At 60.6% G+C, this 59,548-nt stretch overlaps 6 protein-coding genes across 7 annotated transcripts; 2 read left to right on the plus strand and 4 right to left on the minus strand.

Moving 5' to 3' along the window:
- Positions 1 to 481: 481 nt before the first annotated feature.
- Positions 482 to 2,942, plus strand: LOC147526721 (bone morphogenetic protein 2-like). Its single transcript, XM_086627869.1, is given in 6 exon segments — positions 482 to 743; positions 861 to 997; positions 1,385 to 1,507; positions 1,970 to 2,059; positions 2,061 to 2,169; positions 2,536 to 2,942. Coding segments are annotated over 6 exon segments (1,128 nt in total).
- Positions 2,943 to 5,311: 2,369 nt separating this feature from the next.
- LOC104377398 (potassium voltage-gated channel subfamily V member 2-like) lies at positions 5,312 to 8,184 on the minus strand. Its single transcript, XM_009984186.2, has 2 exons — positions 6,934 to 8,184; positions 5,312 to 5,584 (listed from the first exon to the last, which is right to left on the minus strand). The coding sequence occupies exons 1-2, from the start codon at positions 8,182 to 8,184 to the stop codon at positions 5,312 to 5,314; spliced, it is 1,524 nt and encodes a 507-aa protein (XP_009982488.1).
- A 2,088-nt stretch (positions 8,185 to 10,272) lies between these two features.
- On the minus strand, positions 10,273 to 13,217 carry CD320 (CD320 molecule). The gene is made up of 5 exons (XM_086627508.1): positions 13,148 to 13,217; positions 12,761 to 12,958; positions 11,750 to 11,839; positions 11,245 to 11,393; positions 10,273 to 10,817 (listed from the first exon to the last, which is right to left on the minus strand). The coding sequence occupies exons 1-4, from the start codon at positions 13,215 to 13,217 to the stop codon at positions 11,248 to 11,250; spliced, it is 504 nt and encodes a 167-aa protein (XP_086483634.1). The 3' UTR covers positions 10,273 to 10,817; positions 11,245 to 11,247.
- A 1,846-nt stretch (positions 13,218 to 15,063) lies between these two features.
- Positions 15,064 to 16,208, minus strand: NDUFA7 (NADH:ubiquinone oxidoreductase subunit A7). Of its 2 annotated transcripts, none has more exons than XM_086627770.1 (4): positions 16,139 to 16,208; positions 15,950 to 15,999; positions 15,698 to 15,847; positions 15,064 to 15,311 (listed from the first exon to the last, which is right to left on the minus strand). In XM_086627770.1, the coding sequence occupies exons 1-4, from the start codon at positions 16,187 to 16,189 to the stop codon at positions 15,215 to 15,217; spliced, it is 348 nt and encodes a 115-aa protein (XP_086483896.1). In that variant the 5' UTR covers positions 16,190 to 16,208; the 3' UTR covers positions 15,064 to 15,214. The 2 variants fall into 2 exon arrangements, with proteins under 2 accessions (XP_086483896.1, XP_086483895.1); XM_086627769.1 differs by having other exon boundaries at positions 15,950 to 16,059; positions 16,130 to 16,208.
- Positions 16,209 to 16,571: 363 nt separating this feature from the next.
- Positions 16,572 to 17,159, plus strand: RPS28 (ribosomal protein S28). Its single transcript, XM_086627645.1, has 4 exons — positions 16,572 to 16,620; positions 16,695 to 16,742; positions 16,814 to 16,940; positions 17,037 to 17,159. The coding sequence occupies exons 1-3, from the start codon at positions 16,582 to 16,584 to the stop codon at positions 16,934 to 16,936; spliced, it is 210 nt and encodes a 69-aa protein (XP_086483771.1). The 5' UTR covers positions 16,572 to 16,581; the 3' UTR covers positions 16,937 to 16,940; positions 17,037 to 17,159.
- Positions 17,160 to 20,551: 3,392 nt separating this feature from the next.
- KANK3 (KN motif and ankyrin repeat domains 3) lies at positions 20,552 to 25,932 on the minus strand. Its single transcript, XM_086627509.1, is given in 12 exon segments — positions 20,552 to 20,664; positions 21,133 to 21,253; positions 21,346 to 21,546; positions 21,812 to 21,954; positions 22,253 to 22,472; positions 22,709 to 22,796; positions 23,255 to 23,455; positions 23,585 to 23,684; positions 23,926 to 24,634; positions 24,636 to 25,462; positions 25,465 to 25,632; positions 25,896 to 25,932. Coding segments are annotated over 12 exon segments (2,928 nt in total).
- Positions 25,933 to 59,548: the final 33,616 nt, after the last annotated feature.

Below are 59,548 nucleotides of genomic sequence, written 5' to 3' on the forward strand. Positions count from 1 at the left end.
CACCGAGCCCCCTGCTGCTCCCCGCTCCCGACAGTGGGGTGGCACAAGCTGCTGCAGCAGGACGGGGTGGGAAAGGGCTGCTCGTCTTGGAGTGGGGGGGGCTGCATTCCCCTCCCCCCCAAGGGTCCTCCTGTTTGTCCCATTAGTGCCATCATTAAACACCAGTTTGTCTCCTACAGAGCGCAAACGCAGCCCAGGCAGGGCTGTGCAGAGGGGCTGCGCAGCCTCAGACCCCCACGTCCCCCACCAGCCCCAGGGAGTGGGGGGGCTGAGCCGTCCTCTGCTCCCACTTGTGTACTGGGGCTAATTGGTGCAGGGTGCCCAGGAGCCCAGTTTCGCACCTTGTTAGCGCGGCAATCAGCTCTCTTTACCCTCCTGATTGCTCTTGTGCATACTTGACATGGATCCATCTTCCCAGGAGTTATAAATGCAGCTCTGGGGAGGCAGGGGGCAGTCGAGCTGGGGCAGGGACAGCAGAGCCATGCTGGGGACCATCCTGCTGCTTCTGGCGCTGGCCAAGCCGGCGTGCCCGAGCCCGGTCAGCGCGGCGAGCCGGCGGGCTGAGGCGTTGAAGAGGCTCCTGGAAGTCTTTGGCATGGAAGACCCTCCGCCCCCCCCAGCCCACTTCAAGCAGCCGCCTCAGTACATGGTGGATCTATTCAACACCGTCGCCAACGCGGACGGTGTCACCAAGAACCCCGACATCCTGGAGGGCAACACGGTCCGCAGCTTCTTGGATAAAAGTAAGGGCAGGGGATCCCCGTGGCGCTGGGGACGGGGCTGAGGGAAGGGGCCAAGCGCCGTGGGCGGTGGTGCCGCCTCCAGTTCGGCTCCACTCCTCAACCCATGCTTCCCTCCAGCTCACAGCGAGAAGATGCGGTTCCTCTTTGTCCTCTCCAGCGTGGCCAAGAGCGAGAAGATCCTGACGGCAGAGCTGCACCTCTTCCGCCTCCGGCCGAGGGCCACTGACGGGCCCAAAAGGCACCACTTCTGCCAGGTGAGGGGGGGGGACGGGGATTGGGACAGGATGGACACGGGGGTGGGGACAGGATAGGGACGGGGATGGGGATGGAAATGAGGATGTGCCGCAGCCTGTGTTTGGGAACGCCGCTGGCACGCTGCGGTCACTCGCCTGCGGCGGGAGCACAGCCCACCCCTGTGCAATTCGTACGACCGAATGTCGCGGCGTTGCAGAGAATCACGACGATTTAACCACGGCAGCTTCTTAAATATCATCCTGGGTCGTGCACGCACCAGCCGAGGCACCCGCGGGTTTTGGCAGACCCGAGCTGACAATGCCCCATCTCTCACCGCTTTTTTTCTCCAATACCTGTGTCCGGGGCTGGACCCGCCGCTGGTAACGGCCCTTTGCTGCCTTCCCCAGGTCAGCGTCTACCAAGTGCTGGAGAAGAACGAGCCGGATGCCCCGGGAGGGAAGAAGCTGCTGGCAGCCAGGCTCGTCCCGCTGCAGGACTCGGGCTGGGAGGTCTTTGCCATCACACAGGCTGTGAGTTGCTTTTCCCCCAGCCTGGGTGGCCCAGAGGGAACCCTGAGGGTTTGCGTGCAGGAGCTTTTTTTAACCCATTTCATCCCCAGTGGCCTTTTGGGCTCCCAAGCAATTTCCTATCTGTGCTCTCCGCAGCGATCTGGGGGGATACGGCCTCTGGGAGGGGAGTAAGAGCCTGGCCAAGAGCCCCAGGGGCTGCTCCGTCCTGCCCCAGACCGGTCCCAGTGCTCTGCAGATAACTGGTGCTGGCTCCTGCAGCCGTGTGCCCAGTGCTGCAGCCCTTGAGCGGCTCAGCCCTGTCTCACGGCGGGGAGACGGAGCATGGCCACGGCGGGGTCCTGGTTCGCGCTGTCGCGGTGCTGTCGGAGCGCCGGGTCTGCTGCCTGGCACCCATCATGGGGACGCCAGCGCGGTGTGCGCCCCAGCCCGTGGCACCGCGGTGATGCTGGTTTGGATCCCCAGGTTCGCGACTGGACCGGAGACGAAAGCAGCAACCAGGGTTTGCTGGTGACGGTGCAGGGCCCGGGAGGGAGCCCGCTGGACCCCCCCACCGCTGCGGTTCGCGTCCGGCAGGGACCACCACGAGAGCAAGAAGCCCATGTTGGTCCTGTTCACAGATGACGGGCGCCGGGGAGCATCCCTGCCCACGGCCGGCTTCCCAGGTGGGTCCCGCACGCCCTGGCACGGCGCTCTCAGTGCCACCATCCCCTCACCCGCGGGGTGCTGGGGTGCTCCCTGCAAATCCAAAGCTCCTTCTCCGGCTGGAGGGAGAAGCTGTCTCCTTTCTGGTTTAGCGTGCAGGGGTGTGGGCTTGCAGATGTAAATCTGGCGTTTGCTTGCCCTGCTGGGTGCAGCCGTGGGGTTGTCCGTCCCAGTGGCTCTGCCTGGGCTGGCGACAGGCTGTGACCGAAGGGCTCGCTGCACCGGGTGGCTGCAGATAAACCTGCGGGGAGGGGGTGGCTGCAGCACGTTCTCCCTCCTCCCAGGCTCGAGCGATGGCTAATGGCATCACTGCTCCTTTCTGGCAGATTTACAGCCTCGGGCTCCAGCCCTCCCTGCCGAGATGCCGGTGCCCAAGCGGGGCGGGCTGCGCAGCACGCGTTCGCTGGACCGGCTCCAGCCCTGCCAGAAACATCCCTTGTCCGTGGACTTCGAGGAGATCGGCTGGTCCGGCTGGATCATCTCGCCACGGGGGTACAACGCCTACCACTGCAAAGGCTCCTGCCCCTTCCCGCTGGGCGAGAACATGCGGCCGACGAACCACGCCACCGTGCAGTCCATCATCAACGCCCTCAAGCTGAGCGAGGGCGTCAGCAGCCCCTGCTGCGTGCCCGACAAGCTCTACTCCATCAACCTCCTCTACTTCGACGACGATGAGAACGTGGTCCTCAAGCAGTACGACGACATGGTGGCCGGGAGCTGCGGCTGCCACTGAGACACGAGGAGCAGGACAGTGGAAACGCTGCCGTGGTGAAGGCTGCTCCTGCTCCCTCCAGAGCATCTCGGCAGGGGTCTCTGTTGTGCAAAACCCCTCAAAAGAGACCAGGGGGAGCAAAGCCAGGGGATGCCCAGCAATGCCCCGGGTGGCATCACCCCCTGGTAGTGCCCAGGAAGACTCAGGGCTGAGCTCTGATGAAATCAACCTGGATGAGCCCGTGCAACTCCACAGCCGCAGGGCAACGGCTCCGTTTCGGGGTGCCCTGCGTGGGGGTACAGGTCTCCTCGCCCGCGCGGAGGCTTCCCGCAGGCTGTACTATATGTATATAGCAAGAGCACTAATATATGACAGAAACCGTCTGTACGGTGGCCTGTAAATGTCTGTACATTTCTGCATTGTTGTGGCTTGTGAAATGAATTCAGAGGAACTATTAAACGTGCCGTTCTCCGAGGGGTTGCTTGTGGGAGCGGGGCCGGCCATGGGCGAGCAAACACCCTGCGGGCACAGGGAGGGGTAGTGCCAGCGGGGAGATGAAGCCGCAGCCGCAGCGGAGTCTCCGGGCAGGGATGTGTTCAGTTGCTGAGCCCCGTTCCGTGGCTGCTAGATCATCTTGGGACCCACCAGCCAGGGAGGGGACCCCTCAGCAGGCGATGGGGCTCGTGGGAGGATGCGGTGACGGGGTCTGGGGTGAGGGGGGGATGTAGAGGTGATGCTGCTGGGGCGGGTGGGTGGTGGGGAAGGGTGACTGTGGGTGAGGATGGCCGGAGGAGGCTGCGCCACACTCAGAGGGGTTTCTTGTGGAAGAAAAAAGGGGTGGAAAACAGAGCTGACCGATGTTGTGGGGTCGGGTCGGTGCTGGGGGGTGGTACAGAGGGCGAGTGTCGATGTGGGTACCAGGGAGCGGGTGTCGGGGCTGGGAGTCAGGCCAGGGGTCCCTGCCTTGGACCTGCTGGCACATCCCCCTTGTCCCCTGCGGTCCGGGACTCAGCAGGAGCGGGGCTGTCCCTGTCAGAGGGCTCAGCCCTGCCACCCCCTTTCCAACAGCACCGGTTTAACTGTGGTCCCCAGGCCGACACCAGGACCCCCTCCAGCAGCTCTTTGTCTCTAAGCTCAGCTTACAGGTGACCAAATCCCACCTCAGCCCCATGGGCACCAGTTTCCTCCTATGGCTCACTTGAAAGCAGCACCAGCAGCAGTTCCCCACCACTTGCCCTGCAGCCTGGGCACCATCTCCCAGTCCCAGCCAGGGGAGGGATGGATACCAGTCGGGAGCTCATTCGCTGAGTGTAGTCCCACACTGGAGGGCAAATCCCTCCCCTGTGGCCCCCCAGACATGCTCCCCACTGTCCCCCACCACCGCTGGGGTGTGAACACAGGGCAGAGCCAACCGGTGCATCCCGAGCACAGGCAGACATCCCAGTGCCTCTTCCAACACACCCAGGGCCGGGGACCTCATCCCAAAACCAACATGCAGACAGGTTCACCCATGTCCCATGAGAGCCCCCTCCTCCCATGCAGAGGTGGTCACGAGTTCTGGGACGACATCCCCTCCTCACCCCCGAATTACGAGCAGTTTCTGAATTACCCAAAGTAACTGGCCAATAACCCAAGACAACGAATGGTTTTAGCCTGGTTTATTAAAAGTCTGCTCCTGGGGATGCCCTGGCTGCCAGCTCTGCACCCGCAGCGTCCCTGCGCTTCCCGTCGCAGCAGCGTCCCGAGCCAGGACTGTGCCCCAGGGCAGTGGGAAGGAACTTGCCGCGCGTTTGGCTGGAGGAACGCCCGACCGCAGCCCTTCCCGGGGGCCTTCACCCCAGTCCCCACACTGGGCGCAGCCTGGGCTGGAGCTCTGCTTGGTGGGAAGGAGTCCTGGGGTCCTGGACCACTGTCTGGCGGAGGGGGCCTGTGTGTGCCTCACTCAACTCAGGAGCAGAACAGCGGCTGCACAGGTGTCACCCCAGGCTTCATCTCACCACGGGTGTCCACTTCTACCATCCTCAGACAAGTGACAGACGTCAGCCCCACGCACCCATCCCACCGCTCGCTCCCCATGTCCTTGGGTGCCCCAGACCACGACACAGACATCCTGCCGTGGTTATACCGCGTGCTGGAACTTCACTGACCGCTCTGCAGGACAGCAGCTGAGCACACAATATTGAGGAAGGTCACAACATGGTCACGTTCATGTTTTCATCCCCCCAAAGAGCCCGAGCCGGCAGTGGCACCTGTACGACAGCAGCCCCCCCAGATGCTGCTGCCCGAGTGGAGGAGTCTCCCCAGGGACCAGGACCTGCCAGTGGATGGCCAGGCTGGAGGGCAGGACATGGCATGGTGGAGGGGGTGTCCGGGGGGTGAAGGGCTGTTGGTCAGTGGTGACAGCGGGGCTCAGCTCTGCAGCACTCCGACAGCTTCCGCAGGACTCGCTCCTTCAAGCGGATCTTCCTGGAGAGCTTGAGTGACTGACTGGTCTCGTTTTCGTGGGCCTTCAGCTTGGCATAGTAGTCAGAAAACTTGTTGAAGAGGATGGAGATGGGCATGCCGTTGAGGATGATGCCAAAGGAGATGCAGCCAAACGCCACTATCCTGCCAAGCACCGTGTCGGGCACAGTGTCTCCGTAGCCCACAGTGGAGAGGCTGACCTGGGTGAGGAAGGGAAAGGATGAAATCCTACGGGAGGAAGCCCAGCAGACCCCACCTGCCAGTGCTGAGACCCACCTCTTTCTGCCCCTGCGTGGGAGCTGGGTATGACCTGAGAATGGCACCGCACCGTGACTGCAGCCAGCTCGGCTGCCCCTGCTCCAGCACCCAGCATGGCCAGGGCTCAGCTCCACGGATGCACCCGGCGGGCTCAGAGAGCCCCAAGAAAGGGCTGGATGAGGCCCCAGCAGCAAAGCCCAGAGCGAAGCCTCCCAGCTCCCTCCTCCCCTTCATGTGTGTCTCTTCAAAAGCAGCTGGACATCACTGAGCTGAACTTTCCTCCGCAGCCAGACTGTCTGCTGGAGCTTCCTCTCCCCACGGAGCAGCGGCTCCGATGTTTCCTGGCCATAAGCTGCCCGGTCCCACAGGAACGAAGCTTCCCGGAGCCTCCCTCCGAAGGAAACAGAGGCACTGCCCAGGGATGCACCCAGAGGAACCGTGTTTAGCTGATGGGAGCGGGACTACGGGGACAGGGCGAGAGCCGAGGCAGAGAGGTTTGGGCTTTGCGTGGAGCGATGCTGACCGGGGACACGCTCAGCCCGTGACATTTAAACACTCAAATTTGGGGATTTGGCACTTCCTGGAGGAGGGATGAATTTGAAGCAGGCAGCCTGTGGTGGCCAAAGGGGATTATACGAGCAGAAGTGATCTGTGGGATCATTTCGTCCGTGAGTCAAGATGCCCTCATAACCCCTGGCTCCGAAGGGCTTTAGCTGCTCCGCATGGGAAATAATCCCAGGTTTATTATAGCACTCGGCTCAGCGGAGCTGACGCTCCCGGCACGAGCAGAGCAGCAAACGAGGGCTCCTGCCCCTGGCTGCAGCACACGGTGGGGCCGCGGTTCCTTGGTTCCCTGGGTCCCCCAGCTCAGCCCCAGGAGCGTGGACCCCCTCGCGCCTCCCACGCCCAGCCGGGCAGCACAAGCCTCGGGCTGCCCCAAGCAGCTGCCCCCCTGCCCACGGCTCTGAGCCGTGCCCACCCGACACGCACGTCCCATGGCAGATAAACCCCGGGCTGAGTCACAACCCCCTTGTCACTAACCCAGGCTTGGAGGTCCCCAGGTCACCACCTCTGTCCCACTATCCCACTCCACCACCAGCTTCTGAGCCTCTGATTTCTTTTCTCAGCGCGTGCAGGGCTCTGGGTTCCCACCAGTACTGAGCTGGTGGGAAGACCGAGCCTTTTTTTGCCCCTTGGCCAGCAGCAGCGGTGACTCTGTCAAGCACCAGGACAGCCCCTGCCCACGCAACCCCACTGCACCTCTCTCTGGAAGAAGGTGCTCACGCCTTACCGCTGCCCACCACCACGCGTAGGGGATACTGGTGAAGTTGGTGCCTGGGACATCATGTTCCACTGAATGCATGAGAGCAGAGAAGGTGAAGACCCCCATGGCGATGAAGAGGAGGAGGCAGCAAACCTGCTGGTAGCACTGGCGCATGGTGAAGCCGAAGGCCCGGAGGCCGGTGGAGTGACGCGCTAGCTTGAGGATGCGGAAGATCCTCATGAGCTTGATGAGCTTGAGGACTTTGCCCAGCTTGCTCACGCTCTCCACCTTGTGCAGTTCCTCATGGTAAAGCACGTCCCCTTCATCCAGATTTTCAAAGAGGATCTGGATGTAGAAGGGCAGGATGGCCACCAGGTCTACAGCATTAAACGCTGCCCGCAAAAAGTTCTTGAAGCTGGAGGAGGAGATGAGCCGCATGAGGTATTCAGAGGTGAAGAAGATGGCACAGATCATCTCCAGCTGCTCCATCCACATCTTCCCTGTCTTGTGTTTCATCTCCTCCACTGTGCTCAGTGTCATGCCCACGATGGAGATAAGCACAAAGAAGCTCGACATGACAGCAATGATCTTGGCTGGGATAGAAGAGTACGGGTTCTCAATGAGGTTCCAGATCGCCTTCCGAAACCGTCCCAGAAATTTGCCCTCAAAGTGCTCCACTGAGTCCACCGGCTCCAGTTCTGCCTCCAGCTCCTTCTGTATTTTCAGGTACTCGCTGAGTTCATCTTGCTTTTCCTCAAAGAGGATCCGGCAGCAGCGTTGAGAGTATTTCAGATGGATCCCCCAGTACTCGATTTCCTCCACAAAGTTACTGGGGCACATCTCATCCATTATCCACAGGACCCCGCTGCGATAGAAGTGGAAGATGTAGTGGAAAATGGAAGGATCTCTGTCAAAGAAATACTCATTTTTCTGCACTGAGTAGTCATCGCAGAGCTGGAGCTTCTTCATAGGGTCCGTATAAAGCGCCAGCTTCCCGAGCCTGGTGACGGGATAGCGGGCGGCTACTTTGTAAGCTATCTGGAACAACGTGCCACCCACGTTGATGTTGAGCAAGTACTTGTTCCTTTGGATGGGAGTCTTGCATTTTTCCAGGTTTCTGTCCGTCACGTTCTGCATGGAGCTCCATTGCTTTACCAGGCTGTCCTGCGCAAACGGGATGTGGACTTCCTCTTCCTCCGGAGTCCGGCAGCAGCCCCAGCGATCCCCTATCTTCAGGCTGGCAGAGAGACTCGCCCGCCTCATCCCCAGCTCCCTCATCGTGCCCGACCCTCCGAAGCAGCGATTCCCGTTACGGCATGTGGGACAGCATCTTCATGGGAACGCTCCCACCCGGCATACGCTGACTGGGACGAGTGCCGTGAGCTCAGAGGAGCAGTGGCGAGGTGCTGCCCGAGGGGCACTGCCCGTCTCATGCTGCCACGTGGCACCTGCCGGGTTCCCAAAGCCGATTGCTTATCAGATTGCGGTTTGCATCGTAGGAGTCGGAGGCAGCTAAGTGTCCGCTCCTTAAGACCATAATGAGCTTGAAGCACTAGGCCTTTATGTAAGGACCTATTTCCAGCTCCTTTTCCTTACTCCGTCCTTATTAGCTGTCTGCGTTTGTCACGCACTACCCCATTTCCAAGGAGGGCATTTCCAAGTTGAAGAGACAGCATGATCTTGCCTCGATTTAACCTGGAAAAAACACCCTTTCCAGGCACAGAAAGGTGCGGACACGCAGGGTTTGTACCAGCTTTGTACCCCCACAGCAGATGCTGCTCTTGGCATCAGTCATTCGTTAAGCACACGAGTGCCAACGCAGCTGCCCCTGCTCCGTCAGCTGTCGTAGCCTGGAGAAGGGAAACAGTCGTCACCTCCCAGCTCATCCCTCAAAACCCCACAGCACGGCTTTAGAGGGGAAGAGGTGAAGGAACCATCCTACCCTCCACGCGGTGCCAGAGCGGATCCCCAACGTGACAGGCTGCTCCTGCACCGCTGCCCTGTGCCACCTGCTCATCACACCGGCCTTCAGCCCCATCGCTCCCACAGGCAGGGCCACGAGCACGGAACGGGACACTGGAAACGCAAATACGCAGTAAAAGTTCCCCTGAACCGTGGGAATTGAAGAGAGGAAAAGAATACTCTGGATTTGCAAGCAAAAGGGGAACCAAAGTTAAACAGGCTCATCTTTGATGTCTTACACCACAACTCAACCCTACCTCAGCGCGTAAAATGATTTCCACGAACTGACCAAATGCAACGCAGAGACCTGGAGCACAAAGCTGCTCCCAGGCTGAAAAGCAGCTCAAGCTCCACCACCACTGAAGTCTCTGAGCCTGAGGATTAGGCCAACAAAAACGCTTCTGGCACCAGACAGGGGGAGGCAAATTGCTGCTACAAACACGGCCCCAAGTCTTTGGCACAAGACCCATAAAAACGTGTTTCTTTCAACCCCGAAACGCTCAGCTCAGGGATCAACGAGCAAAACCTGCGCGATCTCGCCGCGGGAAGAGGCTGCGACTGCTGAGCTCACCCACCGCTGCCCATCGCGTGGAGCACGCGGCTCTGCCCCGCGGCACGGAACAGCACGTCTCCGCGCGGCAGCTCGAGCTAAGAGGATGATCGGGGACAAGCTGGTGACAGTTGACCTCTGCCACGTGCCCTGGCAGCACCAGCACTTTGATCAGCCCCAGCTCAGCCCTGTCCCACTGGCATTCCTGAAGCACCTTCCCGCTCCGCTGGGCACCCCACTCCTTCCACTTGCTCTAACGAAGAAGGAACAAGCTTGTGCAGACTGAAGTTTTTCACCTCATTCTTGCCAAGCTTCCCACTTGTCACCTATCCTGCAGCAGCGCCCCCGGTGCCAGGGCCAGCTGCTTCTCCTGTCTGCACCCGCTCCGATCACTCTGCTCCCAGTATTTCATTTTTTCCTGTTACAGCTGACGTGTGCTGGAGTCACTGCAGCCCCAGGCAGGCTCGGCAGCCCTCGCTTTCCCTCTCTGCCCATGCCAGTCCACTCACCACGAGTCCTCTTTCCCAGGACGTGACAATCCAAAGGGGACGCAGTCCCCAGCCTCCCGACTACAGAACCCAAGCAAATGCACGAAAAAAAAATAATGCAGAAGTCATTAGTTTCAAGTTCTTTATTCTCCTGTGTCATTCCCCATCAGCTACTCTCCACTTGTCCCTGTGGAACAGATGTGAGGCTGCGTGCACCCTTACGGATGACCTCTTGGTACTAAAAATAGCAGCAGTGGAATATCTCGGTGCTCCGTACCACATAGAGAAGTTTTTCCTGTGGGTACAGCAGCACTCACGCACTATCGAGTAGTGGAAAACTCCTGCTCTAAGGCTGATGACCCATGTCTGGTTGGCAAGCCAAGTTCTCACCTTTAAGGCACAGAGAGCAGCAGCCAAGGCAGCAGCTTTCCATCGTTTGTGCGCTCAGTGAACACTTGTGCAAGGAGAACGTGGTCAACCGTGGAGAGGCACTGCTCAGTTACCTCCTCCTCCCCTGCTGCCAGTTCTTCTGAGGAGCGTACAGCACCGAGCTGTCTGGTGACACGCAGACTTCAATCCGAGACACGAGTCTCTATTTCATGGAGAATAAAACCTCGGGGTCCAAGGCCACACTGGTGACAAACAGCATTAACAGCCCCTGGAGGCAAGAACCGTGAAGAGATTTCTACCACCTTGGCGAGGGGTGATTTCACAGCACCACGGAAGGCCCTGTGCTACTTCCAGTGCCAAAGTAGTCCCACAATCTAAGACCCATTTCCAAGGGGAGCATCCTCTTGTTATTCCAGTGTAACAACCCCGAATTGACAGCTTAGGTCCAACTCAGTCAGTCTCTGTGATGAGCGGGAGGGAGGTCAGGCTAGTCCCATCTTATCACCTCACGGCAAAGATCCCTGTTACAAGAACAGAAAAACACCTGGTTATTGACAGCCAAACCCCTGGCTTGACTCCAGTTTGTGCCAAGTGGAGGAAAACAACCCACACCAGAAGATCAGTGTCTTAGCACGAGTGCTCAGCCTCCTCGGCAGCGGAGGAAGGAGACAGACCAGCACATCACTACCAAAAGCCAGCATCTTCTCGGACTAGGCTGTGCAACTATCCCTGTAGTCAAGCAAGAGCCTTCACGCCTGATGGTGAGGAAGGTGAGGGGAGAGTTCTCCTGCTTCAGGGCAGACTGAAACCCCAAGCACATGGCTGACCAGCAGCAGGAACAGCTGGGAAAAGGTACCCCCAGAGGGGAAAGCTCTAGAGCCTAAAACGTAGGGCAAGAGGGCATTTCTCCCTCATGTATACAGAGCGCATGTGGAGCAAGAAACTCACCCTTCAGGGAAATGAGCCTGGCTGGCTCTTGTCAGGCATCAGCTGTTCCGTGGATGCTTTTTCAAGACCGAAGATGTCAGATCTGCTTTTTGCTTTGGACAGGCCCCACGTAGCAACGGAACCCACAGCCACCAGGATGCTCAGGAGCACTAGAGAGAAGAGTGCAACAAGCAGAGAACCACTCACTGCACCTAGTCTGGACACCAGTACTGCGCTCTGCTGCTCAACAGCATTAGCCAACAGCCAGAGATGAGCTGCTTCCCTCAAGGACAAGGGACAGAGAGAGAGGAAGGAGTTGGTGCCAGGTTGCATGGAGTGGAGTTTCCAAGGACACAGTGCTCCCAAGTCAGACGAATGAATAAGCTGTGGAGGAAGGCTTCTTCCAGTCCTCCCAGCCCAGCAAAAGCAGCTACTGAGACAAGTCTGGAATTAACTCCATCAGAACACCCAATTTATGGGCCAAGCCAGGACCAAGACCACGTGCAGCACCCCAAGTCTCACCTACCTGCAACAATCAAGATCCAAACGGGGCCTCGACTCCCTGGTGGCACAGAGTTCCCAGGCACGGGTGTAGGCACAGGCGTAGCTGAAGGCCCTGTGAGAAAAGAGCAAGAAGTCCATCAGGCTTCCAACTCACCGTATGGTCAGCATTCAAAGCAGTCTCCAGTCCAAACCTGGCTGAGTTCCCAGTTCACCTCAAGAGCGCCAACAGGCCTTTTTCAACTTAAGCAAAATCTTATCTGCCGTTACTGTGATTAGCGCACAACAGAGGGGAAAAAAGTCCTACTGGAAACGTATAACGGGGAAAGCTGGAAAATTTCCCAGCTGCAGCGTCCTAATCTCTCCTCGTGGCACCGGGAAGCCACAGGTACAACCAAACTGCAGCTCATCTCCCCACCTACCAGTTGAACTGGTGCAGGCACCGAAGCCAAATAGTCTCTCCCACCTGCAGTAATCCTCCTCCTCTCCACGTCCGTGCTGCTCCAGCTCCCAAAAAGCCACAGAAACCCCTGGGATAGAGGAAGCTGGAGCAGCACTGTTAAGCACCTGGGACAGCCAACAGGTCTGTGCCACGGGAAGCTCCGGGGCACCTCGGAGGAGAGCAGCAGACACAAGCAGCCCTGGGGATGCCGATCCTGCCCAGAAACACTTTCTCCATCCTGCTCCCTTCAGCTCGCCCCTTCCCAGAGATCAGAGGAGCTCAGAAGGGCGGACTTCAGAGACTCCAGTTTCACTGGCTTGTTGGAAGGAAGCAGCCAGCACGTTCTGGAAGAAGGTACTTCAAAGGCAGCCCCCGAGGGAGCCGTGGGCTGTTGAAACGCCGGAAAAAGCTCGAGGTGGGGCTGAGCCCGCCGTGCTTCCCCCGCCCGGAGCACGCCGTGCCGAACGCGGCCGTCTCGGCGCGGCCAAAACCGCCCGAGGCGAACGGCTTTCCTCCGGTTTACGGAGGAAATCACCCCCCGCGCACGGCGCTGGCCAGCCGGGGCTCCGCCGCCGTCCCCCGCAACCCCTGTACCTGCGCTGCCGGTGGGCGGCACCGCCGGGGTCCCCTGAGCGCCGTCGGGACTCGGTGCCGCCGGCTCCGCCGTCCCGCAGTCCCGCTCGTCTCGCTCGTCCTCGCAGTCGGGGTGCCCATCGCAGCGCCACTCCCGGTGGAAGCAGGGGGCGCCGGGCTCGCACTGGAACCAGTCCGGGGGGCAGCGGGACGGGGACGCTGCGGGGGGGGGGGGGGTCGGACAGCACGTGAGGAGGCGCCGGGGCCCCCCCCACCCGCGGGAGCCCGCGCGCAGGGCGTAGGGCCGCACCCGCCAATGAGGGCGAAGGGTGTGCGGCGGGCAGCCAATAGGAACGGAGGCGCGCTGCCGCCGCGCGCGCGCGCCCCGGGTCTCGGTCCCCCGCTCACCGTTCGCTGGCGGAGGCGGCGGCAGCAGCAGGAGGAGCAGCGGCAGAGGAAGCGGCGGCAGCAGCGCCATGTCGCGGCCACCCCTCCGTCCGCCCGTGAGACGCGCCGCCGCCGCCGCTCCTCTAAGAAGCCGGCCGCGCGCTGGCAGCGCGCATGCGCGCGGGTGTGACCGCCACCAATGGGAGGAGGCGCGTGCCCGGGAGGAGGCCCCGCCCAGCGGCACCGGCGCCCCCTGCTGGCCGGCGGCCCCGCCCCTCCGCCGGGCCCCGCCCGCACCGCTCGGCACCCGCGTTGGGCCCCGCTTCTCTCGCCGGCTCCTCGTCCTGCCCCCGGAGGGGGCAGCGGGGGAGGCTGCGGCGGGCGGCGGAGCCCCAGCGTGAGCGCGTCAGCGTCCTGCCAGAGCTGGGGGGCACGGGGAGCACCCTCCAGCCGGGCACGGACCAACAGCTGTGACTGACAAATAACTGACAAATAACTGTGATTCTGGGGTCCCCAACAGCAGAAGGACATGGAGCTGTCAGAGCGGGTCCAGAGGAGGCCACAAAGATGCTCTGAGGGCTGGAGCACCTCTGCTCTGGAGACAGGCTGGGAGAGTTGGGGTGTTCAGTCTGGAGAAGGCTCCAGGTAGACCTTCCAGCACGTTCCAGTACCTAAAGGGGCTACAGGAAAGCTGGAGAGGGGCTTTGGACAAGGGCGTGTAGTGACAGGACAAGGGGCAATGGCTTTGAACTGGAAGAGGGGAGATTTCTATTGGATCTAAGGAAGAAATTCTTCCCTCTGAGGGTGGTGAGGCACTGGAGCAGGTTGCCCATAGAAGCTGTGGCTGCCCCATCCCTGGCAGTGTTCAAGGCCAGGTTGGATGAGGCTTTGAGCAATGTGGTGTAGTGGAAGGTGTCCCTGCCCATGGCAGGGCAGTTGGAACTGGATGATCTTTGAGGTCCCTTCCAACCCAAACCACTCTGTGATTCTGACAAATCACTGACAAATAACTGTGATTCGTGATTCACATTCTGTGATAACCAGCCTGGCTCACCACAGTCACCAGGTACACCAGCAGGGCAGGCCACCCACCACATGAAGTACGTGCCACAGGCTGCTTAACTCTCATCTCAGCTCGCGTGTGTTTTCCTCAGCTCAGGGAAACGAGCCTGGCTGGCTCTTGTCAGGCATCAGCTGTTCCGTGGATGCTTTTTCAAGACCAAAGATGTCAGATCTGCTTTTTGCTTTGGACAGGCCCCACGTAGCAACGGAACCCACAGCCACCAGGATGCTCAGGAGCACTAGAGAGAAGAGTGCAACAAGCAGAGAACCACTCACTGCACCTAGTCTGGACACCAGTACTGCGCTCTGCTGCTCAACAGCATTAGCCAACAGCCAGAGATGAGCCGCTTCCCTCAAGGACAAGGGACAGAGAGAGAGGAAGGAGTTGGTGCCAGATTGCATGGAGTGGAGTTTCCAAGGACACAGTGCTCCCAAGTCAGATGAATGAATAAGCTGTGGAGGAAGGCTTCTTCCGGTCCTCCCAGCCCAGCCAAAGCAGCTACTGAGACAAGTCTGGAATTAACTCCATCAGAACACCCAATTTATGGGCCAAGCCAGGACCAAGACCAGGTGCAGCACCCCGAATCTCACCTACCTGCAATAATCAAGATCCAAACGGGGCCTCGACTCCCTGATGGCACAGAGTCCCCAGGCACGGGCGAACGGGGAGCGGGACGTGTGAAGGCCTAGGCACAGGTGAAGTGGTATCTCAGGTGTGATCTGAGCCTCACCTCCAAGCAGGATCGCAGACAGCTACAAATTCACTGAGCCAAAGCTCAAACACGTGCACTGCGTTGCTATCCCCTCATGAAAACCTCACACCCAAAACTGTGTTAAAAAACAGCCATTTGGGTAACTCGATAGGGGGATAATCACAGCTTTAAATACATTTATTAGTCAGGCACCAGCAGCATGAGGACAAGGTCCACACAGCATCACTGCAGCTAAATCCACCGCAGGCTGCTCCATCGGAACGCTGCGTGGGAACAAACTGACCCGCACGTCTCACCTCATCACATTTATTTCTCACAAATAGGGCTGGTCTTTGGAGATTTCCCACTTCTTAAGTACTGGTCCTGGTGTCACTGGGGTTTTTTCAGCTGTTGTCACTGCGGAGCCTGAACTGGGGTAGAGGAGGGAAGAGAGAGAAGAAGCTTTAGCAACACTACGAAAACCAGACTCAGATTTCATCAGGAGGACCTTTTTTTTTATTTATTTGCACTAGAGGGGTTGGCTAAGCTAACTTCCAGCCATCTTGCTTATTCAAGAGGAGATACAGACACAAAGAATTAGTTTTTCTACCAACTTCTTAGTTTTTCAACCATTCTTCTACCAACCATTCTTCAATTCGTTTTTACCATTCTTCAATTAGCTTTTCAATCTTTCATCTACTAACCTATGAAACCCAACCTGCTTATTGGAAGAGTTTTGATGTATTTCTGGCGCTGTCAAACAAGGCTTAAACCCACTCGGCTCAAAGAGCGGTGGGACCGACTGGGTCAGACCTACCTGCCAGCTTGACCCCCCGCAGCCAGAGTTTTCTGCGCCGCCGCGACCACGATGGGCGGGAGAGACTCTCGGCGCCCGTCCCGCGTGCAGTAATAATTATCAGCGAATTTGTGACTGGGACCCACGGGGAGCCGAGGGGGCGGCTGCGTTCTGTAAAAAAAAAAAAAACAAAACAAAAAACCAAATAAACGGTTCCAGAACATCAATCGCGGCCGACGAGCCTCAGCGCGCAACCCGCAGCCGCGCCGGTACCTCTTGGAGATCTCCGTGTAGCGCAGCGCCAGCTTAGCCTGGAGGTCCCGCTGCAAGGCAAGGGGAGAGCGGCTCACACGAGGCCGGGGACTGGGCCCCCCCGCAGGCCGCTGACCTGCGCCGGTGGCTCCGCGGCGGGGCGCAGCACCCGGTGCTCCCGGCGGCGCTGAAAGCCGAAACCGCCCTTACCCCCGCCAAGAAGTTGCGGATGCGCTGGACGAGGCGAGTGGCCGTCGCCATTTTGGCCGCTGTGAAGGGCAGGGAGAGGGAGGCGGGAGAGGCGCGCGGGGTCTCGCGAGACTTGGCGCAATATAAAGTGACGGGGGTCTCGCGAGACTTGGCGCTGTAGAAGGCGGTGCGGGAGAGGCGCACGGGGTGTCTCGCGAGACTTGGCGCAATATAAAGTCGCGAGGGTCTCGCGAGACTCGGTGCGGTATAAGGCTGCGCGGGAGAGGCGCGCGGAGTCTCGCGAGACGATGCGCGGAAGAGGCGCGCGGGTTCTCGCGAGACTTGGCGCTAAATGAGGCGGTGCGGAAGAGACGCGCGGGCGTCTCGCGAGAGTCTCGCGAGACTTGGCGCTATATAAAGCGGCGCGGGCCGGCTCCGCCCCTTCCCGGCCGCACGGAGCCGCCATGGATACGAGCCGCGTGCAGCCCATCAAGCTCGCCAGGGTGGGGGCTCGGGGCCGGGGCGGGCGGGAACCGATACCGGTACCGGGCTCTGACGCACTGCTCTGTCCCCGCAGGTGACGAAGGTGCTGGGCCGGACCGGCTCGCAGGGGCAGTGCACGCAGGTGAGCGGGCCGGGCCGGGGCGCGGAGCGGCGGGGCGGGCCGGGCCGGGCTGACGGCGCCTCTCCCCTCAGGTGCGCGTGGAGTTCATGGACGACACGAGCCGCTCCATCATCCGCAACGTGAAGGGGCCGGTGCGCGAGGGGGACGTGCTCACCCTGCTGGAGTCGGAACGCGAGGCCCGGCGGCTGCGCTGAGCCGGTGAGCCCCGGGGCGGAGCGCGAGGCCCGGGCGGCTGCCCGCGCCCCGGGAGCGCGCCGTCCCTGAGCCGCCGTGCCCCGCGCCCTTCTCTTTCAGAACATGAAGCTTGGCGGCGCTTACCGAGAGCGGCCGGTTGGCATCTGCCCGGCCGGACGCGGGGCACGGCTGGAGAGGAGCGCGGCGGTGGCGCTGGCGCAATAAAGGGTTTTTCTGGTAGCCTCTTGCCCACGTCTCGCTCATTGGATGGCCTGGTTTGTCTCAGTGCTTGTGCACCTGCCCTTTGGTTTGTTGTTGGGCCTAGCAGAGGCACAGAAGCTCATTGCTGGGGCTGCACATAGAACCATAGAATCATGGAAGGGTTTGGATTGGAAGGGACCTCAAAGACCATCCAGTTCCAACCCCCCTGCCATGGGCAGGGACACCTTCCACTGCACCAGGTTGCTCAGAGCCTCATCCAACCTGGCCTTGAACACTGCCAGGGATGGGGCAGCCACAGCTTCTCTGGGCAACCTGTGCCAGTGCCTCACCACCCTCAGAGGGAAGAATTTCTTCCTTAGATCTAACCTAAATCTTTCCTCTTTCAATTTAAAGCCCTTGCCCCTTGGCAATAACACCTTCATCATCATATGACTGCATTCTCGCTTTTTTATGAACCTGTCCCTTAACAACAAAAATAACTCTGTTTTGAGTGCAGCAGCCTTAATCCTGATGTGTTCATTAAGTGTTTTTCTGTATGTAACGGGTGAAGCGGCACTGCTAAACTGAACTGCACCTCTGTGGAATTTAATCACAAACTGAAAGTCAAGCTTTGTAGCAGCTTGCAAAGCAACAGCCTGCTGCGTCCGTCTTTCTGTCCTCACTAAGCTCTTCTATAAATACACCTGCTTGCTGTCTTTCCTGGCAGTCACCCACAGACAGCCAGTGCTTGTCTCCCTCCCCTTAGAGGAGTTAGTAAATCAATCTCACTCGGGTTTTTTTTCCTCAGCTTTCCCTTCTACTGCCTAATCAGCTAGAAAGATTCATTGTTCTAGGCTGTTAAGTAAAGTAAAAGCAAAGCTGAGAGGATTGGGAATGAGCCTGAAAACTCACAGTTCAAGGACTGGTTTTGAGGTACTGCTGGTTTTCCAGCTGGTAATACAGTGATACTGGTTTGTGGTGTGTTTGAACCGAGTGGGGTCTGCAGCTGCTGACCCTGTGGTCGTGTTCTTTGCCCTTCCATGTCCTGAGCTTGATCAAGGTGCTTTAGGGGCAGGTGGGATTGAGGGTTTGAGTATCCTAAAGCTTTGGAGAACACTTTCTGGAATAGATGTTCAAATTGCTGAACTTGGGCAGATACTGAGGATTGCTTTTGGGGCTGGTGTGGAAAGAGCGTTGGTGTTTTTTTTTCCCCCTCCTGCAGGTGTTTGCTGTGCCCTGGTCAGCTCATGGGTGGCCTGAGGTGGATATTGTGACCTGGAGTCAGTATGTGCTTGTGCTGTTGCTTGATCTAGTTCTTGATTTTCTTTGGTGGTGTTTCAGGGTGTGCAGACTCACCCCGTGCTCTGAAACTGAGTTGTGTGATGCAGCAGAGCTCTTAGGAACTACCTATGAGTGCAAGAAGTCCACCTTGGTACTTGTCTGGCTGCTGTTTGTTCCCCACACAGCTGCAGCAGTGACCAGTTTGCTCTGTTGGCTGCCAGTCCTGCCTGTGCTGAGCAACACAGGAGGCACCAGCTGTGAGTCAGTGGCCAAACAGAGGTAAACTTGTAGTGGCGTTGGCTCAGAGCTGCTGTAGCCCTTCCTGAATATCCCTTGGCCATGTGAGGAGGAAGGTGACTTGGCATCCCATGGAGCAGCAGGGTGAACCAGGGGTAGGACCAGTCCCAGCGTCCCGCTTGGTCCTGCGGAGTGAAACGGGCCAGAAGGCACCACGGTACCCAAGTGGTTCCTGACTGGGACAGTTCAGCTGGAAGAAAACCAGACTGATGGATGGAGCCAGTTCATAAACCTGCAGGGAATGAACTGAAACGTGCAGGCAGCTGCTCGGGGCGGGGGCTGTGCTGGGCTCTCCCTTGGCTGAAGCTGTGGTGGGGCTTTTAGCTTGAGCCAGGCAAGGAGGCAGGAGGCTACTGATGGTCACTGTAATATTTTAAAATAATTTTACTTTAAATTTTATTTATATCTTTAAAAATAAACATCAGTATTAAAATACCAGTAACCAAACCTGTGAAACCAAAGCAGTGAGCAGGGAATACATACAGAGTGCTGCACTAGAGCGTGGCTGAGCATCGTGCGTTAACGTCAGTGCAAAGCTGGAATGGGCCCGCTGCGAGGGCAGCAGCGTGTCGCCCACAACAAGCTTCTTGGGGAGCATTTCCCAGCTTACAGCGTGGCTCCGACCAGGCCTGTGCGGGGCAAGGGGGAGGCTGGCTGGGCCGGGGAGCAGAAACGGGGGCTGTGACACACGGTCCCTTTCTGAAGGATGCAGAGAGCAGAGCTGGCTTCACATGCGAAAGCTCCTTTCTTCTTCCTCCCGGTCCGTAGTCCTCACCTTGTCTGTTCCCACCTGACCTGGTGCACACACACCCGTCTGCTGACATACGCGTCCCATCTCCGCATACGCATCCATCACCGCGGGCCGTAGGCTCTCTGAGCTCTTCCTGACCTTTTCTTCTCCTGCAGCTATCCTCAGCTGCTCGCCTCCCTTTTGGGAAGGCAAGGAGGCAGGGAGGGACTCGGTTGTGAGCTCTGGTTGCCTTCACAGGCAGGGGCTGTGACTGTAAAAGGGGAGATGTTTAGGAGGCAATTCCCATCTTGGGAGAAGGTCCCTGCTCCCTGTGTGGGGTATCAGCTGGACAGTCTCAGTCCCTAAATGCGGTCGTGGCTCTCGGCCCCCCTCTCAGCTTGGCTGCAGCCCTGAGTGCCCAGAAGTTCTGCCCCCACTGAGCGAACCGCATCACCGACTGATTTCATGTTGCACTCCATCCTTTGAATAAGCAATACAATTTTTTTTTTTTTTTTTGCTTTGTGTGCATGTGCTAGAAGAAAATCCGGATTTCAGCCAGGAAAGGAAATACCTCAGCAGACAGACAAGTATTTCAGTCTAGAAGTGCTCCCAGCCTGCATCTGGAGCAGCGTTTTCCAGCTGGTTTGTGGCCCCAGTCCCGTCCTGTGCAGGACTCGCCCGCCGGCACTGCACAGCAGAGCAGGGTCCAGGAGCTGGCGCTCGCCCTCCGGCAGCCCCGCTCCCCGGCTCCGCTGCCTCCCTGGAGCTGCTGGGAGCTGGCTGAGAGAGGAGAAACCAGCTGCCATTTCTGCTGGGTTTGTTTTCTGCTGTTCCAGTAAGTCAGTGACTTGCAGAGGGCTCCGAGGCGGCGCAGCTCCAGCAGTCGTGACGGGGAGCAGAGGGGGCAGGGCTGGCTTCTGCTCCCTGCCTTTCCCATTCCAAGGTCTCTTGGTGCTTGGCTCCTCTGTCACTTGGAGCGAGGTGGCCATGCACAGGCAGCTTCCAGCAGCGGAGATGGGCGAGCGGGGCCCAGGGACGGTGCCTGCTCTAGTGACAGGAGGATTAAAGCATCTGCGGGCACGGAGAGCGATGCAGGGCACAGGAGTGGCAGGAGAGGGGACATCAATTACAGCCCAGCGCTGACGGTGGCCGGCTGGCCCCTGGCCAGATCCGAAGGTCGCTCTAATTTGGTTTCTTTGGGCTCCCGGGGCTCTTTGTGGCTGCTGGTGATGTCCCCTGCTGCAGGGAGAGCAGAGTCACAAAATCATAGAATCATGGAATGGTTCGGGTTGGAAGGGACCTCAAAGATCATCTAGTTCCAACTCCCCTGCCATAGGCAGGGACACCTTCCACTACACCAGGTTGCCCATAAGCCTCATCCAACCTGGCCTTGAACACTTCCAGAGATGGGGCAGCCACGACTTCTCTGGGCAACCTGTGCGAGTGCCTCCCCACCCTCAGAGGGAAATGTCACTGGAGACCCCTCCAGTGACTCCTGCTCAGGGCCAGCCAGACTGGTTCCCTGCTGCTGAGGACGCACAGAGCATGTGGCACCCGGGACGCTCTGCTCTTGCCCTGGGGACCATCATCTGTGTCACAGCCCCGTGTCCTCCCACGGGGCCACCTGCCTGCCATGCAGCTGTGCCACCTCCGCGGCCCTTGTGTGGGACTGGGCAGGTGGCAGCAGCTGGGGGGGGGCTGCGGTACCCAGGGGGGCTGCAGTACTCACGGGCAGCTGCGCCTTGGTGCCGTTGAGGTGGGCGTAGAGGAGCACGGCGATGTTGCTGTGGCCGGCCTCCAGCGCAATGGCGACGGCGTTGTTACCGTCCTAAAAGGGAAGGGAGAGCAGTCGGGAAGGGGTCTGGGGACAGGCCACGCAGGGTGGGCGAGCGTGCCCAGGGCACGGTGGTAGAGGCTTACGCTGTCCACGATGGAGATGTTGCAGGTGGGCTGAGCCAGCAGCAGCTTCACCGTCTCCACGCGGCCGTGCTCGCAGGCGCACATCAGCGCGGTCGAGCCCTCCTCGTCCTGCAGGTTGACGTCGGCTCCGCAGGCCAGCAGGGCTTCCACCATCTCCTGCCGGCCGTGGCTGACGGCCAGCATCAGCGCCGTCTGGCCAGCCTGCGAGGTGAGGGATGCTGCCAGCCCGCTCCCGCCCCGGCTCTGCCACCCCCTCTTCCCACTACCCCAGGAGGGACCACTGCCACCTCCAGTGCCCACACCGTCTCCAAGAACTTCCCTGGCTGGGGATAAGGTGTCCTCCCTGCCCACATACCGTCCCCTCCAGGTTTTGGAGCTGCAGTCCTGCCCTTGGAGGAGCCAAGCGTGGCCCTGGCAGCTGCCTTGGGGTGAGGGGAGAGGGTCAGGACATGGCACCCACACCAACCTGGCTGGCCTTGGCATTGACGTTGCCCATGCTGAAGAGCCTCCTGACCACGTTCATGTCATCTTCCTGCTCGACGGCTGCCAGAGCTGCCAGCATGAGAGCGGTGTAGCCAGCTTTGTTCTGGTGGTCCACGTTACAGACCCCTGTGGGAATGGGCAGAGCCAGGGGGGGCTCAGGGTGCTGTGGGGCTGGTGGGGGGCATGGACCGAGCCACATGCCTGGCTCCCGCCCTGCCCAGAATGCTGTGAGCCATCGCCCAGCCCTGCTGACGGGGTCCCCCCCATCAAATCTGGGTTCCCAAAGGGGGGCTGCCCAAACCCCCACCCATGCAGACCCTGCCCTTCCACCACCCTCCCCCCATACCTGGCACGGCCAGGATGTGACCCAGGGTACAGATGGGATGGTGGTGGGGGGACATTTCTGGGGGTGGGGGGCACTGACCCGTGTCCAGCAGCATCCGCACGATGTGGAAGTTGGAATGCGAGACGCTGTAGTGCAGGGCCGTGTTGCCGTTGCCATCTGCCAGGTTCACCACGTGGGCCAGGAGAGCGGGCGAGAGCTCGGCGAAGGCCAGGAGGTGGTTGGCGACCGTGTCGGGGACGGACGACTTTTGGCTGGACAGACGGAACCACTCCTGCAGGACCAGGCTGTTGCTGGCGAGCTGTGGGCAGCGAGGGGCACTGAGCTGGGGGCTGCAGCTCCCCCCGAAACCCCAAAACCGTGGTGGGGTGGCCCGAGCTGAGGCCACCTGGACTTTCAGGTCTCTGGGCACAAAGCCTGGAGCGAAGGGCTGTGCTTGGGGGGAAGGTGCTGAGCTGGGCTTTGCTGGCCCATCTTTGGGAGGGGACCCCGACAAGGGCAGGGGGGAGCCGTCCCACCCGCAACACCCCCACTCACCACCTCTTTGCTCTTGGTGGCACCAGGGTGGCCCAGGTGGGTCTTGACGATGAGGCAGGCTTCCCGCATCCTGGGGCTCAGCTCAAACCTGGGGAGGGCACGAGGATGTCTGCGTCGCCCTGCCAAAACCGCGCTGGCAAGAGCTGCCCCGACTCTGCCCGTGGCGGTTCCGCTCCCGGAGAACCTCCACGAGCTCCCCATGGTGCCACATCCAGCCCGGTGGTTGCACCCCAGCAGCTTCAGCCTCTGCAACCCCCTGCTGAACCAAGCCCTGTGCTCAGGCACGAGTTACCCATTTTTAGCCCAAATTTTTCCCTTTTGTTGAAAAATGCCACTAAGGACTGTGGTTGCCCCCCCGTCCCCCCAAACCATCTTCTCCAAGAGGCATCTGGGGCCTCGGTCCCATCCTGGGAGGCTTATTTTCCTGCTGAATGGTTTCTGCAGAAGCTGAATGTGTTTTTCCCCATTGGCTGCACCAAAACTGGGACAGACGTTGGCTGGTGCCAGCCCGTGCGGGGCGAGGGAGCCTTCGCCATGGGCACTCACTTCTCCTTCACCTCGGGGGGCTCTGGCACGGCCCCGCCATGCTCCTGTTCCGGCTCACGCTCGCCTGCCTCGGCCTCCTCGTCTGAGGTTTCAGTGTCCCCCGGCTCCTCGCTGGCAGAGCTGTCAGCCGAAGCCCTCTCGGAGGAGCTGTCTCCTTCTTCCTCTTCCTCCTCCTCCTCCTCGCTGGACGTGCTCTCATACCTGCACGGAAGGAGGATGCTCAGTGGCAATGCAGCACCTGGCCTGTCCCCTCCACTGCCCCAGCCCAGGTTGGGGCTGGCAGGGGCCAGGGGTGGCCCAGGGGGGTGGCAGAGACCCCTTGGCACATACTCCCCGTTCAGCACGCCCACAAACTGCAGGCTCTTCTTGCTGCCCTCAGCCTCGCTCCGGGGGACACCGTCCCGCTTCTTCATGATGGACTTCAGGGTTCCTGGGAGCAGAGAGATGGGTGTCAGGGGCCAGCGAGCAGGAACCTCCCCGCAGGGCTGCCCGGGCACCCCAAACCTGCCAGAGCTCCAGGCAGGTGTGGGAGGGACATGGCAGAGTGCAGGCAGCTCCAGTCACACTGGCAGTGTTGGCCATGTGGGCACTGTCCCCAGCAGGGCCCCCCTCTCCCTTCCTGCAGGAGCATACCAGTTCAGCCCCCGGTGTCATCCCTGGCACCGACTCACCAGCCGCAGGGCTCATGGCAGCTCCACCATCTCGTGCCGGGGACGGGTCTTGGTCGCTGTGTGTCGTCTCTGGTGCGGCTGCCCCGGGCACTGGGCTGCCCTGGCACGTCACTCCTGTGCCCTGCGTCGAGGGGCTGCTTGGGGCATCACCCGTGCCCACCTCCTCCTCCTCGCCCGCCGGGACAGCGCTGCCCGCATCGGTCTGGCTGCCCTTGTCCTCACAGCCGGTGGCTGAATCGGGGCCGACTGCCACGTCCTGCCCGTCGGGGCGGCAGCCCACCGCGACGCAGGCGGTCGGCGGGCAGCACTCCACACCCGCCTCCGCCATCTCCAGGGGTTCTCCGGCTGCCCGGCTCTGCGTCGCCACTGCCGCCTCCACCAGCGCCTCGGCCACCTGCGGCTTGGCCATCACCGCCTTGTCCGCCCGCTCGCGGGGCCGCCGGGCGCACACCTCCAGCCGCAGCTCCTCCAGCTCCCGCGTGGCTTCCCGCAGGTGGCCCTCCATCAGGGCGATCACCTCCTTCTGGTGCCCCACCGTCTGCTGCAGCAGCTCCAGCTCCCGCTCCGCCTCGCTGGCCAGCCCCAGCGAGGACTCCAGCACCCAGACGGCCGCGTCCCTGCGCTCCCTCGCCCCGCCGGCCGCCGCGTCGCCGTCCTCCTGCTGTGACCGGTAGTAGAAGACGGCGTCGCTCATGGCACGGTCCTCGCCCCACCGCCACGGAGCGGCACGGCCGTTCGGCGGTCCTGGGGCTCCTGCCTGGCCAAGCCTTGCTGCCCCGCTCCGGCACGGCGAGCTTCTCCGTCAGCTTCCTCAGCTCCACAATCTTGCTCGCTCGTCCCTTTGCTGTCTCCACTTCGCTCTCCGGCCCCGCTCGGGGCGGCTCCTCACCACCCATCACCAGCTCGAAGCCAGGGGGGTGGCCAAAAGCCTCGCCTGGCTCTGCCGACAGCTTCTCCATCAGCTTCGCCTTCTCCCTCTTCAGCTCACAGATCTGTGTCTCCAGGAGGGGGATGGTTTTCACCTGCTCCTCCAGGTCCCGGAGCTGCCGCAGCGCCGTGGCCATCTGCTCCCGCACGTGCTGCAGCGGGAGGGTGCTGAGCCCCGCTGCCGGCGTGCTGCGCCCCGAGCTGCTGGGGCTCACCCGGCCCCAACCCGCCGTGCCCTCGGTGCCCATCAGCACCCAGGGGAGCAGCTGATTTGGGGCAGCTGGTGGGCCACCGCGGGAGGGACCACCGGTATCCTGCAAATGGCCCTGCTCCTGCTCCAGCCTCCTGCTCGTCTCCAGCAAGGTCTTCTCCACTCGTGGGTTTCGCACGAGGCTCTTGCGGGTGGGAGGTGGGAGCAGCCGCACCGCCAGCGACGGCGAGACGGGGTGGGAGGTTGGTTTGTTCGGGGGCTCCGGGGGTGCCCGGGGGTGCGGGGACAGCAGCTGCGCGGTCCTGCCATCCTCGCTGGCCGTGGAGACGAGGGACTCGGTGGAGGTCCAGGCGCTGGGGTGGCTGCTGGGGCTGCGCAGGGTGCCAGGCAGCTGCCGGGCCCTTTCGCCCTGCGAGGCAGCGGCACTTTCTTGAGCGTTTGGCCACTTTCAATGTCATCGACATATTTCAGGAAATCCAGATCCAGGAGGAAGCCGTAGGGGGTTTCCACCGAATACGAGCTCTTCTCCCCATCGTCCTGGTCCCGGTACAAGAACGGGCCCCCGAGATCTGCAAGAGGAGCAGGGATGGTTAGGCAGGGACCTGATGGAGACAGGAAGGCTTTTCCAACTGGGTTATACTGGGATTTGCAGCCTGCGGCCCCCCTGCCCGCTGTAACAGTGCTGGCCTGGCAGATGGCTCATCCCCATCCCGCTCAGCGCCCTGTGCCAGGGTCAGGAAACCCATCGCAATGGGAAGGGATAGTTCAGCCCCACCACTCCCATCACGTTCCTTCCGCTGTCCCTGCCCAGTGACGACCCTGGTCCCATTACCTGGCAGGTTCTGGTTCAGGGGTGCAGGCTGAGCCATCTTCTCCTCGGGATGCCGCCAACCAGGCAACCATCAACCTGCAACAACGACAACGGGGCCACGTCCAGTAAAACCCTGAACATCGGGGGCCAGTGAGCCCCACACGGCCACCGACCACTGCCCCCCAACCCATGGCCACCCTCCACCATCCGCAGGGCCCCCCTCGCTGCCCTCCAGCCCGGGTGCTGCGGGGCTGGAGCTCCAGCCAGCTGCCGGGCAGGCGAGCGCCGCGCTGCCAGCGGGGCCGGGATTGTTTGTACATTTAAGGAATGTTTCGCAGCCCGGGCTGGGATGGCGGCGGCGGCCGCACCGCCAGCTCCGAGGGTGCAGAGTCATGAGTCAGAGCTCGGGCACACTGGGGGAGTGGGCTGGAAAAGAGAAAAAAAAATAAACACCAAAAAAAAAAGGGCTGCAGCTTTCAGAGGTGCAATTCTCAGCGGAGAAGTTTGCTTCGGATAAAGGGGATCGAGGTTTTGGCAAAGTCGTGTGGCCGCAGGCAGCTGCCAGCACCCGTCTGTTGCTGGGTGCGATGTCCGTCCTTGCCATCCAGGCTGAGCGGGACTGGGATGCCCTGTGCTGCCCACTCCTGCCTCGGGGGTGTCGCGAGGGCTGGTGACCCCCAGCAGGGACCCGGCTGCTTCTCCCTGTCAATAATGCAGGAAAAGGCACTGTGGGAGGCAGGGGGTGAAACGGGAGCCTGGTTTTCCCAGGACCCAGGGACGGGCACGCTGGGGCAGAGGCACCGGGACGCAGCTGCGGTGATCCAGGAGGGCCACCAGCTGTGAGCATTCAGTTGGGACCTGCCACAACATCTGGCAGCATCTGGGTGCCAGGGCCCAGGTGGGAAGCACTCCTGGTAGGAATGAGATGGGTGCACACAGCACCCCAGGAGCACCCACTGCCGCTGCGGATGGTGCCACCCTGCAGGGACCCGCGGGGTCCCTGGGTGGTGCAGCTGCGGTGGCCCTGCCCATGGGGCTGTGCAGCTGTCGGTGGGCAAAGCATTTGGCACGGGGCTATTTTCGGAAGAACGCAGGGGAGGAGGGTGCCACAGAGGAATGGCAGCTCGGACACGGCCCTAAGGGAAGCCGGGGCCCAGCACTGCCCAGAGAAGGGTGCAGGATTCAGCCTTGGCTGTGGAGAAACACCCGCATCCATCCCCAAATCCCCCTCCTGTGATGACTGGAGGACTCAGACTTTTCTAGCAGAGATGCTCCTCTACCAACCCATCCGCAGCCGATGCACATCCCAACTTCCACCTCCCTTGGGATCATCTCAGCCTTGTGCCAGCACCCCTTCCAACTCCTTTGGGAACATTCTGGCTCCATGCTGGCACCCCTTCCACATCCCTTGGGATCATCTCAGCCTTGTGCCAGCATCCCTTCCAACTCCTTTGGGAACATTCTGGCTCCATGCTGGCACCCCTTCCACATCCCTTGGGAACATCCCAGATCTGTGCCAGCACCCCTTCCACATCCCTTGGGAATATCCCAGATCTGTGCCAGCACCCCTTCCACATCCCTTGGGAATATCCCAGCTCCATGCTGGCACCCCACCATTCCCATGCAGTCGGCTTCGTGCATCCCCTCATCTAATCCCACTCGCCCCAGGAAGCCGTCGGCTTCTTCCTCCGCGCGCCCCTGGCTGCAGGTAGCCAGCCCGGGCCAGGACAAACTTCCCACCAAGCTCCGCGCACGCTGTAAATCAAACGGGAGGAAGAGGGAGAGCAACAGGAGCCAGGGCCAGCGGGTGCGTTTCCTCGGCAGGGAAGTGGCCGGCAGCTCCCTTCCGCCGCCCGGCCGGGTATTGTCCTGCCTGGGGCTGCGCCAGGAAAAGCCGCCTCCACCGGGACCCCTGCCAGGAGATGTCCCGCACCGCTTCTCCCGCTTGTGGCAAAGGTGCCCTTCCCAGCAGCGATGCTCTGCCATCCCCTCCGCTGCCCCAGGGATGCGCTGCTCGTCCCCGCTGCCACCTTGTCCTGCCCCGTCAGCCAACGCCAGCAGCTGCCAACAACTGCGCGTTTGTGCTGCCCAGCCCCAAAGCCGGTGGAGACCCTCTCACAGTTCCCCCGTGGCTCTTGGCTCCCGCTCTTTTTGGTCTGACGGGACGGGCTGGACTCAGGGCAGCAGCTTCTGCCTTCACCCAGCTCCAAAATGAAGGGCCAGGCCAGACCACGGGACCCCAAAACACACACAAATTGTCCCAGGGACCCCACAATGTGCAAACCCTGATGGGATCCCCACGATGTGCAAACCCTCCTGAGGACCCTGCAACGTGCAAAGCCCCCCCAGGGCTCCCCATGATGGGCAAACTGCCAGTGGGGCGGGCGGCAGGCTGGATTTGAGGCGGTGAGGATAAGCAATGGAGGCAGATGGCCCCAGAGCGCAGCAGCGGCGAGAGGGTTAAGCCCCCGCAGCCCAGCCACCACTGGCACCTGCCACCTGGCTGCACAAAGCCAGCCTTGTCCCCGGCCAGCCACCACCACCGCCGCACCAGTTCAAAGAGAAGCCGCTCTTCACCTGGGCCGAAGTCCCAACGGGGAGGACCGTGCCAGCCGCTTTGGTGTCAAAGGCTCGTTTTCAGCAGCTTCAGCTGCTCCCCCGGGCACTGGGGCTTGGGGCTGGGCACAGGGCTGGGCACAGGGACCCCCGAGTGCCGGAGGCACTGGGGACCCTGCACGATCCCAGCTTCCTTAGGAAGAAACAACAGCATTGTTTCCAGCCCCGGTGTTTCCGCAGAAAAGCGGGATGGAACAACGCTAAGTGCTGCTGGGGAGGCTGGGCAGCAAGAGGAGGAGGAGGAGGATGCGCAGGGACCGATTGTGCCCGTGGAGGCAGGGCTACACTTTGCCATGGGCTCCCACCTCTATTTCCCCCCTCTTGCCGTCGTATCGATGCCAACGCAGGAAACTGGGACCCAAACTGGAGCCGCTCTGCTCAGTTGTGTACAAAGCCATGTCAGCGATGGGGCAGCCCGGGCACCTCGGCACAGCTCAGGTACCAGCCGCTGTCTGTGCCCCAGCCCCAGCCAGCCCCCTGGGACCCCTGGCTTCATGGTCCATGGGGTGATCCCCCCCTCTGGGTTCCCAAACCCCCAGGGCTGGCAGGGGACGGGTCTGGGGGAGCTATTTTTAAAGCTCCGCACTCCTTCGGGCCCTTTTCTCGCCAGGACCACGAGTGGGGCAGCCCCCAGCCCGGCTCAGCCATGCGCCGCCGCACAGCCCGAGCCACCCCACTGGCGGGGCTGGAGCCGGACACAGGGAGGGCTCTCCCTGGCTGCCCTCCCGAGCCGAAGCACTGAGGTCATGAGGAATGTGAGAAGAACAGAGTCCAGAGCAGCCCTGGCCAGCGCGACTTGATTTATCTCAGCCAGGCACGCTTCCCTCGAAGCTGTGCGCAGGCGATAAGCCCCGAAACTCGGGGCTGAGGTTGTTCCAAAGTTAAAGGGAAACCACTGAGCAAGCACACAGCTTCCTCCGCTGCCAGCGACCTGCCGGGATTAGCGCTCCTCGCACGGAGCCAGCCGTCACGCGTGCCCATCACCTGCGGCGTCACCCGCTGGTGCTGCAGGCTGGGTGTGGAGGGCAGATATCACGGGCTCCTCGCACCTTCCTGGCCACCCGTCCCATCCCCAGCCCCTGCCTGGACTGCGTGGGACATCCCATGCTCCGTGCCACCCGCTGTCCCTGCACCCGCTCGCCACAGCCGCCTTGGCCATGCCGCGCGGGCTGAGGCTGCTCCCAGAGGAGCTGGATCGCGTGCGGGTGGACGCACCGGCACTGACCAAGGGCAGGAAAGGGAAGTGCTTCGATCTTCTCAACAGCCTAATTTCAGGGTTGGGCTGTTATTTCTGGAGTTGTCGTCATCGTCGGCCCAGTTGCCCGGGAGGCTGCAGGGGCTGCTCGGGCTCCGCACCCGCCCCAGCACCTCGGGGACCTCCCTGGACAACAGGCGCACGGTCCATGTGCAGACATACTCGTGTGGGGATCGGCTCTATGGGCTCCATCACACCTATAGCTCTATAGGGCTCCTATAGTTCCACTAGAAAACATCTTAACACTTGTCCTGCACCCTGGCCACAGCCACCCAACACCACTTTCCACCAACACCTCCCCGATTCCATCGGGGCTGGGAACACAACACGGGGTCAGCAATGAGCCTGGGATCACCCTGCTGCAAGGAGGTGCTTGGGGATGAAACGGTTAAATTTACACCCGGGGTACACGGGCACAGTGGGGTACATGGGCAGCACCAGGCACAGCCCCACAGCAGGTTCCCCATGTGCACACTGGGAGCACCCTGAACCTGCCAGCACCCCATGTGCCCTCCAGCACCCCAGAGGGGCCCGCAGCAACCTAGGGTGCCCTGCCACACCCCCAGCCCCGTGGATACCCAGCACCTTGGGGTGCTCACAGCACCCCCAGCCCTGTAGGTCCCCAGTACCCCGGGGAGCCTGCAGCACCCTCAGCCCTGGGGGGGGTCCCAGCACCCCAACCTTGCAGGTCCCCAGCACCCCGGGGTGCCCCCCAGCACCCTGCACGCCCCGCACGTCGCGGCGCCCGCCCCCAGCCCAGGAGACCCTCGGGGACTCCCCGCTCCCGCCAGCCGGGACGGGCGGCCAAGCCCGGCCCCGACGGCGCGGAGCCACCGGTACCGGCACCGGCACGTCCCGGGCGCGGGCACAAGCCCCACTCCCGCTCCCGGCGCCGCGCGGGCGGAGCCCCCCGAGGCGGGGGACGCCAGGGCCGCCCCACCCCGCCGCGGTCCCGGCGCGGCCGCGGCTTCTCCGGAGCGGCCCCTCCGTCGCGGCGGGCGACGGGCGGCGGCGGCTCCGGGGGCCCTGCGGGACGCCGGCGGCGGGACGAACCGACGAACCCCCCCCAACTCGCCGCAGCCGGAGCCGCTGCTACCGACCGGACCCCGCCGCCCCGTCCCGTCCTCGCCGCCCCTCACCTTGCGTCTGGGCTGCAGCCGGGCCCCAGCGCGGAGCCGCCGTCCCGGGCCCGGCGGCTCTGGGCTGCACCGCGGCGCCGGGCAGCGCTGCCCGCCGCAGCCCCGGGCCGAGGGCGGGCCGGCAGCGCGGGCCGGGCGGGAGCGGGACGGGGCGGGGCGGGGGCGGGCGGGGATCGTCCCCGGGTCCCGGCCGGGCCGCGCGCCCCCGGGGGGATCTGCGCCCCCTTCTCCCCGGCACGGAGGTCCCAGCGCCTCCTTCTCCTCGGAGGAGATGGGGGTCCCTGTCCCTTTGGCTCCCGGGGGTGGGATATTCCCCGTCCCCGTGCACGTGGGGCGAAGGGGTGTTCCGGGGAGCCCAGGGAAGGGAGCGTCCCCTGGCCTGGTCACCCCGGAGCTCACCTGCCCTGGTTACCCTGGGGAAGGGTGTCCCTTGTCCGAGTGAGCCCAGGAAGGGAAGTGCCCCCTGCCCAAATCCCTCTGGGGATGGAGGATCCCCTGCCCTGGTTACCCCTGCGGATGGGAGATCCCCTGTCCCAGTCACCCTGGGGATGGGGGATCCTCTGTTCCGGCTGCCCCTGGGGTTGGGGTGCCCCTAGTCTGGTTACCCTGGGGATGTCCCTCGCCTGCTCATCTCCAAGATGGTCCCCCTGGAGAACGGGGGATCCCCTGCCCATGTCACCCTAGTGTTGGGGCATCCCCCACTCCGCGCTCAACATCACTGCTGGCCGGGGGCCTGCACCTGGCAGGGGTCCAGCTCCTTGCCCCGTCATCCTCCCCCCAGCACGGCCACCCCCCAGCGTGCCCGGCCCCCGTGGCCTCAAGCACCGCCCGCCCTCGTCCCACCCCCGGCTGGGAGCCCTGTGCCGCTCGCCCTGACGGGGCTCCCCAGGCCTGGCCCCGCTGGCTTTTTGGCAGCCCTCCCTTGGCGCGGCACCAGGCTGTTTGTCTCCTTTCCTTGCCAGCTTTCTTCCCCGCCTGCTCCGCGCACCGGTTGCTCAGCTGCCGAGGTCCGGGCCATCCTCCACCCTGCAGGGACCCTTGGCAGTTTCACATCTCAAAGCTTGCCCTCGCTAACGGCTCCAACCCCTTTCAGTGCTGAAAACCAGGGAGTTTTCCTTCTTTTTCTTTCCTTTTCGGCTGCCGAACCACCCGGCTGTTTTTCCACGACTGGCTCTTCTGTAACGCTACTCACGGGAAGAGCAGGAGAAACAAGACGTGCTTCCCGGCGTCCCTCCCAGCTGCCGCCTGGCAGCTTAGGGACTTCCTGAGAAAGGGTTTGCATCCGGACGGAAGTTCTCTAATAGCCCTAATGGATCTACCTGCACAGACCTCGTCCTCCTACAACCCATTTACATACTTGGCCTCTCCGGCATCCTGTGGTAATGAACTTGGTCATTTCACGCCCTCGTTCTGTCTCCAAAGCAGGTTTTGAATAGCATCGCTCTTGTTGATTCACTGACTGCTTGGCAGAGAGATCGGTCGGATCCTCCACAGCTGCACGATTTGCCTTCTCCATCCAGGTCTGGAAAGGTAAAGTCAGGAGTGATGAGCAGAGTTGTGCCCCACGTCCTGGCTCCGAGCTCCACGAAAGGCCCACGGTCGGGTCCCTCACTCCTGCTCTTGAACATCCGACAAAAACGTGACCCATCACCAAACTGTGATTCTTGTTTCCTCCTTGTGAAGGTAGGGAAAAAACCTCATAAAGGAGGAGCTGAGGAAAAATGAGCTTGGGAAAATGACGTCCCCCCAGCTCTGGAGGTGCCAGGCCTCTCTCACGTGACTGCTGCCACCCCGGCGCTGGGGCAGAGCTGCGAAATGGTGGGGGAGGACCTTGAACCACCCTGCGCCTCTGAGGAAGTAGAGCCCTGGGGCTGCCTAAATTTGGTGCTGGGCACAGAACCGTGGCAGCTCAGAGGTCTTTCCAGGCTAAAACTCAACAGCAGCCTTCAAAGAAGGTGCTGAGTTGTTTCCCACACTGCTCAGACTCCTCTGGCTTTCAGACCGGGAAGAATTAAACCCAAGGGACAGCCCTTATGTCTGACGTTAATGGTTTTCTGCGGAAACTCTACAAAGCTCAAACACGAAGACGTGGCCGGAGGAGTCACAAGGGCCGGTCGGTGTTTTAACCCCCCGTAAATCACAACCGCACCTTGGAGGCGGCACGGAGAAAAGCCCTTTCCCAAGTCCCGGCTGTTGGCCGCCGTGGTGGCTTCACCCCAGGCCAGGGACGCCGACCCAGGACTGGTCCGAGCTGCGGCACCTGCCTGCCTGGGCTGGCAAACCGCCCAGCAGCCGCAGCCGAGCCCAGGCTTGGGGGCAAACGGCAGCGCCTGCCGGCTTTGCTGCTGCCCCCGTGCGCGTGCTGAGCGTCGGGTCAGTAAAGCAGCCCAGAGAGCCACCTGTGTCCTGGGCTGTGTCCAGAGCAGCATGGGCAGCAGGGCAAGGGAGGGGATTCTGCCCCTCTGCTCTGCTCTCATGAGACCCCCCTGCAGTGCTGCCTTCAGCTCTGGGGGCCCCAACATCAGAAGGACATGGAGCTGTTGGAGCGGGGCCAGAGGGGGCCACGGAGACGAGGTGAGGGCTGGAGCACCTCTGCTCTGGAGACAGGCTGAGAGAGTTGGGGCTGTTCAGCCTGGAGAAGAGAAGGTTCTGGGGAGACCTTCCAGCACTTTCCAGTATCTCAAGGGGCTACAGGAAAGCTGGAGAGGGGCTTTGGATAAGGGCATGTAGTGACAGGACGAGGGGCGATGGCTTTAAACTGGAAGAGGGGAGATTTCGATGGGATCTAAGGAAGAAATTCTTCCCGCTGAGGGTGGTGAGGCACTGGAGCAGGTTGCCCAGAGAAGCTGTGGCTGCCCCATCCCTGGCAGTGTTCAAGGCCAGGTTGGATGAGGCTTTGGGCAACCTGGTGTAGTGGAAGGTGTCCCTGCCCATGGCAGGGGGGTTGGAACTAGATGACCTTTGAGGTCCCTTCCAACCCAACCCATTCCATGATTCTATGAAAGATCCACCAGGTGGGTGCCTCCGTGGGTGAAAGACCCCCAGATGCTCAGGCCCGGTAGGATACAGGTAAAGATCAAGGATTGCCACAGCCCAGGACCGAGTTCTTGAACTCAGCATCTCTCTCACCACCCTGCATGGAGATGTGCGGGAGGGCTAGCCAGGCTTTTGTTGCTGTTGTAGGAGCAGTTTTGCCAAAACCCAATGATTTTCTGGTGCTGGAATGTTGTAGTTCAGCTGTCTGGGGCTTTGCAGACTTCCGTGACAACGTGGCAGGGCCTGGCGTGGCTGCCCCTGGTCCTGGACCTCATGCTGGCCAGGGAAACCAGCCCTGACCCTCCCGAGAGCATCCGTCTAAAGAAAAAGCTCCAGGACCTGATGAGCTTTTTTTGGTCCAGAAGAGGCTGTCAAAAACTGTCTTTCCCTGTGAATCCCAATCCTTTGCTCTCTGGCAGCCCTGACTGGGAGCGTGCATGTGATTATGCCTCAGTTTCCCCATCAGGCCAGCTGGAAAGGGAGCACACGTGTGCGTGTGAGCATGTGTTGTGCCATGCACCAGCGTGGCAGGTGCTTCTCCACTGCAGGCTGGAGAACAAAGCCCTGGAAGCTGGAACTGGCCGCAGACTGACGGAACAGGCTGCATCTGTGTCCCTCCACACAGCACAGAAATTGAGCGGCGTCGGCACATGAGAAAATACACAGAGCTTGGCCAGGCTTTCAGCTGGCTGCAGGCAAGCTGCTGCTGTCACCCTGCCTCAGTCCGGTGGCCCTTGGATGGAGAGAGTTTGAGAAACGCTGCTGGAGATGCCGGTGGGGAAGGGCTGCCTCCCCACGTGCTGCAGTACGAGCCGCCCCGCTCGCTGCAGCGCTGGACGACTCTGTTTGTTCCCTGGGCAGTGGGATCCCAAACCCTTGGGCACCCTGGTCCGATCCACGGGCAGCAGGCTCCCAAAGCCCTGAGCATCCCGGTCCTCTCTAGGGCAGCAGACTCCCGACACCCTGGGTGTCCAGGGCTGGCTGGTGGTGGCCCATAGCCGGGAGAAGCCGCATGTACTCAGGGTGCACCTGGAAAAGCAGCTGCTGGGGTGTGTTCCAGCTGTTTCTTGGCTGCCCGAGTTTGTCTCCGCTTGCTCCATCCCTGCCTGAGCCCGGCTCCCGGCTCCATCAGCCCCGCAACGGCCCCATGAACAGGCTGGCCAGGCCACGGGCACGGCGTGGAAGCCACGGGCAAACACTGGCCAGGGCTTTGCCTGGCGCGGTCGCTGCTGGGAAGTGGCGTGAACGCCTCTGCGCTGCACAAACAAACCAGCCCAGCACGCTTCCCTCCGGCGGGCTCCGCTGTCCCTGCCCAGCCCGCCCAGGCAGGATGTCCTGGTTTTCTGGCAGCAGGTTTGGGAGCCGGCAGGAAGCTCGTTTCCCTTCGCCTCTCTGCTCCAAACCTTCCTCCCCGGGATGCTGCAGCAAAACAAAGGACCCGAGAGCGGAGCAGGAGCAGCTTCCCCGGCTCTCCAGCCACGCACAGGCCGGCAAGATGTGGGGAAGGGTCCTTGAGGGGCTGCTGGGCACTTGCACTGGGCTCACACCCGGCCACGATGGCCGGGAAGGTGCCAACGGCGGAGGCTGAAGCTGTCGGGGAAGCTGTACCCCGACAGCGGGACAGCCGCCCCACCGACCCCTCGCCAACAGCCTCCCTCCTTCCCATCTCCCACCACCCCATCGCCTCCCCGGGGCTTCCCTTGAACCTGATTTAGGGCCGTGCCGTGGCAGCACCTGCAATGTCACCCGCTCCCCGGGGCCCTCCCGCTCCACGTCACCCCTCCTACGTCCCCCTGATGTGTGTGACCCTGTGTGCCCTCTCCGTCCCCTGCAAGACCAGCCCTCACCCAGGTGCACGGTGCCCCTGTCCCCCATCCCCTCTCCCACGTCCCCTCTGATCCAGTCGGCCACAGGTGACATGTTGTGCCCGTGTGGCACAGCGGGCACAGCCTTTTATCTGGGGCAATATTTCGCGCGCTTGGCACAGCACCCAACCAGGCTGGGGAAGGTCGGGACGGGTTGGGTTTTTTTTTTATCAGGGCTGAGGAAAACGCCGCGCGGACTTTCCGCAGCCAGGATTTGCTTTGGGCAGAGGCCAACCCTGCCAGCAGCACTGGGGGGCACCTGTCCCGCTTCCTGCCGTTACGTGGCCATAAACACACCCCAACGGTCAATGGGAGCCGCCGGTGGGATGCTCCCGAGTCTGGGACTTTCCAGGAACCCGGGTCGTGCTGCACATGGAGGGTTTGCAGCCTAAGGTGCCTTGGAAAGTTGTGACCTTGGCTTAAACTCAGAATTCCTTAAAACTTGACATTTTTCTGCTGGGGCCGCTGGGCTGTCTCCCTGTGTCCGTCTGTAGCTGGCAGGGTGCAAAATGGGTTTGGAAAACAAGTGCCCGCGCTGATTGTCCCCAAATGGGGTCACTCCTGGAAGGGGGCAGTTCGGGAAGACATCTGCTCCTATGAATTCCTGCCACCTCGGGATCGGTTTCACTATGGGATGGACTCCAGGCTGCTGCCCCATCCCTGTGGGAAATGCTCTTGCGCAGGAGCCGCAGCCCCAGCACAGCTCCGAGATGCCCAGTTCTCGGTGAGAGGGACACGGATGTCCCCACCACCCAGGGAGTGACATGGGCTCAGCTTCACCCACCCATTTCCAGCTTGTCCCATCACCCTGCAGAGCAGGACGGGGATGGGTGTGCACTGGGGGGGACAAACCAGCCCCAAAATACCTTCTTCTTCTGCGCTCTCTGGCCTCCAGCATCCAGCAAAGGCACCAGCCAAGTCCTTAGGACAAAAGGGAACGTCCTGCCCAGCGGATGCCCTTCTGCCCTGCCCTGCCACCAGCAAACAACCCCCCAGTCTCTCCATGGGGTTATTTCCAGCTGTTTCCAAGCTCTCCACTACCCCCTCAGCTGCACAGCCCTCGGGCTGCCAGCGTCCGACTCCGTTTTGACATTTCCAGCCAAGTCTCAGCACACAGAGCGCCCTTCTCTGCCCGGCGCCCCGCGGCCGGCACGTTCCCAGCCACCGGGCATCTGGCGAGGGCCGGGGCGATGCAGCGGGACCTTCGCGGCGGGACCGGCATAGATGTGCCATTGAAAGGCGCTGAAAAAGCCTTTCTGTGCCACCGCCCGGAGCGGCGCATCTGGTCCCAGTGCACAATCAGGCCATTGAGCCGGCGGCAGCGGAGCGCGGCCGAAGAGAGGAGCTTTCCCGCTCCTTCCCCTCCGCGGGCCGGTTTGGAGCCTCAACCCTCCTCCCAGCTGCTGCTTTCCGCTCTCCAGTCTCCGCCAGGAACTTCCCAGCCCATCCGCCAGCAGAACCAGATTCCCCAAGGGTTGCACCATCGCCACCATCTCCGAGAGCTCCCTCCTGGCCAAACTCTGCCCGGGGAGCCCAGGGAAACAGCCGCGCTGTGGGCACCCGGCTGTTGGGGTTTTTTTGCTGGCAAGTGGAGAGGAACTGGAATGTGGCTGATGGACACGAGGTTTTTCTGCAGATGACACACGGTGAAGTCATCAAATCATAGACTCATGGAATGGGTTGGAAGGGACCTCAAAGATCATCCAGTTCCAACCCCCCTGCCATGGGCAGGGACACCTTCCACTACACCAGGTTGCCCAAAGCCCCATCCAGCCTGGCCTTGAACACTGCCAGGGATGGGGCAGCCACAGCTTCTCTGGGCAACCTGTGCCAGTGCCTCAGCACCCTCAGAGGGAAGAATTTCTTCCTTAGATCCCATCGAAATCTCCCCTCTTTCAGTTTAAAGCCATTGCCCGTGTCCTGTCACTGCACCCCCTTGTGTGAACCCCGCGGCTGGGGCCAGGGGGGGCTCTGGGAGAAGGTTGCAGCAGCCAGTGGGGCTGATGGGGTGACGGGGAGGGGGGACAGGGAGGGGGGTGACGGGGAGGGTGGTGACAGGGAAGGAGGTGACAGGGTACTGGTGACCCCGTTCCCGCAGCTCCAGTGCTGCGATCCCAAAGCGGCATCTCCCGCCGCTCGCGTCCCCCTCGCCCCTTCCCCGCTCCCGGGGGGCGGCTGCTGGCGGCGCCGCAGGGCTCCGGGCCCCCCCGCAGGCTCCGGGCCCCCCCGCAGGGTCCGGGCCCCCCCGCGGGCAGTGGCTGCCCGCAGCACCGGGCCGGGGTGGCCGGGAGGGGGCGGTGCCGCCCCGGGAACCGCCGCGCCGCCGCGGGGGGGTCGGGGGGTCCGGGCTGAGCGGCCCGGGGGCGGCGGGGGGCGGGGGAGGATGGGGGTGGGGGCGGGGGGGGAGCCTGGGTGCTTGGGGTGGGTGCAGGGGGAGGGCTGGGGATGGGTGCTGGAGGTGGTGGGGGGTGTCGAGGGCAGGTGCCTGAGGTGGGGGGGGTGGGATGGGTGTCGGGGGGAATGCTGCAGGTGGTGAGGGGGTGCATGCATGGGGTGGGAGCCTGGGATGGGTGCTGGAGGTGAGTGAGAGGGCCGGGTGTGTGGGATGGGTGCACGGGGTGGGTGCATGGGGTTGGAGCATGGGATGAGTGCATGGGATGGGTGCAGGGGTGGGTGCAAGAGTGGGAGCACAGGGTGGGTGCGTGAGGTGGGTGCATGGGTGGGAGCATGGGATGAGTGCGTGGGGTGGGTGCATGGGATGGGTGCAGGGGTGAGTGCATGGGGTGGGCGCGTGGGGTGTGTGCTGGAGGTAAGTGAGTGGAGGCAGGAGGCAGCCAGGCCTTGCCAGGAGGTGAGGGCAAGACATCTTCAGGGCTGCTGGGACAGTGACAGGACGGACAGAGGCCACGCTGCCTGGGGCAGCACAAAGAAGCTTTTCGTCCCCCATCCTGACCCACGCGACCCCTCCATGGCTGCTCCCAAACTCCTGCCCACAGCAGGAGGTGACACGGGGAGATGGAGACCCGAGGGAGAGGGAAGCAGAAGGACTCAGAAGAAAGCAGAAGAAAGTATTTCTTCTCTGAAAGGGTTGTCAGCCACTGGAATAGGCTGCCCAGGGAGGTGGTTGAGTCCCCATCCCTGAATGTGTTTAAGAATAGGGTGGATGATCTACTTAGGGATATGGTTTAATGGGGATTAGGGACGGTTGGACTCGATGATCTCTAAGGTCTTTTCCAACCTAGAAATCTATGAAATCTATGACTCAGATCGCATCTCCTGCTCCAGAGCCTGCAGCACCATTCTGCACCCTGTCTTTTGCCGTGCACCCATGGGCCCAGCGAAAGGCCCCTGATGCCTGTGCAGGGGCAGAGCTGCCCTTCCCTGGTGGGGGAACTGCCGTGATGGGCTCATTGCAGGGCCCTGAGGATGCTCCACCACCCAAAACATCTCCAGCAGATGCGCAGCAGGTCCCTATGGCTAACGGTTGCTTTTGCAGGGGGTTAGTGCCGTGCTGGTTTGCTCCCCCCGATGATGCCCAAAGTGCTGCAGCAGATGCCCGGGCACAAGGACACGTGGCAGAGCTCAGGGAACGCAAAGCCGGAGCTGCGTGAGCTCTGCTGCAGAGCGCAGGGTGCGGGGGTGCCCGGCCATCAATCATTTAGTGCTGTTAATTTTTAATGTGTAAAAATCTCTTTAAGTAAGGAGCCCGGCACAGAGCGAGGCTGATGATTAATTCAGGGAATGACGCACGGAGGCGAGTGCTGGGACCTGGCCGCAACGTGCCGGGGGGTCCCGCTGCTGGGGACTGGCCACGAAGGAAGTGAGAAGGCTGGGAAGGGTCTCCTGTGGGGATGGTGTCACAGGGGTACGGATCAGTGACGCTGTGGTGGCACTTACTGGTGTCCACCCCGGGAAGGTGGATATTCCGGCTGCAGCCCACCGAGGTGTTGCGTGTGCCCCTGTTGGAATATTTGGGGGATTGTGAAGCTGGGAGCTGCTCAGAGCAGGATCTCCCTGCTCCAGTGACGCCGCTGTTGGTGCCAGAGGCTGAGGGCTCCGGCAGCCCCTCCGTGCTGGCCTCCCCTTGGAGCCCCCTCCCCATTCCCAGCCTGCAGCTGTGTGCCAGCAAATGCACAGATAACGGTGTCAGGAATAACACACTGCTGGTGGAGGTGGCCAGTCTCACTGCACACACTGCACCTCCTCACCCCCCTCATCCCCCCCCAGTGGCATGAGAAGACCCCAACCCTCCCACGATGGCCTTGGAGAAGATGAGCCAAATCAAGAGACTGTTAGCGCGGTACAAGATAACCAGAGAATAATCCATAAATAGCAGGAGGAGGAGGAAAAGCGTTGACTGAGCGTGTCTTGCTCCACTTGTGTTGCTCACACCCGGCCACGGCGCAGCGCAAGGGCAGGGCTGACGTGGTCGTCGGAAACCGTCTGCAGAGCTCCGTTTGTTGAGCACCTGGCAGGTTCAGGCGTGATGAGAGAAGATGGAAGTACGTCAAAGCTGGCTGAGTCACCCTCTCCCGCAGCTCCCACGTCCCGCCAGCATCCCTGGAGCTCCACCAAAGCCTTCTCTGCCAGCTCCCGGCAGCACCAGTGTGTCCCCAGGGAACTGTGCTGGGAAAGGACATGCATGGTGATGCTCAAACACAACTGCTGCCTTTCAGAAGTTGATGGAGAAGGTATTATTGTGTATCTATGTTATTGAAAACCATGTTTCTCCAACAGCTTTTCTAGCCTCTAGGCTTTAAATCCAAGTATTTGCGGAGCTGGACTCGGCACTTCTAGTTGAAAGACAATTGGGGGTGTCTCATTTGAGGGGCACGGATGGGACGTGTCCCAGAGGACCATCGGCGAGAAGAGCGATGGCAATAATCAAAGTCAAGTTGGGAAACACCGCGGCATCTGGGACCCCAGTAAAAAGCACGACGCCCTGCTTTGGCTCTGAGGTTTTCGTGGCCAAGGCCTCTGCAAAAGTGGCCCGTGGCCAGGCGGGAGGGGAGCGGGGAAACCTGCCGCTCCGCACGAACGCAAAGACACCAAGCGGCTTTGCGAGTCCCCAAATTCCACGTGCACCGCAGAGGAAGGAATGATAATGGAAGGGCTCCGCTTTTGGGAAGGCGAGTTTAAATAATTCAGAGGAATAGCGAGGTGGAAACGAATGTGCAGAAGGTTTGGGGCTCCCTGGAAGGAAGCGGAGATGAAAGGAACAGCCTTGCTACAATATTCATAAAGCTCTGAAGGCAACTGCACGAGCAGCTGGAAAAAGGGTTATCGCGTGAGCTCGTCTCCTCTGGAGACCCCGGTCGGTGGCCAGTGCAGGGGTGGGAGGTCGTGGCCAGCCCCGGGGTGCTCAGGGTGTTTGGTGGGTAGCAGTTCTCATGGCTCATACTCATAGTGCAGCGGGGGGGAGGATGCCTCAGTCCAGCCCCGGGCGATCAGGGGGCTTGTGCCCACCCCAAGCCCCTTTCCCTGCATTATTTATTCCTTTTCCTTTGCCAGGGATGAGGAGCTGGGAAAGTCTGTGCAGGAATGGGTCGAACCTTGGACTTTTTTGGTGGACCAACAGCTGGGACACCAACGCCTCATGCTCTGGTACTGGTGTGGGATATTTGTGCTGGGGATGGTGTTGGGCATCAAGGCTTCGATGCTGGGGGTCAGCTTTGGGTGTTGGTACTGATACTGAGGACTGGTACTGGGTATTGATCCTAAGTCTTAATCATAGAATCATGGAATGGTTTGGGTTGGAAAGGACCTTCAAGACCATCTAGTTCCAAACCCCCTGCCATGGGCAGGGACACCTTCCACTACACCAGGTTGCTCAAAGCCTCATCCAACCTGGCCTTGAACACTTCCAGGGATGGGGCAGCCACAGCTTCTCTGGGCAACCTGTGCCAGTGCCTCACCACCCTCAGAGGGAAAAATTTCTTCCTTAAATCTAATGGAAATCTCCCCTCTTTCAGTTTAAAGCCATTGCCTCGTGTCCTGTCACTCCACGCCCTTGTCCAAAGCCCCTCTCCAGCTTTCCTGTAGCCCCTTTAGGCACTGGAAGGTGCTGGAAGGTCTCCCCGGAGTCTTCTCTTCTCCAGGCTGAACAGCCCCAACTCTCCCAGCCTGTCTCCACAGCAGAAGTGCTCCAGCCCTCACATCGTCTCCGTGGCCTCCTCTGGACCCGCTCCAGCAGCTCCATGTCCTTCTGCTGTTGGGGATCCCAGAGCTGAAGGCAGCACTGCAGGGGGGTCTCAGGAGAGCAGAGCAGAGGGGCAGAATCCCCTCCCTCGCCCTGCTGCCCACGCTGCTTCGGATGCAGCCCAGGTGTCGCATTTTTTCAGAGGAAATCCAAGTTAAGCTGCTGCCTTTTTTTCCCAGTGGGCAGAGGAGGGCTTTGCCTGCTTTCAGGCACCTGCAGACATTAACTGCTGTGTTAATGGGAAGTCTGGCGCGCTTCACTGTGGCCACTGGCACAGAACATCCTCCCCCCCCGTGGGTCCGTGCTCACTCTTCTGCTCACTGAGCTCTGCTCCACACCAGCCCATCGTCATCTTGCTCGGTCACTGGCCATCCCACATCCTGTGAAAGACCTGTCAAACCATTTAGTTGCCGCTGCAGTTACAAAATCCCATGGAGTTTCCACAGGAGAGGCTCGGCAGAGCCTGCAGACGGGCTCAGCGGCGATGGAGGATGCAGATACAGAAAAAAGTGTCTCGTTTTCCTCTCCCTCCCCACGCTGGGCTTCACGTCACGAGTGGTTGTGGGTGGTTCAAGGCAGCGGGAACCTCCTTTGTGCTGTGGGGAGCGATGAGATGCCATGAGATGTGGGGGCAGCGGGGAGCGATGGGAGCCGCTGGCCTGGGGTGATGTAGGGACGTGTGAGCAACACCAAGCTGCTGGGGTCTGGCAGGATTTTTCAGGGACCAGGGGCAAATTTTGGGCTAAAGGGGGATCTCTGCTGAGAGATCTCTGCACCTCCTCCTGCGCTCGACCTGCCTTGGCACAGCCAAGGTGGACTCCTCCAAATTCACACCTTTCTCCTCCGATCTCCCAGCTGGGGACAGGACGTGGCACAGAAGATCCTGGAAGGGGTCCGCACGCACCCATGGTGCAGAGCCCTGTCCCCAGGCAGGGGATGAGGGACACCCAAGGGACCCAGCTGCCCTTGCCAAGGGCCATGCTGGCTCCCAACCCCCCACTGAGTGGGGTCTCAAGCCACGTGGGTGAGAGTCCAGCCAGCTGGGAAGCCCTGCCAGCTGCCTCCTGCCAGGTTTCTTCTGCCTGCCACGGCATTCCAGGTAGCTGCAAAGCATCCTGCATGCTGCTGGCAGCCTTTGGCTGCAACCAGTGCACCCAAAATCTTTCCCTCTATCCGAATTGGGAAGCCAACCTTTCTTCTTGGGTTTATCACTCTTGAAGTCGAGCTCTGGAAGCTGTCCCTTGCCTTCCAGCAAGCTCCGCTCGTATTAAGCCACGACACCAAGATGTGTGCCCAGGGTGAAGGTGGAAGAAAAGCAACGTGCAGAACTCAAAATATAGTGGGAAAGAGTCTGAAAGTCCCTGGTAATTAAGCAAGGAAATGGTGTCAGGCTATTTATAGGAGCTTCTTGCGGCGGAGGCTTTGTACGTGCTCCTGAGCCCTGGGGGGGCCGCCCGATGCTGGGGGAAACAGCCTGAAACCTCCATTTCTGAAGGGCCTCCCACAGCAGGGCTGAGCCCTGCGGGTTAGGGAAGGCTGACGCAGGGGCACGGCTGAACCCAAGATATTTAAGGAGGTATCAGGGATTTTACCAAAACCCATGTTGGTCTTGGATGGTAAAAACACTTCCTGCTGCTCCTGCCACAGCCCCAGAAAACGCTCTGTGCTTGGAGCAGGGATGGACTGGGGTCCCCAACCCCAGAAGGACACGGAGCTGTCGGAGCGGGGCCAGAGGAGGCCACGGAGATGATGCGAGGGCTGGAGCACCTCTGCTCTGGAGACAGGCTGGGAGAGTTGGGGCTGTTCAGCCTGGAGAAGAGAAGGCTCCGGGGAGACCTTCCAGCACCTTCCAGTACCTAAAGGGGCTACAGGAAAGCTGGAGAGGAGCTTTGGACAAGGGTGTGTAGTGACAGGACACGGGGCAATGGCTTTAAACTGACAGAGGGGAGATTTCAATGGGATCTAGGGAAGAAACTCTTCCCTCTGAGGGTGGTGAGGCACTGGAGCAGGTTGCCCAGAGAAGCTGTGGCTGCTCCATCCCTGGCAGTGTTCAAGGCCAGGTTGGATGGGGCTTTGGGCAACCTGGTGTAGTGGAAGGTGTGTCCCTGCCGATGGTCTTGAAGGTCCCTTCCAACCCAAACCATTCTGTGATTCTATTGATTCTACGGAGCTGGGCAGCGAGACTCTCTGGCCCGGCTGGGTTTGGTGGTCTCTCCTTCCCCTGGGTGGGCAGAGCCATGTCTCCATCACGCCCAGGGCAAACGGGTTCTGAGCAATGCAATGTGGGTGCCACCGTGCCCAGGGCACTGCTGGCGTGGGAGCTCCGCTGCAGCAGGGCTGGCCAGGGGGTCTCTGCAGCAAAGGATGGGGCTGAAAAAGCTGCTTAAGGGATTTGAATTCTTAATCCCCATTAGAAATTAATGTCCAATGCCCTGGAGTGGTGGCAAATCCCACCCCAGAAGTTAATTTATCTTCAAAACAAAAAGAAACACAAGCTGCAGCATGTGGGACCCGCAGGCTGGTTGTGGGGCTGGCCAGGGTCACCCACTGCCCTGGGCCCCCCGCCGTGGGACACCCATGGGTGCTGTTTGGGGACAGTCACCCTCATTTTTCCCTGGATATCAGGTCGTTTCCTCCCAAGCTGGTTAAGTATTTCAAAGCTAGAGGACATGGCTTGGCATTTGATCCCTGTGACCGCTCGCCCCTCCCCAGCCCTTAGCGAGTCCCCAGCGCCCTCCTGCCGTATTTTTGGAAAATATTTTCCTCTTCTGCAGAGCATTAGCTGGTGTGGAAAACGGTCGAGCTCTTGGGAATCCGGATGGGTTTTCTTGCTTTGAAAGCAATTCCCATCTGACTTAGCAAAGGGCTAAGCTAATTTTACACATGACTTACTTTCACACCTTTAACAAGGAGCAGTTTCTTTCCCGACGAGCAGTGCATATGGCACTTAAATTGATTATTCATTGAACAAGTGAGAACACGCAGCACAGAAGCTGTGTCGGATACCCAAGGCACTGGAAAAGGGCTACAGAAATACACTGGGAAGTGGGTTTTCTCCCCGTGCAAATATGGCTGGATACGTACAGACACACTGAGGCTCATCGACGACGATCACAGCTTGTGCTAAAGCTGGTGGAAAAGTCAAGTGATAAATTAGTTCTAAAATCTGGCTCTGCCTGGCCTTTCTCTGGCATTTCTGCCCCTCGAAAGCGTCAGCAGCAGCTGCTCCTGGGCTGGGGGGGTTTGCAGGGGTTCTTGCTCAGAGGAGGAGCTGCATGACCTGTGCACCATGCAGTTCCCTCCACCATTTGGTCACTAATAGGGCCAAAAAGCACAACGGTTCATGCACACCCTGCCGTGCTCATCGTCGCTGTGCGTAGGATATGGATTTCTGTGCATTTCCACTCACCTCTAAGAAAAGCCTCATCTCGGGCAGGGGGTGGTGGGTGGTGGGAGAGGGAAGGGTTTGTCACAGCCCCACGAGCCCGATGGCCACGCTACATCCCTGCCTGTCAAAGCACGACCAGCCCCAGCACCAGGTCAGGATGGCCATGGCGTCGTGCAACCAGGTTTGGAAAGCCCAGGCAAGGATGGAGATGTCCATGGCTCCGATGCCCCATCCCAGGGCCGTGTCTCCTCCAGGGATGGAGATTTTTGGTGGGTCCCACCCGAACGTCACGCACAGCAGCCACTGCCCCGCGCTGCGTTGTGGACAGGAGTTTGTCCCCATCACCCCTAGACTGGATGGAGACCAAATCCCCGCGGCACAGCCCCGTGGTCCGGGGGCTCAAGGGGTTTTTGCACCTGCCCCTGTTTCCAGCAAGCGACACGCCAATGGGCTCTTTGCCGTTATCCCAGCCCATGGGTCCTGCCAGTGGAGCATCCCGGGACCTCGGCAGCACAGGAGTTTTGCCGTAATTTCCTCACGCGGGCAGTAACCGTAACGAACGTCCTCGCCAGGAGGGAGCCAGGCGCTGTCAGTTTGAATGACATTTTAATTCAGGTTAATTAAAGGGTTGAGGCAAGAACAAACAAGCAGACAGTCTCCTGGAAGCAGGCGATGGGAGATCCGAACCCGAGCTGACAGCCGCCTGCGGGAGGGGGCCGATCCCTGGGTGCTGCAGGGGGGACGCTGAGCGCAGCTGCATGGGGCACAAACCTGACTTGTCCCACATGGGTACCTGGAGCATCGCCCTGAGTCCCCAAACCACCTGGCTGCAGGGAGGTGAGGGTCTCAGGTCACACAAGACCTGGTGGGTGTCCAAACCACTAAGCCAGGGAGGTGTTACTTCAGGACGGGTCTTTGCGGGGTGTGCTCCGACCTCAGGGTGCTGTGCAGGTGCCCCCCACCTCCGCTGCGTTGTGTCTGGGGTGGGTGTCTGGGCTGAGCCCCAAATTTTTGACGAGACGTGTCATGGATTTGCTTTGATGGGCCAGTGGCTGGAGCTGGGGACCAGACGAGCTTTCCAGGCTGAGACAACCTCCATGGAGGTTGGCGTTCCGCGTGCCGGGCTCCCAGCATCCATCTCAACAGGGCTTGTGCCAACCCGCCTGTTGGCACACCTGCCGCCAGCAGTCAGGACGCGCCCTAGAGGATTGTCCTAAATTTTAGGAGAAGGCAGGATCCAACACCTGGGCAGGGTTTTGCAGCAGCACGAGAGCCTGGCTGGGCTGGAGGAGGATGCTTGGGGCCACGCGCCGTCTGCGTGCGCTCCGAGCGTGAATTATTTCTTCTTTTCACTGTAAAACCGTGCTTCTGGGGGACGTGTTCATGAAATATAAATGCGAGACCTGCTTTAAGCGGGCAGAGCCCGGAGATGAACGGCGGGGCTGCGCAGGCGGCAGCACGCAGCCTTTCGTTTCCCAGCTGCAATTAATAATTTATGGTTTTCATAACACGAGCTGTGATCTGGGAGCCCAAAATGCCCTGGGGGCTGGCAGGGCTGCCCTGCAGCACGCTGCCACCGGCGCTTCACCCTCGCCAACGGGCACTGTCCCCAGTAGCCACCCGCTCAGTGCCGCACAGGATCCGGCCACAGCTTGGCATCACTGCTGGGAGCTGAGTCTGGGCGCCAGGGAGGATGGGTGGTGTTGGTTGGCAACACGTGGTCAGGGGTTAGTGACAAATTGGTGGGTGGTGGTGGGTTAGCGATGGGTGGTGATGGGCTGGTGATGGACGGCGATGGATGGTGCTGGGTTGGTGGCGATGGGTGGCGATGAATGATGATGGGTTGGCAGACGGGTTGGGGATGGGCAGTGATGGATGGTGATGCGTTGGCAGATGGGTTGGGGATGGGTTGGTGATGGTACCATAAAACTTCCCAGATTTGGGACAAAAGGAACAAGAAGAGGGGTGATAGCCTGCTGGGGGTTGGGTGAATCTGGATGAAAGCTTCTTTTCTTTCTGCAACACCAGCGCCTTCTGCGAGAATAGTTCCTTTTGAGTGGGCTGATGCTAAGCTCATGCCCAGGAGATGCCAGGTGCTGGGCCAAGGTTCGGAGGGTTGAGGACCTTCTTGTGTCCATGTGAGAGACAGCACTGAGCCAAGGTGGGGCCAGGTCAGTGCCTTACAGCCAGCAGTGTCATACGAGTGTGACTCCTGATGGCACATAGGCCCTTGCTGGATGGTGAGGGGCTGCGAGGGGCCCAGGAGATGAGCCACAGCTCGGGGCAGGTTGCCCAGCAAGGCAGGGCAGGGGTGCAGGCAGGGGTGCAGGGAGGGTGTCAGCAAAAAGGCAACTCCACTATTTCCACACCGGAGCCCTCCAGCCCCATTAAGAAGCCTTTGCCATCCTCGGGAGGAGGGTGATGCCGGAGCTGCCGTCACAGGGGATGCTGCCCTGGGCGGGTGTCCCTGGGCAGAGGCTGCTTTCGGGCAGGGAGAGGGTCCCCAGCAGGCATGGGGTGGCACCGGGGCCAGGCGAGGTGTCCCGGCTCCCACCTGCTCCTGTCCTGGCTGAACTTCCCCCTCCCGCCTTCTGCTCCATTTTCAGCTCAGCTGGAAAACAAAGCCTTTGTGATTGTTGCTTTTTTTCTTTCTTTCCTAATTTAGATGGTCCCAAGGCCCCACAGGCAGATAAAGGCGAGTTTATTCCTTCCCCATGTTTATGGCTCTGCTGGAACGTGACGCTCCTGCGTCGGGAGAGCGTCGGGAAGGGTCAGCATCCCCGGCACAGCTTAACTCTCCCCTACATCTGCCCATCGCCGCCCACCACCTCCTCCCGCCACCCGGCACTGCACCCCAGAGGCTCCGGCTCGGCTCTGCCGCAGTGGCTCTGGCTGTGCCAGTCCCTACGACACCGCTCCTGGGGCAGCCGGTGCCCTCGGCTGCTGCTCTGGATCGCGCCGGTGCCTCCGCTCATCCCGTGAATCCTGGTGCACGGTGCCACACGAGCGCTGCCAGAAAGAGGGATGCCGGGATGCCAGGATGGCTCTGGCACTAAAGGAGCCACTGCTGCCGGAGTCCTGGCTGCTGCCTGATGCTGGCATGGGCTGTGCCTGGTCACCAGCGTCGGGGCCACGCGGGCTGTCGCAACGCAGCACGAGGCTCCGAGCTGTGTTTGCTCGGCGGGGACGGCGTGTCACCGACAGAGGAGCCCGGGTTGCGTCACGGCGGTGCGGAGGGGACAGCAGTGCCCAGCCTCCATCCGCTCCTGCAGCCAGATGCAGCCACGGGCTTGGTGGGATGCAAGGGCAGGGGACAGGCAAGAAGGGGGAGAGGGTGGCGCTGGGGGGAGCAAGATGCTACTGAGACCCCTCCCAGCCACAAAAGTCCAGAGGAAATAGCATCGGGGGTGTCAGCATCTTGCAGGGCAGGGGCACGATGAGCCCCATCCCTCCTGGGCTGCCCCATCTTCCAGGGCAGGGGCATGATGATCCCCATCCCTCCTGGGCTGCCCCAGGATGCTGCCGGAGCCCTGCTCCTTCTTAGGGTCCAGCAGGAAAATGAACTCAAAAATCGCCTTTGCGGGATGGCCAGGCAGCTGGAGGTCTCCAGCAGGTTGACGGGGACTGTTCCCTCTCTCCCAGATCCTGAGGGGTGGAGGCTGAGGTGTGAAGCCAGCGGGGCCAGTTCCCCTGTGGTGGCTGGCACCTGGCACACATGCTGGTTTGACCACTGAGATTGAACTGAAATGCAGTCACCAGCCTGCCCGGCCCCGCTTGCCAAATAGGTCCAAAACCCTGGGCCAGTCTTGCCACCTCTTCCCGGGCAAGGGGGAGTCACTGGCCCGGTGCTGCCTTCCCTGAGCTGGTGGTGACGCTGGGCATAGCACCGGCCCCACGCGTGGCCACGCAGATGTCCATGGGCAGGGTGTCGGGCAGCGCCTGGGCTCCATCTGGCACTGTCCATCACCATGGGCACGGAGAGGAAGATCATGATGCTTCGTTTCCACGGGTAGGGACATCATCATCCTCCGAAATCAGGAGGGTGGGGAACGAGCCGGTCCCCGGGCAGCAGTGGGGTCAGGGACACCTGGAGAGGAGCTGGACCTTGGGGAGGGGTAGCGTGAGGACAGCGAGGCGAATCGGAGACGGAGACAGGAAATAACCAACGTGAGTCAGCCGAGAAGCACGCGGGCAAGGACAGCTTGGGTGAGTTAATCTGCGGGAGATAACGCTGCCAGGATGGAGGAGCCTGGGAGACCAGCTCAGCAAAAGGGAGAACCTTCCTCTGAGACCAGCTCAGGGAAAGGCACAGTGCCTGCAACTCCAGTGGCCAACATGGTCCTTTGCATCACGCTTGGACCCGTCACCCCACCAGGTGATGGGGGGAACACGGGGCTCAGCACCCAGCCCTGGGTGCTCTGGACAGCACGTAGGCATCGGGATGCCTTTCGTAGCCTCCGAAGGTTTCCCTGAAATCCCGTGCTGGGCGTTTATCCCCTGGCAGACAGGACCAGCCGTGGCGCAGCCTGTCTGCTTTTAGTCTGCTGGAGATTAAGCTCTCCAGGGCCTAATGGCAATTCTTTTGGCAAGCGTTCAGCAAGCCTTAATCCATCTTATCTCCGCTCTGAAAGGATGAATTAGGCGCCTCTCCAAGCGCTCCGTGGGGAGCAGAAGCGGCAGGAGCTCTGGCGACATACGAGCTGCTGCGGGTGCCCCGGGGGTGCCCTACATACGGCAAAGAGGCGGCGGAGCCGCCGGCTCGCGGGCTGGAGCCGGCACGATGCGGGACGTGGGGAAGGGGCGGTGTGGCAGGATGGGCAGCACACTTCCCTCCGCACAGCGGGACCCTCTGGCCTTCCTCCCCCCGAGCATCCAGATGTTGGGATCTGCAGGAGTCTTGGCCTGAGTAACGAAGGTCCCCATTCCCTTGGGATGTCCCTGCTCCCACGGGCCAGGACTCCCCGTAGTTACACCGAGGACATTCCGGTCGTGTGGGATGGTCCCACTGTCCCACTTGCCACCCGCGCCGTCGGGCACAGGGACTCTGAACTTGCCTTTTGCAAACCTGTCCTGACGTCGCTAATAATAGCTGTGTTAATTAGGGAGCTCTCCCAGCTCCCTGCGTGATTCGTTCGGTCAGTTATGTGGGACGTTGCCAGGGTAATGTAAATGAGGGGTGGCATCCGCCCCCCCCAGCGCCGTCTGGAGTGCTGGAGCTGTGTCTGGGACCTGAGGCACTCACTGCCTGTCAAGGCGACCTGGTCGGTGCAGGCACCATGGGCAAGGATGCTGCTCGCCTCGGCCCCACATAGACGTCTGGCCTGAGGAATGGTGGCCCAGATGCCAGCCGAGCATGACGGCTGCTGGCACCTCCCTCCACTATGGGCACCCAGAGGCGAAGGCTGTGTCCCAGCCAGGCTGGCCGCCCCGAGTCCACCTGCTGTCGCTGGCTTTTAGGTGATTGCCCATCACTGTGGCATCTGGCCTTCTCCAAGTGCCTTCCGCATGAAATCAGAGGACAGCAAAACTTTTGCAAAGCCTGAAATTTCCCATTTTTCTGCACTGAAGCCCCGCTGGCCTGGGCTGTAGGATGCCTCAGGTGACAGACGCTCACTGACTTGAACACCCAGCCAGCGGGGTCGGGGCCGTGGCACCGGGACAGGGTCTCTCCGTGCCTGCCGGAGGGGACTGGATTGTCCCAAGATCCATCAGGGCCAGTTTGCCAGATGGTGGCCGAGCCCCTGCGGTGCTGCCCGGTCCCATCCCAGGCTGCAAACACCCCTCAGCTGGGAAACGCCTTTAGTGCAGCAAAGGTGGCGACGGGCTCACCGCGGGGCTGCTGCCAGCTGGCACCCGTGGGCGCTGCCGAGGGGCCCGTCCCACCGGATTGCCCACCCGATGCAGGCAAGGGGTGGGCGGTGCCGTGGCTCAGCATCACTGCCCGAGCTGTGCTGGCCGTAAGTCAGTGTCCAAGGTGGACCAAAAACACCAGGGAAGCTCTCTGGGTGCTGCTGGGGTGCCACCCTGGCTGGCGAACCCAGCCCGCCACGCTGGCCTCCAGCCCACCTCTGCGTTGCATCACGGCGGCTCCGCAGGGCTCCAGACCTCCCTCCTTGGCTGGTGGGTCTTGGGGGTCTTTGCTGGAAGATTTAAGCTGTGTCTCGTTTTTCTCCTTGGCCCCTAAAGCTCCTTTTTACGTCTGGAAAAGGAAAAGAATGGCTTGGGCAAGAATGAATGGAGATGCAGAGAACAAAGCTGCCAGTTTTCAAACGAGGTGGTGAGCACTTCAGGAGCTGCCCGTTGCTTTCTGCTCCAAGCGTGGACTTTGGTTCCAAGCCAGGGTCGTCCCGCTCTGGTCACTGGCCACCCTCGTGTCTATTCCTGGCCTGAAGAGAACCATCCTGGCAGAAATCCCCGCTCCGTGTTGCGTCACCGGTTGAACTCCGGTGTATGCCATCTGCAACGCAACGAGCAGCTAAAATTGGTAGAAAGTTTGATCTGAGCCTGAGCCAAGCTTAATTTTTAATTTTTAATTGCTTCTAATTTCATTCTCGGGGCTGGCTTTGCCAAGGTGGGCAGAAAGGTCGCGGTGGCAGGTGCAGGCTCGGTTACCCGCGGGCAGTGCTCCGGTCCCTCCCGGCTTCCAGCCGTTGGGCTCCGGCAGCGCTCGGCGCACGGCAGTGCCACTGTGTCCCGGCTGCGGCCGGGGGTCCCGGCTCAACCATCCGCCTCATTTGGTGCTCTCCAGGCCCCTGGATGGGCTCTCAGCTCCCCCAGGAGCCCCATTTGTGCCCCCTGTGCCAGAGAAGATTGAGCACCGTGCTCGAGCCTCTGAAAGCAGGGACCAATTTTTCAGCTTTTCTTCTGGGTGTTGGAAACACCGGCACGATGTGAGGATTTGCCATTAAATCATAGAATCATGGAACGGTTTGGCTGGGAAGGGACTTCAAAGATCATCTAGTTCCAACCCCCCTGCCATTGGCAGGGACACCTTCCACTACACCAGGTTGCTCCAAGCCTCATCCAACCTGGCCTTGAACACTGCCAGGGATGGGCAGCCACAACTTTTGTGGCCTCCTCTGGCCCCACTCCAACAGCTCCATGTCCTTCTGCTGTTGGGGATCCCAGAGCTGAACGCAGCACTGCAGGGGGGTCTCAGGAGAGCAGAGCAGAGGGGCAGAATCCCCTCCCTCGCCCTGCTGCCCACGCTGCTCTGGATGCAGCCCAGGATACAGTTTGGCAAATCCCAAACAGCTCGTGGTGATCTGGAGTCCATTCCCACCCCTGCAGCCTCCCCTTCCCTTTCCTTTCCCTTCCCGTCTCATCCTATCCCTGCTGCCTCCCCCTTCCCATCCCATGGTCAGGCAACCAAGCCATGGAGAGCTTCCGGCACGCAGACACAGAGGGAAGCCGAGAGTCTCCACTCGCGCTCCCTGGGAGGCGTCTCCTCTCCCCAACTCCTTCCACATTCCCGGTGTGGTTCACGGCTGCTGCCAGAGAGTGAAATTTGTCTGGTTCTGGCTCAGAGCCGCTGGAACCTTCCACAAAATTCCCAAACACGCCATGCTTGCGCTGACAAAGCAAACAGTTATTCAAATGACAAAGGTCACTTCTCCCCTTTTTGACAGCTATTTTTGTACCACGTACTGAAGTCCAACGGTAAAGGAGCTGCAGACCCAGGCACGGCTCCATCCCCGAGAATCAAAGAATCATGGAAAGGTTTGAGTTTGGGACCTTCAAGACCATCTAGTTCCAACCCCCCTGCCATGGGCAGGGACACCTTCCACTATACCAGGATGCTCCAAGCCTCATCCAGCCTGGCCTTGAACACTGCCAGGGATGGGGCAGCCACAGCTTCTCTGGGCAACCTGTGCCAGTGCCTCAGCACCCTCAGAGGGAAGAATTTCTTCCTCAGATCCCATCGAAATCTCCCCTCTTTCAGTTTAAAGCCATTGCCCCTTGTCCTGTCACTACACACCCTTGTCCAAAGCCCCTCTCCAGCTTTCCTGTAGCCCCTTTAGGTACTGGAAGGTGCTGGAAGGTCTCCCCGCAGCCTTCTCTTCTCCAGGCTGAACAGCCCCAACTCTCCCAGCCTGTCTCCAGAGCAGAGGTGCTCCAGCCCTCGGAGCATCTTCATGGCCTCCTCTGGACCCGCTCCAACAGCTCCATGTCTTTCTGCTGTTGGGGCCTCCAGAGCTGAAGGCAGCACTGCAGGGGGGTCTCAGGAGAGCAGAGCAGAGGGGCAGAATCCCCTCCCTCAACCTGCTGCCCACGCTGCTCTGGATGCAGCCCAGGACACGGTTGGCTTTCTGGGCTGCCAGCACACGGTGCTGGCTCATGTTGAGCTTCTCATCAACCAGCACCTCCAAGTCCTTTTCCTCAGGGCTGCTCTCAATCCATTCTCCATCCAGCCTGTACTTGTGCTTGGGATTGCCCCAACCCATGTGAAGGACCTTGCACTTGGCCTTGTTGAACTCCACAAGGTTCACATGGACCAACCTCTCCAGCCTGACCAGGTCCCTCACCAGCTGATTCCCTTGCACCAGCTTAGGGTATCAGAGGGATCTGAGAGAGGGGAAGAAACCATCCAGGGAATCCTCAGCCACTTTATTTGTCAGGAAACATCCTGGTTTAGATTCCTTTTTTTGGGGGCGGCAGAATTTCTTGGGCTGTGCTCAGGAGTTTTACCTTTTCTCTGCGCTTTGCGCTGGGGAAGCAATTTCCAGGCACCGCTGAGCTGTGTAGGCAGGTTCTTGGCATCAGGATTTTTTTTCTCTCGATATCTGGTTATCTGTGCAGTGGGAAGATCTCCAGATGCTAAACCTGGGCAGCTCCAAGGACAAATGCTCAGCGCCGGGCGGGTGAGGTGGTCTGACGCGACCATCTGAGCTCAAAGCTCAGATGCAGACTTGGACCCACTTCAGCTTTGTCACCGTCTGCCGAGCAAAGTCCCACCAATCGAAACATCCATCTACGCCAGATAAGAACCCCCATGTTTGTGTTTTTCTAGGAAATTCAAAACAAACAGAGGTTGCTCTGCCCCAACCCTGCCTGCGCAGAACCGCTTCATGCCCACATGCTCCTTCTCCGGGCTGTGCAAGAGGACGTGAGGAAAAGTTGGGTGCAGGATGCCCCAGGTATGGTACTTATGGGTGCTGGGTGCCCCAGGCATGGTACCTGTGGGTGCCCAGACCTGTGGCAGGGATGGGGCTGTTCCTCGCTGGGGAGAGCTCAGATGTGCCCTGTGGGCAGCAAAATCCTCCTCGTGCAGCTCGGGAATCCGAGAAGCAGCTGAGGTCACTGTCACAGCGGGGAAAGCGTCAGGGTGAGAAATGGGGCCAGCTCCCACCTCCCAGCCCCCCGATTCCCCTGCGGATCTGGAGTCCCCCCCTGCATTTTGCCAGCGAGATGGCTGGAAAAAGGGCTGCTGGAGCTTTTTGGTGCTTCCGAGCATTTTCTTCTGTTTCTTTTCCAGGTTTTCACTGCAGTAACCCACTGCAGTGGGTTTTTTCATCGCCTAGTGCATGTGTGTCCTATGGGGTGGGGGTTAAAAATCTGGAAAAAATCCAGAATCTGAGCATGGAAATCCAGAAGAATCTTAGCTAAAGATGAAGATATATTTATACACCCTATTGGAACCTGTGCTGTCTCTTCCCTTCCCTTCCCTTTACCTTCTCGACGTAACCTCCTGCAGCTGTAGGAAATATGGCCACTTCCCAGACGCATCCCAAGGCTGGAATTCCTGGATGCCCTGTTATGTAGCTGAGTGCACAGTTTGGATGCAGCTGGATGGGCTGAGAAACATCACTGCTACCTCCCTCGAGGCACGGCCGTGCCTTCGCCAGTGCTTTGGCCACCGGAGCCGGACGGGGAGCCCAAGCGTCACGTCACCTTAGCTGTGAACCTGGGCAGAGGTTTGGTCCCCAGCCAGGGTTTGCAGGGCCATGCCCCAAATCTGTGTGCTTTTCCCCTGCGTTGGCTGGATGTGGAGTGTCTCATCCGGCGTTCCGCCGTCTAATGCTCCAGCCCTCTCCTATGGGTGTCAGGAGCCAGCAGGTCCCTTCCCACGGGGGGAAAAGCAGCCATGGCCCCGTGGGGACGCAGGGATGGACCCAGCAGAGCCCTTGACAGATGGACGTGGCTCTTGCTGTGCTGCCAGCCCAGCTCCGAGCAGCTCGTGCCGTCTCTCACTGCAGGAGCATCCTGATGGGATGAGGACCTGCCCAGCACGGGGGGAGAGGAGGATGGTGTGAAACAACCTCCTGAGCAAAGTGAGAGGTGAACGCAGTGCACGGGAGAGCTCAGGAGGCCCAGCAGCACTTGCCCAGCACTCACCCAGCACCGTGTCGGGCAGGAGCGCAAGTCCCCGAGGGCCACCACCGCTACCCGTCCTGCACCTCCTGGGGTGGCTAAAAACCTTCCTGGGCAGCAGAAGTGACCCTGAGCTTTATCACACGGCACAGCCAAAAAAGCCATCTGTGCTGCGTCAGGACATCCGGCCCGCGAGGGGCTGTGCCAGCAGGACGGAGGGGTCACGGCCACTGGCAGATGCCAACTGAGAAGTGCTGAGCGGTGCCAGGACCACCTCCAGCCCCAGCACAGAGGCAGGGACGGGTGGCCAGGAGCATCAAAGGGACCATGGATGACTCGCTGGTGGCTTCGCTTGTGCTCTCCGCAGCAGCTCTCTCCTTCCAGAGGCTTTGGGCATCTCCTCCAGAAATGGTGAAGGAAATGAAATGACATTCAGAAAACATCTGGAGAAATCCCCTGTCACCCCCGTGCCCATCAAAGACTCTTCCAAAGCCACTGTCTCTGTCACAAGCCAAAGGTTGCTAACAAAAGGGAAGCCACTGTTGTCTCGTTGCGAAATCAGAGCCCAGCCCTGGTTTCGGTGATCCGGCTCTTCCCGCACGGACTCGAGAGCAAACCGAGCGTGCCAAGGGGCAGCTTTCCCCACCGGAGACCTGGAGCTCCCCGCACCGATGAGCCGTGAGCCCAGGCAGCCAGAGCCCCTAATTCAAAGCGCATGTTGTTTAAATCTAGGGATGACTGTAAAAATAAGGGTCGGATTTCTCCGGCTGCCAAGCCTCCCACGTTAACCCAAGCCCTCCGGTTTCCTGCCTTCTGGTATGTGCGACCTTCTGCACAGTAACCCCGGTGCTCCCCGAGGAGCCCGGGATGCCAGGAAGAATAAAGGGGAGCGAAGACTTGCATAAGCTTCATCCAGCCCCGCCAGGAAAATAAGGAGCCTGCTTGGACCGAGAGCGTCGCCAGCCTTTTATGGTGGCTTTTCAAGTGTGAAAATGGGCTTCAGGGCTCTGGGCTGATGGTCACTGGGATTGTCCCCAGATCAGAGACACCCCAGGGTGGCTGCAACCCCCACCCCATCCTCCCAAGTCCATAGAGGACATCGCAGTCCGGGTCCCACCGTCTTCTCCCCTCGCTTGGGTTGCCAACTGTTTAGCCAGGGCTGCCCTGTGCCGGCAGGGAAAGCTGGAGGAGAAAGGATGGGAACGGAGCCCGGGTGACACAACTGAGCTCCTGGTGCAGCTGGTCCTCACTGGGGGTGGGTGGCTGCAGCCAATTTTTTGTGTTTCTGACTCAACCCTGCTTGGAAATGCGTCTCCGCTCAGGAAGCAGCACCATTAGGGGCAGAAGCTTTTGCGAACTCGCTGAGGAGTCCTGGGGAAGGATGAGGCCGGTGCTCAGGCAACCTGTGCCACCCACTGTCCCCCCACTGTCCCCAGTCTCCTCGGGGTGCTGGGGGTCGGGGTACAACCCAGCCAGTTGCCCGGCGGAGCTGAGGCCCGGAGCCGCACAACCCTTCGCTGGAGCAGGGAGCGACAGGGTCTGTGGTCCAGCAAAGCCAAAGTGCTTGGGAAAAGTGGGAATAAGTGACCTCAATGTGGGGGGGGGTTTAGGCAGAACTGTTCGGGGAGCAGGGCTGGGCCCCCATGGGTGTGCAATAGGGGAATCACTGCTGGGACCAGGTCTGAGCGGAGAGCGAGGCGGATGGGGTGCCCGCTCCGGCTGGGAACGCTGCCAGTGCCTGTCTGGGTGAGACGTGCTGCTGTGCTCGGCCAGCGGCTCGTAGGAAATCCCTGCTGGTTGTCTCCCGACCTCCGCTGAATCAGAATAACCGTTCCTCTGGAAAACCTAAATGTATCCCTGAAGCGGTGACTGTGTCATTCACTTATGGCCCCATTCCCCTCTCCTTGGAGTCTCCGTATGTTTGCCATTTCCAACACTAAAGCAAAGCTGTGAGCAGCCTTCCTGTAAATCAGCATCTCGCCCGTCCCTCGCGGTGACGTGAGCCCGGGGCTGAGCAGCTGCAGGAATTCCTGCGAGTTCAGACCGGGCTCAACTTTGGCACAGTGACCCGCCGGGTCAGCGCGGGGAGAGGGATGGAGAATGGCCGAGAACAAAGACACCCGGCACAGCCCACCCTGCCGTGCACGGGACGGTGGGATGGGGATGGGGATGTGCTGCCAGGCACGTGGGGGCTGTTTGGAGGAGCTGGGACACTGCTTTTCCCGGCTCTCTGAGCTGGGGGGATGGCGTGGCAGAGGGGATGGGGATGGGGGTGGTGATGAGGATGGAGACGGGAATGGGTGTGGTGATTGGGATAAGGACAGGGATGGGAGTGACCCCTGTTCCTGCAGAGAAACCTCCACGACAAATAAATTCCTCTGGAATCCACTGTTCCCTCACTAGGGATGGTCCCAGCCAGGGATGACCCCAGCTGGGGGGACCCCAATGAAGGACACAGAGACCCAGTGGGCAGCCCCGAGGGCCACCGTGCCCTGCTGCTCCCTGGGCTGCTCTGGTGGCCCGAGGGCCGCGGGGTCTGCAGGGCTGGGGCAGGGTCCTGGCGGGTCCCTCCTGGGGCGCGCTCTGCTGCGCAGGGTACAGGGTCCTTCTTTCCCCCGGAGCAAACCTCAGCCCTTCCCCAGCCCCACACTGAGCTGGGTGGTCCAGACCCCACTGGGATTTTGGCCACCACTTTTCCACACAAGGTAGAACAGGGCTCCCTCTAGGCACGGAGAAGTGCCCGAGAGGTCCATCCCCGCTGGCCAGGCTGTTTTAAATTCTATCCAAACTCGAGTGCATCCAGCTCTGCAGAGAGCACCTTCCCATCGACCCGTGGTGTTACAGCTCAGGGCCTCAGGGGACTTTTCATTTGTGTCCATTAAAAATTCAGATTTCTCAGGGCAAATTAGACATGTCCCAATAGGAAAACAGAGCCAAAGGAAAATGCATAAATCAGGTGACTTCTCAACAGGTCTCAGCTTCTTACACCATCTCTCTCCTGCCTCAACACAAACACTGCGAACGCAGAATAAAACCAGTGGGAACACGTCTGCTTTGGCACCCGGCGTAACCTTGCCGATTCCCAGGACGAGCTCCGGGGCTGGGTACCGGCGGGGCAGGGAGAGGAGCTGCACACAGGATTCATCTCGCCTGACGTCGTTAACCCGGAGCAATAGTCGACACATGAAATTTTGATTCCCTGTTTGTCCCATGGCTCAGGGGTTGGTGTTTCCCGGTTTGGGGAGCTCTCGGGGTGCTGGGTGCTCCAACGCCAGGCCCTGTGGGCACGGCTTCTGCCGGCTTGCTCTCTCCTGGGATGCCAAAAACTAGCAGGACCTAGATGAAATGAAGAATTCTTACGTGTTTTGGGGAGACGACTCCACCTGGGAAGTTTTGGCAGAGCCGTGGCTGCCCCTTCAGCACTCAGGGGGGTGGCACAGCAGCAGATCTGTCCCTTGGGCGGGGGGGGACACAGATGTACAACATCTGGCATGACCTAGGGGTGCAGGGGGCACAGCCCAGCCAGGTGCCCCCCAAGGTGCCACACAGGGGGCACAGGTTCCGCAGAGAAGCCTGATGATGCTCTTGCCCTGCTTAGGGGTGACCCCTCCCCATCACCACCACTGCCCCTCAACATGCCCCCATCTCTCCTCCAGTGACCACCGCAGGGTGAGTGCAGAGGGGCCCCAAAACCTCAAAGGTTTGGAAAAAACAACTCCAATAGACATTTTTTGTTCTTTCTTTTCCCCCTGTGATGTTTCCTATCTGTTTTCTTTTTTCCTTCCTTTCCTTTTCCATCATTTGAAAAATCCCTTCTGATCGTGGCACAAACAAGAAAGCCCCCGCTGGCAGAGGGGACTGGGGG

Source organism: Tauraco erythrolophus, chromosome 28, assembly GCF_009769465.1.
Source record: "Tauraco erythrolophus isolate bTauEry1 chromosome 28, bTauEry1.pri, whole genome shotgun sequence".
Classification (NCBI taxonomy): domain Eukaryota; kingdom Metazoa; phylum Chordata; class Aves; order Musophagiformes; family Musophagidae; genus Tauraco; species Tauraco erythrolophus.

Coding starts and splice junctions, on each gene's coding strand:
- LOC104377398 (XM_009984186.2), bottom strand. CDS start 8,184: ATGAGGGAGCTGGGGATGAGGCGGGCGAGTCTCTCTGCCAGCCTGAAG. Junction 5,585..6,933: donor ACGCGTGGTGGTGGGCAGCG/GTAAGGCGTGAG, acceptor TTCCTCACCCAG/GTCAGCCTCTCCACTGTGGG.
- CD320 (XM_086627508.1), bottom strand. CDS start 13,217: ATGGCGCTGCTGCCGCCGCTTCCTCTGCCGCTGCTCCTCCTGCTGCTG. Junction 11,840..12,760: donor GCCGCCCACCGGCAGCGCAG/GTACAGGGGTTG, acceptor CTTTTCTCACAG/GGCCTTCAGCTACGCCTGTG. Junction 11,394..11,749: donor TTGGATCTTGATTGTTGCAG/GTAGGTGAGACT, acceptor TCTTCTCTCTAG/TGCTCCTGAGCATCCTGGTG.
- NDUFA7 (XM_086627769.1), bottom strand. CDS start 16,189: ATGGCGACGGCCACTCGCCTCGTCCAGCGCATCCGCAACTTCTTGGCG. Junction 16,060..16,129: donor TCTTGGCGGGGGTAAGGGCG/GTTTCGGCTTTC, acceptor GGCGCAGGTCAG/CGGCCTGCGGGGGGGCCCAG. Junction 15,312..15,697: donor GCGGGGGGTCAAGCTGGCAG/GTAGGTCTGACC, acceptor CCTCTACCCCAG/TTCAGGCTCCGCAGTGACAA.
- RPS28 (XM_086627645.1), top strand. CDS start 16,582: ATGGATACGAGCCGCGTGCAGCCCATCAAGCTCGCCAGG. Junction 16,621..16,694: donor AGCCCATCAAGCTCGCCAGG/GTGGGGGCTCGG, acceptor CTGTCCCCGCAG/GTGACGAAGGTGCTGGGCCG. Junction 16,743..16,813: donor CGCAGGGGCAGTGCACGCAG/GTGAGCGGGCCG, acceptor CTCTCCCCTCAG/GTGCGCGTGGAGTTCATGGA.